Below are 72,089 nucleotides of genomic sequence, written 5' to 3' on the forward strand. Positions count from 1 at the left end.
TCAAATTTGAGATTTTATCTATGACATTGTAAGATTGAATTGAAATCACTAGATCTCATGGGCATGAAATTGAATACTCTTGATTCAAATTTTAAAATATCACAATCCAAATATGGAGAAAAAATGCGTACAAGTCTAACTACATGGGAAAAAACCCTATTTAATTTATGGAAGTAACCGTATAATTATTATCTACCACAACCCACCGACCCATTATTCGTAGCATGAAGCTAGCGAAACACACCCCGCCACCATCTTTATTTCTTGGCATATCCAGCATAGAGCCATCATCAATGCTTATATATCCGTCCTATAAACATACAATAGCCTTCTTTTATGAAAAATACACACCACACATCAAACTAACCGAGAGATATATACCTAATTAATTAAGCAATTATACATGACTAATAACTACTCACACTCCATCTATAGGCCATGCAAACTCCATACTCCTAAACCCTACCGTTCTCCAATTGCAAATACATCATTATCTTGTTCATAAGACAAAGACAATAAACTCTACCAGCTAGAAAGCGAAAACTACTCATAGGTTTAGCGAAAACAGTCATCCGTCACTAAAAAACATTTAACAAAGGTTGAATTACTGAAATACAATTATATAAACGTTTTAGCTATTAACGATCCCTTAGCATGAATACTTCAATCGATAATTAGCTATGTGTTTGATATTAGGGACACTTATCCACAATGGCGAATCTAGAACTAAAACTCACGGGAGATTGGGTAACTAAAACACCAAGATAAAAAATAAATAAATAAATAAATAAATAAAAATACGGGTTAGATTGTTAATAAACTATCCAAGACAAATATAATAAACTTTAAAACCGAAGATTAAGAGGTTAAATATACTTCTGTATATATTTTGAAGGAGATAGTTTTTCATCGTTCCTATGTGTTTTTTCTTGATGACAAGACAAAAAGATATTTTGTTTTGCTTTTCTTTTTAAAAAACCTTAACATTATTGTTGAAATAAAAGACAATGGTCGAAAACTCTTACAAATTTTACATTGAACTATAAGTTAAACAATTAAGGCGACATTAATACAATTTTACCATCCATTTACTAATTTGAAAGCATTACTAGTAAAACTATAAAACCCTAAATCTAACTCTAATTAAACAACTAATAACATACTAATACAACCTTACTACCCATTTAAAGATTTTGAAACAAATACTTATGCTAATAATTTGACAAAAGAGTAAATATGATTTATCCTAGTAATTTGACAAAATGGAAATTGGTAAAAAAGTTTTCTAGCCATGTTGCTAGTGGTAGGGCCTGGGGGGATTGTATGTGACTGTGACATAGATTTTTCGTGTACTACAATAATCAAGGAAGGTAGAGGCAGTGCTAGACTTTTTAACTTTTTCAGATTTCTTTGTTTTAATTTACAAAGTAAAAAAAGAGAGAGAAAGAGAATATGAACTCACATAAATAGGGGGAAGCCACAACCGGAGATGGAGAAGTTCACCAAAGCAGGTCGTTCAAGGTTGTCGGTCGCCGGGCGAGAGTAGCAAATGTCGATAGAGACATCAAACAACGTATATGGTCTCTATGACAGCATATATATGCATAAAACGACATGGAGGGGCAACAAAGAGCAGGAAGGGCAGCAAATGGCAGATATGGACAACAGACCAGACCATTCTACCGGCGACAAGAAAACAACAATCGACAGCGAAGATGGTAGAGCATGACGACAGTGATCAAAGAGCAAAGATTATGTAATTTTTCTTAGGGTTTTATGGCTTTTTTTTTCAAGTTTTTAACTTTTACCCGTCTTCCATATCAATTTTTATTTCTTTACTTATTCATTTCCTCTTATTTTCCGTTTCCTATTTTTTCTAACTGTTTCCATTTTATAAAATTTTATACTAATATGTTACAATTATGTAATTATTGATTTGGTTTGGTTAAAGAATTCATGGGTGTCCTTCTAAAAAAATCAAGGGTGTCCTAAAAAAATCTTATATACTCTCTAAATAAAATTTCAAAGTAAGGGTGTCCTTGGACACCCTTTGAATATACGTAGGATTGCCCTTGCTTATCCATGAATTGAAAATAAATTTACATTATTCTCTAACCGAAACCTTATCTATTGTGGGTGGACTTCCATTTCGCAAATCTATGTTCACTAGTCTTGGAACCTATTACTTATGTTGTCACACTGTTGGGCTGATCAACTTTATGTTGTCACAATAGTATTTAACGACCATTATTTGTGGTCATTAAAACTCAAATACATTTTTTTTTAAATAACGAACATATATATATATATATATATATATATATATATATATATATATATATATATATATATATATATATATATATATATATATATATATTGGGCTGATCAACTTTATGTTGTCATATTTAACGACCATTATTTGTGGTCATTAAAACTCAAATACATTTTTTTTAAACAACGAATATATATATATATATATATATATATATATATATATATATATATATATATATATATATATATATATATATATCTTTACTACTTATAAAAGAAATCTAACTATTTCTATAAATAGATTGAATATAATAATATTATTTTTTAAGACCTCCAAACTATTAAGCTTGAAGTACAACCCATTTATAATATAATAATATTAAAACTTTAACCTTATCCTTTATTCCCTAAAAATCTCGTATCAAATTAATAGAAAAATTAATTTGCAAATTGAACCCGTCAATCTCAACACTTCAGCCATTTGAAGCGGTCAATGTCAACAATTTATAGAGGATCTTTTTTCTCACATTGGTAACAAGCCATCTCATAATATTTATCTTCGTAATCCCTTCAAAGTAAGAAATATACGCACACTCTTTCGAAGAACCCTAACCAGTAACCAAGACAGTATAATCACCACCACCACAGCCGCTCTGCCTCCTTCCGCCTTCAACCAACCACTATCACGACTACCGTCATTCCTCTCACCCACGGCATGAACTTTCTTTTGGAACATAACATTTTTCTTTAAAAAAATATCGTTGAAAGAAACTATTTGTCCCCGCTGCTGTGCGCGGGTAATGGCTAGTATATATATATATATATATATATATATATATATATATATATATATATATATATATATATATATATATATATATATATATATATATATATATATATATATATATATATATATATAACGACACAAGATTAGCAAGGGACTAAATCGAAAAAATATATTAATCATTGATTGTTTTTTGTCATTAATTTTCTAATACGTTGACCACTATTTAGGCATTAATACTTTTATAATATTAGGAAAAAAAAATATTCTACTGTTTAAACGGTAAGTTTTTTTTTTTAACGATTGCACTAATAAAACTCTAGTAAGAAAACTAGAGAAAATGAATATGAATGTTAGGGCATTTCACCCAATTAGAGTTATGACAAATGACTTTTATGTCGATGAAGTGGCACAACGATTACACATAAACTAAAGTCTATGCCCTGAATACTGGTGCATGCCTTGAACTTGAAATCATCAAATTACAATTCAAATAGCTAGATTGAATACTTGGAAAATAAAACTCGTAGAAAAATATACAATAACGTACGCAATTGCCGTGAGAGTCCTTATATACGCATCCACATATATTACATGCATACATTTAAATATATGAAAATTAAACACTAATGGCTAACCTTTTGTGACTAACTACTACTATTATAATCGGAACTCAAAATGTTGATGTTGATTCGCCGTAACTTAACATTGAAAAGTCCTCCTCGTACACAACCTGTCTGGTATTAGTTTCAACCAAAGAGGGAATGTGTGATGTTCTTATCGTTTCTAACTCTATTGCTACTTCTTTCATTGTAGGCCTATTTTTACCATTCATATTCAAGCATCGCATTGCAAGATTTGCTAATACGAAGAGCTCATCCGTGGTACTTTCTTTAATCACATTTGCATCAAAAATAGAAATAACACGCCCTTCTTCCATAGCCAACATGAAATGCACCGCCAAACTTCTATTTTCACCAAATCTAGTTAAGGAAATTGGCTTTTCACCCGTCAAGAGTTCAACTAAAACAACTCCAAAACTATACACATCACTCTTTTCAGTGAATTGACTCGACTGGAAGTACTCAGGATCTAGGTAGCCGAAAGTACCTTTGACTAACGTAGTCAAATGAGTTTGATCTACTGATACGAACCTTGAAGTTCCAAAATCTGATACTTTGGCCCTGTATTTTTCATCCAAAAGTATATTAGTGGTTTTGATATCCCGATGGTATATTGGTATGGAAGTTGCAGAATGTAAGTAGGCAAGTGCTCCGGCAATCTCGGTAGCAATTTGTAATCTCATGTTGAAAGAAATTGGGAACTCATTTCTCTCATTGTGTATCCTGTCGTACAAAGTCCCATTTGAAATGAATTCGGAAACTAACAAAGGAACCTCTGTCTCTAAGCAACATCCTAATAGCTTCACCACATTTCTATGATTGACTTGGGAAAGAATGACCACCTCATTGATGAACTGCTCTAATTGACTTTCATCAACTAGTTTTGATTTCTTCACTGCTACAATCCTTCCGTCCACCAACATCCCTTTATATACGGTACCCTGGCCTCCACGCCCAAGAATTCTATTTTCATTGAAGGAGTCAGTAGCTTTCTCCAACTCGCGTGATGTGAAAAGTATAGTTTTATCAACTAAAGATGGATCAGCTTCTTCTTGTTGTTTTAGAAGTAAACCACCATTCCGCTTAAAAAACCTCTTTCTCTGTCTCCTGGCCTTTGTTTTCTTGATCACTTTGAACAAGGAAAAGCTGCTTCCCACAAGGAAAAGTACACCGAAGCTTATGGTAACACCTGAATGAAGCCGCAAGTGAAACAAAAAAGCATTGGTCTTACATTAATTAAACACATTATATTAATTAACCAATAGAGTATCTTCATTTAGCTTTTGTAAAAACATATTTTGTGTTGAATTAAGAAAAAGGTTCATAAATAGGTTTAGCAGATCAGTTATGGTCAGTCATATGAAAAATGAGTGTTTAGCAATTGAAAATTTATTAGTGACTTGTAGAACGAGGTTGATCAATTGAAAAATGAGGTCCGTGAATGTCGTGAGCAGTTGCGGTCTTAGGAGGAGCGTTTAGCAAAACATGAGATTACTTTACTCATGGTTCTTAAACTTATCAATAAGACTCCCGAAGACGATGTTGGTACCTAGAAGGGATGGAGGTACATTTTTAATTATTTCATCGTTTATGGTCGTTATGTTTTTTTATTGCTTAGAAGTATACATTATGCAACTGTACATGGATGCTACAATGACAATGAGTTATGTGAGCATTATTATGTATTAAGCACCCCTGAAAAGTCGTTGAATGTCAGCCCTAAACAACCACTTAATGACTGCCCTCAATAACCGTTGAATGTCGGCCCTGAGCAGCCGTCTCTAGTCATTCGCTCGTTGGATGTAATAGAGATTACAGGGGATGAATACAAAACACTAGCACAAGCACATGTTAGGCGTTTTAAATGCCAAAAATCTCTATCCATATGGTTTAAGTCACCATTGATACAAATCAACAAGAAAGGTGTTAGATGGCAACAACAAGAACTATTGGACAATATTGTAGATCCTACCGTACACAATGTATATAAAGAACTAGATGCTTTACTATTGTTTGGTCAAAATTATTTCACCGGGTTTGCTACGTTTGAGTTTTGGATACCGTTATATGCGGATAGTCATGGATGATGGTTGTCATGTGATGTAAGTAATATAATTATTTTCTTATTACATACTATGCTTCTAATAATAATAATTACTTTACTGGAAAAAAAATTGACATCACAGCTTTATGTGGATCTCATAGTATCTAAGGCGTAGAGCGGTTGACGCTCAGTGGACGGTTGTGTCGTCAACTTTCAATACTGATACATATGACTGGAGTGACATGGATGACATATTCGTTTACCTAGCTTTGACAGAGTGTGATACAATATAATTTTATTTGGATTATATTACCTAAGTATTTGTATACTAATTAATTATTTATAACCATTTTTTGTAGCTTTAAATCCCAATCAACATACCACAAGCTCACCGGTTTTTGGGTTCTTTGGATTTGAAGACATTTACAATGACTATAGACAATAGTTATTTGAAGGGTGACTACTGTTCGGAAAATAAGGATTGATTTATAGGTCTAAGAGCCCGCATCTACAAACATCTAGTGAGAGTTAACTACTGGGGTACTGAACCAACTAATTCAATCTCATTTGAGAGTTTCAACGTGACACTCTAAAAGGCCCCAGACGTACCACAACAGATTGACATCAAAGGGATCGTGAAGTGTTTTTGTATTGGTTCCTAGAGGCGTTGATCACCGACAAATCGATTTCTATAGAGAGTAAAACCATCGGTGCATGCGCTATAGGTTATAAAAAACAACTAGCGGAAATATTTTAGGGTACAATGACATAGATAATTTAAATATTGTATTTGTAATATGACCAACAGACAAATCCTTATTAGTTGTTTGTTCATTTTAATTGCATTTATATTTTATAAAACTAAAAATTATACATTATATTAAAGCAAAGCTTATACATTTGATGAAAGCAAAACTTGCATGAAATAAATAAATAAATAAAATAAAAAAGTCAAATCTATTATGGAAACATGATCCGGAATCGTACTCTGGAATTTTGGAGGCCTCTCCGAAATAATGTGTTTTGGAGAATGTAGTTACTTTACCAAAAAAGAAAATATATTATGATCACTTTTGTTAAAAGATATCGTTTATAAATATTAGATTACTCAATTTCTCAATAATATAGTTTTTGGGATTGGTCGGATATGCTCTTAAATACTTTTAATCGTATTAAATCTAAACCTAAATTTAATAATTTAGTCGGACATGGTCAGTTAGGTGATTTATTGTGCTAATACATCTTGATCACCATTAAAAAAAAACTGTTTTATTTTAAGAGTAAATTAGACGAGTGGTCCCTATGGTTTGGGTAATTTGCATGTTTGATCCGTAACTTATTTTTTTAATTCGGAAGGTCTCTGCTATTTATTTTTGTTACACACTTGGTCTCTACTGTTTTTTGGTTGCACGTTTAGTCTCTGTGTTACCTAAAAAGACTATTACTTAAATATTGAAAAATAGTGGGGTGGATAAAGTAAGGTGACAGGGGTGGGGTTGGCAGTGTGTTTATTTAAATAAATTAAAAAATCGAAGGAAAAATAGTCTTTTTAGGTAAGACAATGACCAAATGCGTAACAAAAACAAATAATAACGACCTTCGGAGTTGAAGAAATAAATTAAGAATCAAACATGCAAATTAACCTAAACCATAAGGATCATTGGTATAATTTACTCTTATTTCATTTTCTCTATACCCTACCAAGGAGACAGGCATCCGTTCCTTTCTCCCTTTAATTTGTGGTTTTCCTTTTATAATGGTAAGTTGGTAACTCATACATATATCTAGTTATACTCGTAAATTTATACATCTCATTGATTGAGGAGATGGTATTATATATGAGCGTCACCTTTAAAATATTATCGGTGGATGATTATTTAATGTTTTTGCATAAATTATTGAAAAATAAAATTAATGTTGAAGTTCCACATGACTTTTCGTTGTTGATTCTTCTAAAAGGATATTTTTAATCTATTTGCCTAAATTAATATTTCCTGAATATGTATGTGTAATTAAGTTGGATAACTAGTTATATTTACAAATAAATAAATAATTTGTTTTAGTTATTTATAAAATAATAAGAAAACTACATATGAAGTTATGAACCCATGTATGTTGTAAACTTTTAAAAGTTAAGTATATTGAAACTAATGAATTTGAATAGCTGGTTAACGAGAGGCATTACCTAGAATAACACCTACGGATGATCTGCTTTTAGAACCGAGGAGAGTAAATTGATCGGGAGAACAAGTGATGTTCCATTCACTAACGCGGTCATGATCATCATATATTTCATGGTAGTCACAATAACTATTATTAGCTCGGCACCTTGAACATTCTTCTGTCACTAAAAGCATGTCATATAAGAGAAGCAACGATGTTAATAAAAATGCGCTAAATAAGTATGCTGGAAAAGCACGCATGGTAATAGTAAATAAACTAATTAATAGATACCAAAAACAATACTTACCAACACATCCATCATTTAAATAAGGGTTTCCTTCTAGTGGCAAAGTGATTCTGCATTTCCACGACTCGACTGAAGTACCATTACCAAGATCAAGTTTGACTCTAACTTCCCGCCCATTACAACACATTAATTTTACCGAATCATGGTTTGATAAAGTCCACATAAGTGATATCGGAACATAAGAGTTGTCCCCTGCAACAGATTGCCTAGAAAACCTTCCTTCATCATATGAACTCTTATCCACCAAGAAAGCAGACCCACAAGCTCCATCTCCTCCCTGCCTTTCCAAACCCGTGAGATCGATGCTGTAGGACTTAAGATAATTAGGAATTACCGTTTGGCAACAACTGACGCCAAGGCACTTGTCTTTGTCGTCACCAACAGTGCCATTGCCACATGTCGATGAACAACCAGTGACTGCAGACCCATGGTCCAAGATGACAGCGTTACCACACCCCTCTACAACAAATGTGTTATGTACTCTGGAAAACAGATATGGACTGTTACCAAGATCGACGTTCAAGATTTGAGTGCTATTACGGACAAGATTCTGGCAATCAGAGATCATGGAAACATTAACAGTTACAGTTTGGTTTTTCAAGTTAATGTCCAACACCTCCAGGTTGTGTAGTGCAGATAGATATGGCATCGAGGAGTTGCAATCAACAGTGTACCATTCGTTGACAGAACAACTTGGTCCGATGCCAAAAGGGTATGGAATCCTCACGTCCCCGCACATATCTTGGCATCCATACCTAGCGTATTTCTGAGCTAATGTTGATGTTGCAGTGAGCGTAAGGAAGATGAGTAAGAGGTAAGATTGATCAACTAACCTCATTTTTGTTAAGAACAACGACTAACGAATACCATAAAACGTAAGTAGGTTTCTTGTATATATAATGGTGCGTTTGATCATTCAAGGAACCTACTAATTAAGAAATACATGCACCACGGGCTCAAAGTCAAACACACGCATTGAATATCAAAACATGTGGTGCTTATTATTGACCGGCCATAGGAATTATTTTTGCGATGACTCAAATATCTAATAATACATCATTATTTCTCACATGATTCATTCAATGGTTGTGACTTTTCTTTAATCTTCATACTCACTAGTTGGCGAATCAGAAGAAATAACCACTTGGTTAACAATGTGTTTAAATAGGAGTTTTGTAACTAGGAGTTAACAAATACTAACATGACCATTCTGTTGGAATAATCCAGAAGATTAGAAGATTTATCTCTTATCTTATTTATTTTTTGAGTTTCTTTAGTCATTATCATCTTTCCTGCAATTTAGAGATAAACTCATCAGTTAGTTTTGTTTTTCTTTTCTAGTATAAGTAGGAACTGTTTTTGGGGTTTACGTAAGTTTTTTTGAAGTGAGAAAAACCCCAGCAGAAAGTTGGACGAAAATACCCTCTCCTTTGTTTCTTCTTGTTATCTGTTTTCTCTGTTCTCCATTTTTGTACTCTGAATTGAACAGGATCTATTTACATTTGGTATCAGAGCCTACTTACCAAAGACCTACCAGGCTTCGATAATCACAGAAGTAAAGCCCCACCATGGAAGGATCGAAAATTCAGTACCCTATGCTATCCAGAAGCAACTATGCAGCCTGGGCTATAAAGATGAAGGTCTTTATGGAGGCTCAAGAAGTGTGGGATGTTGTGGAGCCAAAGAATCCCCAAAACCCAGTTGGCGTGAAGAAAGACAAGATGGCACTCGCAGCCATCTATCATGGAATTCCGGAAGACCTGTTGATGTCAATTGCGGAGAAGCAAACAGCGAAGGAAGCATGGGAAACATTGAAGGTTATGTACATGGGTGCAGACAGGGTAAAGACTGCGAAAGTCCAAACTCTAAAGACGGAATTCGAAATCCTGAACATGAAGGAAACAGAAACCATAGATGATTTTTCCATGAAGATAAATGACATAGTTGGGAACATCCGGGCCTTGGGAGAAACCATGGACGAGGCATATGTTGTGAAAAAACTGCTTCGTGCCGTACCAGGTAATTTTTGCAAATTGCCTCGACAATTGAGCAGTTTACGGATCTTGAAACAATGACGGTTGAGGAGGTTATTGGGAGATTGAAAGATAGAAAGGGTGTGTAGTCAGACCGAAACCGATGATAGAAAGTTATTACTTACTCACCAAGAATGGCTCGACAGATCAAAGAAACAAGTTGAAGAAGGACAAGAGCTGTTACTAACCCATCAGGAGTGGCTTGAGGCTGTCGGGGAGGTGGTACTTCCCAAGAACGAGGAGGAGGTCGTGGTTCATTCCAGAATCGTGATAAAAGCAAGATCCAATGCTACGGTCACTATCCTGCCGAGTGCAAAAATCCACGGCGAGAAAGAAATCAAGAGGCTAACCGAAGTCAAGAACACAAGTAAATCGTGTGAAGAGGTGTTCTTAAATGAGGAAAAAGTAAATCCAAAGTTGAGATCTGTTAGGGACGACTTCAACAGGTCCAACGTGTGGTACTTGGACAACGGGGCAAGCAACCATATGACGGACGAGAAAGAGAAGTTTCTTGAGCTTGACACTAGTGTCCGAGGACACGTAAAGTTTGGGGATGGTTCCAAGGTGTGTATAGAAGGTAAAGGTTTGATCTTATTTCAATGCAAAAATGGTGAACAACGATTGCTACAAGCGGTGTACTACATCCCGAGCTTATGTAGCAATATCATAAGCTTGGGACAACTCGCAGAGGATGGAGATGAAGTGTTGATGCGTGGCTTTTTTCTGTGGATTCATGACAGGAATGGGAAATTACTTATGAAGGTAAAACGCTCTCAAAATCGCTTGCACAAAATTTGTCACATCCCCAAACCAAGGATGGCGGAAACGTCCGGGGGTGGAGGACTTCATGTATAGCATCATAACCACAATTTTAATAGTAATCTAAGCAAACACAACCAACATATATATAATTGAAAAAGTTACATCACTTGTATGAATTACATGTTTCAAAATCAATTACAATATGTTGTCAAAATATGAAAAGTTTGACGCCTTAACGTCCTACCCTCAAAAGCACTTGATAACCTGATTAGTGTTTTTCTGTGAATACAAGTTGTTTGAAAAGTGTCAACACAAAGGTTGGTGAGTTCATAAGCTTTTATTAATAAACTTAGTAGAAGTATTTCACATGTAAATGTCGCGTTTGTTTCAGAAAAATCCGATATTTTCCTTGAAATCCGAAAAATGTAGCCTTATAACCAAAGACTAGAATGTATGAGAAATCATTGTTTCTTAGTAGAAATGTTGTGAGTTTAAAATGTTATGGAAAGTAAATTTCTTTTATCAACCTAAAACTTACTTCGGTTTTATGAAACCCCGTAAAATTTATGAATTGTTATCTCCCTAAGTGAGTCGCTATAATCATACTGTGACTATGTGAACCTGCCACAACGTTTCTCAGGCGTCGCGAAAATGAAATGACATTTGTCACCCGTAGACCTGCAGGTCCCACTGTAGCTAGCAGCAAGGTGTGGGGTGTCAAACCCAATATAGATCTATATACAAGTATCACGTTCTCCCTCAAGGAGATTCTGATTATAACTACCAGGAATTATATCCCGCACTCGGACGTACGGGGAGAGAGAGAGAGAAAGAAAAATAGAGAAACTCACAATATAGGATAACAAGTTTACGTGAAATGTGTGTGAATATAAATATTTCTTGTATGAATGTACCCTTCGTGTACGAGTGCGTAGAGTGATGTATCATAAACTATACCTATTATAGTTTATCTAAAATGTATGTAATATGTATGAATTCTTTTATGGAAATGTATTAGTGTTGTGAATTTATCAAACTATACTTTTTATAGTTTAATAATACGTGTTCCAAAATGAATGAATAATATTTAATATGAATGTCTTAGTTTCAGTTCATAATGATAAACTAACAAGGAAACACATACAAATACTAAAACTTATGATTATACACTTTGCTCAACATAATACAAAGTGTTATGATATTTACATACTGTTGGCAAAATTTAGCAATTCTGCCCTGTTTTGGAAAAATCATAGAAAAATCATACGAAGTCGAAAACTAGATCCGTAAATTCTGAGAGTTCAAAAAATGGGTCTAGTTTGCTCATAATTTTTATCACAAATTAATATGACCTCTAACTTGGGTGAAAAAGTCCATAATCACAGACTGGTCCGGATTGTTGTTTGAAATGATAGGCAGTTTTGTAAAAATCACCATAAATTGTAGAAAAATCGTATGGAGATGTGCAAGTAGCCATTTTAAAGCTAAAAACTTGAACTATTTGCACCTTGTACAGTTTTGAAAACAAAAATGTTTAAGATGCCCAAAACAGTCCGTGAATGGAGTTGAACTTTTCTGATGAAGGCGGTTAGAAAAATTTAGCTATGTTCCTAGTGTTTTAACTTGCATTCCCCCCCCTGAAAACTTGAGAAAACATGAAAATGTAGGGGTATGAACTCACCTTAAGTGATTTCAGTAGATGATTGTTGAAGAATGGAAGTGTTTAATTCAAGAACACTTGGAGATGCCTTGAAGGTTTTCGAGAATCTAACATTATAGTTAGGGAGTTTGTGTAAGCAATCAAAGACTTGAGTAGAATGAAGTGAAATAATAATAGGGAGGATAAATTTTTACTTACTAAGTGTGGAAGAACACTTGAAATCAGCCTTGGATCTCGAAAATTTGTGTAGAAGAGTTTGAGAGAAAAGTGGTGTTTGTTACTTAGTGGAATGAGAGAAATGAGAGAAAATGAGGAGTGTGGTTGTTTGTTCCAGCTCAAAAACGTGGGAGTGAGTGAAATTTGAGTGTAAGGGAACATTGAAGTGACATAGGTAAGGTGGGGAGGTATGGCTGGTCATAGAGTGGGTGTGGGGTGGTTGCTTGTGTCATAAGTTAAGGCAAAGTCAACACTCCACCTTAAATAAATCCCCCATTAGATCTTTATTATTTAGATAATGATTTTCATAAAAATATTTTTAAATTATGAATATTTAGGGTTTATTATGTTAAAATAAAATTTCTGGAGAAAATCCCGCTTTAAAATCACGAAAAACGGGCTTAAAATGTTAAAAATATCAAAAATGGGCTAAAAGTGACAAATCTGCGAATTTTGGCCGAGGCTCGGCCTTCTTATGCTGAACCGAGAGAGAGAGGGAGGCAGAACCGAGAGGAGAGAAGAGAAAGGAAGGAACCGAGAGCACGAAGAGACAGAGAGGAGAGAAAGGAACAGAGCGCGCGAAGAGACAGAGAGGAGAGAAAGGACAGAGCGCGCGAAGAGACAGAGGGGAGGGAAGGGAACAGAGGGCGACAAAGACCGAGCGAGAGATAAGGAACAGAAAGCGACCGAGCGGCGGAGTAGCGAACAGAAGGCGAGAGGAGCAGAGCGTGAGCGACAGAGGCAGAGGCTCGGTCTCTGGTCCCTTAGCCACCAGAGGCTCGGTCTCTGGTCTCTAAGCCACCAGAGGCTCGGTCTCTGGTCTCTAAGCCACCAGAGGCTCGGTCTCTGGTCTCTTAGCCACCAGAGGCTCGGTCTCTGGTCCTAAGAGGCCTCTCACTCCGGTTTCGGTTCCTAAAGCCTATTTTTCTCGTTTTCGCCCCCGTTTCAAGCCATTTTTGACCCGGTTAAGGGCCGGAATGACCCGAATGATTCCAAAAAGTTACGGGAAACTTTTGAGAGAGATTTGGGAGAGATTTCTCACACTTGGAGAGATTTGGGAGAGATTTGACATTCTTGGAGAGATTTCTCATACAAAGAGATATTTGAGAGAGGTTTCACATACTTGGAGAGATTTGAGAGAGATTTGACATTCTTGGAGAGATTTCTCATACGGAGAGATATTTGAGAGACATTTCACATACTTGGAGAGATTTGAGAGAGATTTGACATTCTTGGAGAGATTCCTCATACAAAGAGATATTTGAGAGAGGTTTCACATACTTGGAGAGATTTGAGAGAGATTTGACATTCTTGGAGAGATTTCTCATACAGAAAGATATTTGAGAGAGATTTCACATACTTGGAGAGATTTGAGAGAGATTTGACATTCTTGGAGAGATTCCTCATACAAAGAGATATTTGAGAGAGATTTCAAGTGTGGCATTTGTGAGTGTTTGGTTCCGTAATGCGAGTCTCTTGAGCCCCGTTAAGTCATGATTAAGGATCCCACGCACTCCTAATGAGTATGCAACATGGTTTTCATCAGTTTAGTTCATTGATTAGTACTAGGGCTTAGGAAATTTTTAACACAAGACTTTTCTCAAGTGATGTTTTCCCATTAATATAGCAAGTTATACAGTATGAAAATAACACAAACCCTAATACACAAGGTTTAATAGGGTTGACCGGCTTGACCTGATGACTTGACTTGACTCAAGATTGACGATTGTCACATCATCCCCCCGTTAGAGGGAATTTCGTCCCGAAATTTAAGTTCGGCTGGGACTTCAAGGGTTTGGGAAAAGATGTGGATACTTTTGCTTCATTTGATCTTCACGTTCCCAGGTAAACTCAGGCCCTCGTTTCGCGTTCCAACGAACCTTCACTATGGGAATGCGACTTTGTTTTGTTCTCTTGATCTCTCAATCCACGATCTCGATGGGTTCCTCCACAAAGTGGAGATTTTCATTAACTTCGATTTCTTCGAGTGGTATTACGAGTGTCTCGTCAGACAGACACTTCTTTAAGTTGGACACGTGGAAGGTAGGGTGCACATTACTAAGTTCTTGTGGTAGTCGGAGTTTGTACGCCACAGGACCAATCCTAGCAAGGATTTCGAACGGACCGATGTACCTTGGGTTTAGTTTCCCCCGTTTACCGAAACGTATTATCCCCTTCCAGGGAGAAACTTTTAGTAGTACCCGGTCTCCGACCTGGAATTCTAAAGGTTTGCGTCGCTTATCCGCGTAACTCTTTTGTCGATCACGAGAAGCTTTTAGTCTTTCCCGAATTTGAATGATCTTTTCTGTGGTTTCCCTTATGATTTCAGGCCCAGTAAGGGTGCTATCAGGGACTTGCCCTCTGGCTAGCTGAGTATCTCCAACTTCGGCCCAACACAGTGGTGATCTACACTTGCGACCGTAGAGAGCTTCGAATGGAGCGACTCCAATACTAGTGTGATAACTGTTATTATAAGAGAATTCGATAAGCGGTAGATGGGTATCCCATGCCTTACCAAAATCTATCACACAGGCTCTCAGCATGTCTTCCAACGTCTGGATGGTTCTCTCGCTTTGTCCGTCCGTTTGTGGATGGTAGGCCGTACTCATGTCTAGCCTGGTTCCCAGAGACTTCTGTAGGGACTGCCAGAAACGCGAGGTGAATCTACTATCTCGATCCGAGATAATGGATGTTGGTACACCATGTAGTCGCACGATCTCTTTAATGTACGTCCTGGTCAACTTTTCCATCTTGTCTGTTTCCTTTATTGGCAGGAAGTGCGCGGACTTGGTCAATCTGTCCACAACCACCCATATGGTATCCATCCCACCTGATGTCTTAGGCAGTTTGGTTACGAAGTCCATGGTTATTCGCTCCCACTTCCACTCGGGTATATCCGGTTGTTGAAGTAGTCCTGATGGCTTCTGATATTCCACCTTGACCTTGGCACAAGTGAGGCACTTGCTCACATATGTAGCAATTTCAGCCTTCATGTTTGGCCACCAGTATAACTTTTTGAGGTCTAGATACATCTTATCTGACCCAGGGTGAATGGAGTATCGAGTCTTGTGGGCCTCGTTCATTACAACATCTCGGTACCCACCGAACTTCGGTGTCCAGATTCGATTCATGAGATAACGAGTTCCATCCCCTTTGACTTCCAAATTCTTATCCATCCCCCTTAGTGCTTCGCTTGCCACGTTTTCTGGTTTCAGGGCTTCTAATTGGGCGTCCTTGATCTGGGTGGCCAGTTGGGAGTGGATGGTCATGGCTAGGGATTTTACTCGGCGACCCGAGTACTCTTTCCTGCTTAAGGCATCGGCTACTACATTAGCCTTGCCCGGGTGGTAGCGAATTTCACATTCGTAGTCATTCAGTAATTCCACCCATCTTCTTTGGCGCATGTTTAATTCTTTCTGATTGAGAATGTGCTGAAGACTTTTGTGATCAGTGAAGATGGTGCACTTGGTGCCGTAGAGGTAGTGCCTCCAAATCTTCAGGGCGAACACCACAGCTCCCAATTCAAGGTCGTGGGTTGTGTAATTAACTTCATGTGTCTTCAGTTGCCTTGATGCATAAGCGATGACTTTTCCCCTTTGCATGAGCACACAGCCGAGGCCTTGATTTGAAGCATCGCAATACACCACAAAATCATCAGTTCCTTCTGGAAGAGACAAGACTGGTGCGCTGCATAGGGCTTGCTTTAGTGTCTGGAAGGCGGCTTCTTGTTTATCTTCCCATTCGAACACCACCCCTTTCTGAGTCAAGGTGGTGAGAGGCTTAGCGATTTTGGAGAAGTTTTGTATGAATCTTCGATAGTAGCCTGCGAGTCCCAAAAACTGTCGGATTTCTGTTGGCGTTGTAGGTGTTGACCAATCTTCGATTGCTTTGATCTTCGAGGGGTCCACATGTATTCCTTCCTTGCTTACTACGTGGCCAAGGAATCCTACTTCTCGGAGCCAAAATTCACACTTTGAGAATTTAGCGTAAAGCTTCTCGGTCCTTAAAACCTCCAGAACTAGTCGTAGGTGATGTCTGTGCTCTTCTTCGCTCCTCGAATAGACCAGGATATCGTCGATGAATACGATGACGAATTTATCCAAGAAGGGTCGACACACTCGATTCATCAAATCCATGAACACCGCAGGCGCGTTTGTTAACCCGAATGGCATCACTACAAACTCATAGTGCCCATAACGAGTTCTGAATGCCGTCTTGGGGATATCCTCTTCCTGAACTCGCAGTTGATGATAGCCCGACCTCAGGTCGATTTTTGAAAAGTAGCTGGCTCCTTGGAGCTGGTCGAAGAGGTCATCGATTCGGGGTAGGGGATAACGGTTCTTGATAGTGAGTTTGTTTAGTTCTCGATAGTCTATGCACATGCGAAAAGACCCATCCTTCTTCTTTACAAATAAGACTGGTGCTCCCCAGGGCGAGAAGCTTGGCCTGATGAACCCTTTGCTCAATAGTTCATTCAACTGGCCGGATAGTTCTTGCATTTCTGCCGGTGCTAAGCGATAGGGAGCCCTGGCGACGGGGGTAGCTCCTGGGATTAAGTCGATCCGAAATTCGACTTGTCGTGCGAGTGGTACACCAGGCAGATCGTCTGGGAAAACATCAGGGAAGTTGCATACTTCTGGAATTTCTTTGATGTCCTTCACCTCCTGTTTCTTGTCTACGATGTGGGCTAAGAAAACATGGTATTGCTTTCGGAGGTACTTTTGGGTTTTAACACAAGAGATGATTTGTAGGTTCGCACTAGGTTTATTGCCATAAACGGTGAGAACGTTACCATTCGGCAGATTGAGGCGGACGGCCCTTTCGTAACATAGAATGTCGGCACGATGAAGGCTTAACCAATCCATACCAATGATTATATCGAAGCTCTTTATGGTGACCGGCATAAGGTCAATTTTGAACAAGTGGTTGTCTAGGGTGAGAGTACATCCTATGTAAATATCATTAGCGCGCTCAACCTTTCCATTTGCCATTTCTACGATGTAAGAATCTTCTAGTGGTTGAGAATTTTGCTTAAGTATATGTTTGAATTGATGACTTATGAAACTTCTTTCTGCCCCACTATCGAAAAGTATGCATGCATAAGAGTTATTGAGGAGGAACGTACCAGTAACCACAGAGGGATCCTTGACTGCTTCTCCCTGCCCTAAAGTTAGGACTCTCCCTACACCCCCAGCATTAGGGGCTCGTGCCTTGGGGTAGTTCCTCCTGAAGTGCCCCATTTCACCACATCCATAGCAGGCTTGGCTTGCCCCAGTGTTGGCGGTCGTAGCGACTTGTGTGGCGGGTTGGGTAGTCGCTCTACAGAATCGTGCAGTGTGCCCCTTTTTGTTACAATTATTGCAGTGTAACTCTCGACAAGCACCGTTATGGTGGTAGTTACACTTGTTGCACTTGAGAAGAGTTCCTGTATACTGTTTCGGTGGCGCTGGAGCGACAACAGTAGTGGCGGCGCGAACAGCAACAATCGGTTGCTTTTTGGCGGGATCCTGAATTGGTTGTTTCCTTTTATTGCCCCAGAACTTCCTCTTGTTGTTCCCTCCTTTTGTTCGGTCGGTGGTGGTTATCACGGTACCACGGCTAGCCCTGTGATCTATGAGTTGTTGTGCCAATTCCTTGGCACTCTCAAAGGTAGTGGGTTTCGAGGCCAATACACTATCTTGAATCTGGGATGACAGCCCCCAGAGGTATCGTTCCACCTTCTTCTCTTCTGGCGTGACCATTGTTGGACAAAGGAGTGCTAGGTCATTGAAACGGGCAGTATAAGTTTCAAGATCAGTGCCTGTCATCCTGAGGTTCCAAAGTTCTTCTTCAAGTTTTTGTATTTCGCCCCTCGGGCAGTATTCCTTTAACATTAGGGCTTTCAAATCCTCCCAGTTGATCGCGTTAGCTACGGCAGGAGTAAGTGACTTAACTCGGCCATTCCACCAAGTAAGTGCTTTTCCAGTGAAAGTGAATGCCGCATACTTGACCTTTCTCGCTTCGGGACAAGCGCAGATTTCAAAAACTGCCTCGGTCCTTTCGAACCATTGCACCAGTGTGATAACGCCCCTGCTTCCATTGAAAGGATCGGGTTTGCCATTCGTGAAGTCTTTGTAAGAGCACTCCCTCGTACGCCCCGTGCTGTCCCCATGAATGGAATTGGTAGCTCCGGATCCAGAACCGCCAGAACCATTGGTTCCCATTTGCGACATTGCTGCCGCCACGGCTGCCGTTACTGCAGCGGCACTGGGTTGCTGGAAGGCCTTGGTCTTTTCCTTGGTGGCATGGTTCTGTCAAAAAAAAATGACTAGTCGGTAAGACTTCAATAGTGATAACGAGTCGAGTGTTACTGGTTTCATCCCTCTTGTATTTTATCATAACTTTATTATTCGTAAACTGTTTGTGTGATCAGGTTATGATGTATAGTGCCAAACATTCAATAAATAAAACACATGCCAAATTTCATTGATAACTTTTAGTACATAACGTTTAGAGGGAAAAGTTTGACCTCATAAGGGTCTACATTACATCGTTACAAAAGGTAGTTTTTGGCATTACAAAAGCCCTTTGAATAGTGTAATCACATAGTCGCAGGGTCGACCTACATACAAGGAGTAGCACCAACGCGTACTCATAAAATTCTACTACCAAGACGGGGGAATAGCAACGAGTTCTAATCACTGCGACCCTTCTTTGACGGAGGCTGCGATGATGTCGATGTGCCCTGTAGTTCCGCCAATTTGCGTTCGGCTGCAACCATTCTCTCTTCGAGTGCCATGTATCTTTCCCGATACTCTCTTGTTTCTGCTTGAGCCGCGAGAAGGTCTCGAATGAGTTGGTCTCGGTGGTGGGAGTCTCGTTCCAGGTTTCTGGTGCGATCCGTAGTAGACTGTACAATGGCACTTAACTCCCGGACCTGATCTGTCGTTGTCCTACCACGATCATCCATTCTTGCCATTCGTTGTATCGTGACGGGGAGAGCCCTGTCAGCCGGTCCACCATGAGTGAGATCATAGTAACCTCGTTGGTAGCCATATGGTGACCGTTGGCGTTGTTGTCGGCTCCATCTTTCGATCGTTGTTACCCAAGGGGGTTCAGGTCCGTTGTAACCAAAACGGTGCGCGGGTACCCTCGCGATGTAGGGAGGGTTGAATACTTCTGGTGGTTCCTCCGCTTCGTTCCCAACCATGACTACCTCATCACCTTCCTCTTCTTCCTCTTCTTCCTCTTCTTCTTGGTCATCTTCCTCTTCTTCCTGTTCTTCTTCTTGTTCGTCTTCCTCCTCGGGCTCCTCCTCGGGATCCTCTTCGGGATCCTCCTCGGGTTCCTCTTCGGGATTCTCCTCGGGCTCGTCTTCGATCCATCCCGCGTTTCCCTGATTGGGAAAGTAGGGGTCCCCGGGTATGTGAAATCCTGCCATGTCGTCTGCACGAGAAACGGGGTTAAGAAGTACGTATCGGAAAATAATAATTTGGCGCTATAGAAACGTACAAATACTCCTATAGTATTTTTAAATGTTTATATTTGGTTCTTAGCGTGTTCTTTATGGAGTGTTATTAGGTTTTCAGATTTGTCGCTCATTACGACTATTCCTTAGTGTGCGTAAGTTACTTCTTGGACGGATATAGTTGATCAGGCTATATCCTTCCCAGAACTGATTACACATGCTAAGGCGTATTAATAATGTTCGACTCCTCCTCTTTCAATTTATGTTCTCCTAAGTTATGACACCATGCTAGTATAGAATGCATGCAAGTATACTTTAAAACAAGAAATTATTTGTTTTCTAAAAGTACAAATCTTTAAATCACTTTAAGAATCAGAGACTTTTAGTCCCAAGTGTGTTTATAGTTTGTACATCTTATGTGGTTGACATACTTAATTCACTATAAACCGTGCTCTGATACCAATCTGTCACACCCCCAAACCAAGGATGGCGGAAACGTCCGGGGGTGGAGGACTTCATGTATAGCATCATAACCACAATTTTAATAGTAATCTAAGCAAACACAACCAACATATATATAATTGAAAAAGTTACATCACTTGTATGAATTACATGTTTCAAAATCAATTACAATATGTTGTCAAAATATGAAAAGTTTGACGCCTTAACGTCCTACCCTCAAAAGCACTTGATAACCTGATTAGTGTTTTCCTGTGAATACAAGTTGTTTGAAAAGTGTCAACACAAAGGTTGGTGAGTTCATAAGCTTTTATTAATAAACTTAGTAGAAGTATTTCACATGTAAATGTCGCGTTTGTTTCAGAAAAATCCGATATTTTCCTTGAAATCCGAAAAATGTAGCCTTATAACCAAAGACTAGAATGTATGAGAAATCATTGTTTCTTAGTAGAAATGTTGTGAGTTTAAAATGTTATGGAAAGTAAATTTATTTTATCAACCTAAAACTTACTTCGGTTTTATGAAACCCCGTAAACTTTATGAATTGTTATCTCCCTAAGTGAGTCGCTATAATCATACTGTGACTATGTGAACCTGCCACAACGTTTCTCAGGCGTCGCGAAAATGAAATGACATTTGTCACCCGTAGACCTGCAGGTCCCACTGTAGCTAGCAGCAAGGTGTGGGGTGTCAAACCCAATATAGATCTATATACAAGTATCACGTTCTCCCTCAAGGAGATTCTGATTATAACTACCAGGAATTATATCCCGCACTCGGACGTACGGGGAGAGAGAGAGAGAAAGAAAAATAGAGAAACTCACAATATAGGATAACAAGTTTACGTGAAATGTGTGTGAATATAAATATTTCTTGTATGAATGTACCCTTCTTGTACGAGTGCGTAGAGTGATGTATCATAAACTATACCTATTATAGTTTATCTAAAATGTATGTAATATGTATGAATTCTTTTATGGAAATGTATTAGTGTTGTGAATTTATCAAACTATACTTTTTATAGTTTAATAATACGTGTTCCAAAATGAATGAATAATATTTAATATGAATGTCTTAGTTTCAGTTCATAATGATAAACTAACAAGGAAACACATACAAATACTAAAACTTATGATTATACACTTTGCTCAACATAATACAAAGTGTTATGATATTTACATGCTGTTGGCAAAATTTAGCAATTCTGCCCTGTTTTGGAAAAATCATAGAAAAATCATACCAAGTCAAAAACTAGATCTGTAAATTCTGAGAGTTCACAAAATGGGTGTAGTTTGCTCATAATTTTTATCACAAATTAATATGACCTCTAACTTGGGTGAAAAAGTCCATAATCACAGACTGGTCCGGATTGTTGTTTGAAATGATAGGCAGTTTTGTAAAAATCACCATAAATTGTAGAAAAATCGTATGGAGATGTGCAAGTAGCCATTTTAAAGCTAAAAACTTGAACTATTTGCACCTTGTACAGTTTTGAAAACAAAAATGTTTAAGATGCCCAAAACAGTCCGTGAATGGAGTTGAACTTTTCTGATGAAGGCGGTTAGAAAAATTTAGCTATGTTCCTAGTGTTTTAACCTGTATTCCCCCCCTGAAAACTTGAGAAAACATGAAAATGTAGGGGTATGAACTCACCTTAAGTGATTTCAGTAGATGATTGTTGAAGAATGGAAGTGTTTAATTCAAGAACACTTGGAGATGCCTTGAAGGTTTTCGAGAATCTAACATTATAGTTAGGGAGTTTGTGTAAGCAATCAAAGACTTGAGTAGAATGAAGTGAAATAATAATAGGGAGGATAAATTTTTACTTACTAAGTGTGGAAGAACACTTGAAATCAGCCTTGGATCTCGAAAATTTGTGTAGAAGAGTTTGAGAGAAAAGTGGTGTTTGTTACTTAGTGGAATGAGAGAAATGAGAGAAAATGAGGAGTGTGGTTGTTTGTTCCAGCTCAAAAACGTGGGAGTGAGTGAAATTTGAGTGTAAGGGAACATTGAAGTGACATAGGTAAGGTGGGGAGGTATGGCTGGTCATAGAGTGGGTGTGGGGTGGTTGCTTGTGTCATAAGTTAAGGCAAAGTCAACACTCCACCTTAAATAAATCCCCCATTAGATCTTTATTATTTAGATAATGATTTTCATAAAAATATTTTTAAATTATGAATATTTAGGGTTTATTATGTTAAAATAAAATTTCTGGAGAAAATCCCGCTTTAAAATCACGAAAAACGGGCTTAAAATGTTAAAAATATCAAAAATGGGCTAAAAGTGACAAATCTGCGAATTTTGGCCGAGGCTCGGCCTTCTTATGCTGAACCGAGAGAGAGAGGGAGGCAGAACCGAGAGGAGAGAAGAGAAAGGAAGGAACCGAGAGCACGAAGAGACAGAGAGGAGAGAAAGGAACAGAGCGCGCGAAGAGACAGAGAGGAGAGAAAGGACAGAGCGCGCGAAGAGACAGAGGGGAGGGAAGGGAACAGAGGGCGACAAAGACCGAGCGAGAGATAAGGAACAGAAAGCGACCGAGCGGCGGAGTAGCGAACAGAAGGCGAGAGGAGCAGAGCGTGAGCGACAGAGGCAGAGGCTCGGTCTCTGGTCCCTTAGCCACCAGAGGCTCGGTCTCTGGTCTCTAAGCCACCAGAGGCTCGGTCTCTGGTCTCTAAGCCACCAGAGGCTCGGTCTCTGGTCTCTTAGCCACCAGAGGCTCGGTCTCTGGTCCTAAGAGGCCTCTCACTCCGGTTTCGGTTCCTAAAGCCTATTTTTCTCGTTTTCGCCCCCGTTTCAAGCCATTTTTGACCCGGTTAAGGGCCGGAATGACCCGAATGATTCCAAAAAGTTACGGGAAACTTTTGAGAGAGATTTGGGAGAGATTTCTCACACTTGGAGAGATTTGGGAGAGATTTGACATTCTTGGAGAGATTTCTCATACAAAGAGATATTTGAGAGAGGTTTCACATACTTGGAGAGATTTGACATTCTTGGAGAGATTTCTCATACGGAGAGATATTTGAGAGAGATTTCACATACTTGGAGAGATTTGAGAGAGATTTGACATTCTTGGAGAGATTCCTCATACAAAGAGATATTTGAGAGAGGTTTCACATACTTGGAGAGATTTGAGAGAGATTTGACATTCTTGGAGAGATTTCTCATACAGAGAGATATTTGAGAGAGATTTCACATACTTGGAGAGATTTGAGAGAGATTTGACATTCTTGGAGAGATTCCTCATACAAAGAGATATTTGAGAGAGATTTCAAGTGTGGCATTTGTGAGTGTTTGGTTCCGTAATGCGAGTCTCTTGAGCCCCGTTAAGTCATGATTAAGGATCCCACGCACTCCTAATGAGTATGCAACATGGTTTTCATCAGTTTAGTTCATTGATTAGTACTAGGGCTTAGGAAATTTTTAACACAAGACTTTTCTCAAGTGATGTTTTCCCATTAATATAGCAAGTTATACAATATGAACATAACACAAACCCTAATACACAAGGTTTAATAGGGTTGACCGGCTTGACCTGATGACTTGACTTGACTCAAGATTGACGATTGTCACAAAATTATCTTGAATGAATCTAGACCTGTATGCTTGTTAGCAAATTTAGATGAGCCATCATGGCTATGGCATGCACGCCTTGGTCACGTGAATTTTCCTGCTATAAAACTAATGACAGACAAAGAAATGGTTCATGGGTTAACTAAAATAGATCACCCCACTTAGCTGTGTGAGGGTTGTTTAGTTGGGAAGCAAATTCGATATCCCTACCCAACACAAACCAACTATAGGGCTGCGAAAAGACTTTGAACTTGTGCATGGTGACCTTTGTGGTCCAATATCACCGCCCACGCCTTCTGGTAATCGGTATTTTCTTCTATTAGTCGATGATCACAGTCGTATTATGTGGATCTTTATGATAAAAACAAAAGATGAAGCATTCAGTGCTTTCAAAAATTTCCACATACTCGTTGAAAATGAAACAGATGAAAAAATCAAGGTCTTTAGAACCGATCGCGGTGGAGAATTTCTCTCGAATCAATTCACGGCTTATTGTGATGAGACGGGTCTAAATCGTCACTTCACGTCACCATACTCCCCACAACAAAACGGTGTCGTGGAGAGAAGAAATCATACAGTGATTGAGATGGCGAGAAGTATTTTGAAGAGCATGCATGTACCTGGAAATTTATGGGGTGAAGCTGTACGACACGATGTCTGTGTACTTTACCGGGTGTCCACGAAAGCACTCAAAGATAGAACACCATATGAGGCATGGTCAGGAAGAAAACCCCACCTTGAACACTTAAGGGTGTTTGGATGTATTGCTCACACAAGGGTAGCAAGCGGTCACTCATGGAAACTCGATAACCGTAGCATGAAGTTGGTGCACTTAGGCTATGAACCAGGGAGTAAAGCCTACCGATTACTTGACCCGGATACTGGAAAAGTGTATGTCAGTAGAGATGTAAAATTTGAAGAAAGTAAATGGTGGTCATGGAATGAAACATAAAAGTATCAGACAAGTATAGGAGCCACTTTTGTCCTTGAAGGGTACAACTCACTAGGCCATAATGGTGATTCAGAAAATCAACATTCCACACCATTGCACCCTGAGAGTGCAACAGAAGACTTGACCCAAAACCTGTCACATGAACATCACCAGCCAATGAACACTCCAGAATCTCTCTACACCCGCCAGGAAAAGAGTCGTTTATGGTATACAGAGATAAGCATAGAGTAAATTCTGGAATGATTTCCCTAATGAAAGCTAGAAAATGTTTATCTAAAGGATGCATTTCATACTTGACATTTGTGATCGATGTTAAGAAGGAGAAAAAGGATATGCAAAGTATACCAGTGGTGTGTGACTATCCGAAAGTTTTTCCTTAGAATCTTCCTGGATTGCCTCCTGATAGACAAGTGGAGTTTAGAATAAACTTGTTACCAAGAACAACACCAATAGCAAAAGCCCCATATCGATTAGCACCGATAGAGATGAAGGAGCTTATCAGGAGTTGTTGGACAACAGTTTCATTAGTTCATCACCATGGGGAGCTCCAGCGTTATTCGTAAAGAAGAAAGATGGGAGCATGAGAATGTGCATTGATTACAGAGAGCTGAACAAGGCAACAATAAAGAACAAGTACCCGTTGCCAAGGATTGATGACTTGTTCGATCAGTTTCAAGGTTCGAGCTATTTCTCGAAGATCGATCTTAGGTCAGGATATCATCAGGTAAAGGTAAGAGAGAAGGATATTGAGAAGACTGCGTTCAGAACAAGATATGGACACTATGAGTTATGGGTTATGTCGTTTGGACTAACCAATGCTCCAGCAGCTTTCATGGATTTGATGAACAGGGTTTGTAAACCATTCCTAGATAAATCTGTGATAGTGTTCATAGATGATATTTTGATTTATTCAAAAAGCAAGCAGGAGCATGACAAGCATCTGCGTGAAGTGCTAGAAGTTCTGAAAAAGGAGAAGTTGTATGCAAAGTCTCCAAATGTGAATTTTGGATTCAAGAAGTCCAATTTTTGTGTCATGTGGTTAACCAAGAAGGGATAATGGTTGACCCAGTGAAGATTGAAGCTATGATGAAGTAGGAACCACCGAAAAGCCCCATGGAGATCCGAAGCTTTCTAGAATTAGCTGGATATTATCGAAGATTTATCCAAGGCTTTTCTTCGATAGCCGCTCCATTGACAGCTTTGACCCACAAATGAGCTACTTATACTTGGAATGAGAAGCATAAGGAAGCTTTTGAGAAGTTAAAGAAGAAATTGTGTGAAACACCAATTCTTTCTTTACCTGAAGGAGTTGATGACTTCGCAGTTTATAGCGATACATCTGAAGTTAGGTTAGGTTGTGTTCTGATCCAAAGAGATAGAGTGATAGCGTATGCATCGAGGCAATTGAAAAAACATGAAAAGAACTACCCCACTCATGATTTGGAGTTGGAAGTGGTAGTATTTGCTCTAAAGATATGAAGGCATTATCTTTATGGCACAAAGTGAAAAATTTTCACTGATCATAAGAGGCTCCAATATCTCTTTAATCAGAAGGAATTAAACATGAGGCAACGACGCTGGCTAGAGTTACTCAAGGACTACAACTGTAAGATACTTTACCATCCTGGTAAAGCAAATGTTGTTGCTGATGCTCTCATTCGGAAGGTAAACCTTGAAAAGAAAAGGCCAAGAGCGTTGAGAATTGAAGTTGTCTCGACAATTGTGGAAAGTATAAAGAAATCTCAAGAGGAAGCTTCAGATAAAAATGATTGAAAAGAAGAACGTTTGGGTAAAACGTTAGTGTTCGGTACAAACAACCAAGGGTTGAAGGTATTCCATGATAGGATTTGGGAACCTAAGACGGGAGGAATAAGAGATCTTCTGATGGAAGAAGCTCACAAGACCATGTACTCGATTCATCCCATTAGCACAGAAATGTATAGGGATCTGAAACCCTACTATTGGTGGCCGACGATGAAGCTCGATGTTGCTAAGTATGTGGCCAAGTGTGTGACATGTGCAAGGGTTAAGGCACAACATCAGAAACCGTATCGGAGTTTAGAACCTTTACATGTACCCATGGGTAATTGGGAAGACATCATTATGGATTTTGTGACTAAACTGTCCAGAATAAAGAACGGTCACGACATGATGTTGCTAAGTATGTGGCCAAGTGTGGTCCCCTAACTTGATTTAATTTCAAGATTTTCGAAATTTTAGTATTATCTTTCTCTTATATCACATCTTATTGTCGAACACCTATTAGGTTATATATATTGTAGTTGAAAATGAAAATTATGTAAGAGGAAGATAAATGTGTAATTTATAAAAATCATGAAGTAAATCAATTTAGAAGTTAAATTATAAGAATATTGGACAATTATAATGTATTATATGATACAAAACGATATAATATTGTGAGTTTGGATACCTAAGCTTATATACCCATAAGGGTATATTCACTTTTCCATATATATATATATATATATATATATATATATATATATATATATATATATATATATATATATATATATATATATATATATATATATAACAACTTTAAAAAAATGAGTGTTATTGCATTGATATGAATGACCTTATAAGAATGATAAATAATTTAATTTTTTTAATCATATGGTTAATTAAACAAAGTTTTTTTTAAAGCGGGCAAGCTCTACATTTTCGCCGCTGCCCCTGACTAGCTATAGGGCGTGTTTGGCAAAAGTAGCTGTTAGCTGGAAGCGGATAGCGGTTAGCTGGTAACGGGTAGCTGGTAGCATGTAGCTGGTAGCGGGAAGCTGTAGCTTTTATTTGTTATATGAATGTTTGGCAAAAGGAGTTGGAAGCTTTTGAAATATATAAAATTACATAAAAGGACAATTGATTAAAAATAAAAAAGTATATAAATATATTTTTAAGGGTAATTATGGAAATTGATTTCAAAAGCTCCGGGGCGTTTTGTTAAAAACTACATGAAGTAGCTTTTAGAATCGGAGCGTTTTGATAAAACTAAAAGCTAAACGCTCGTACTGTCAAACGAAGCTTTTTGTTTAAACTAGAGCGTTTTGTCAAAAGCTAAAAGCTAGAAGCTCCTAAACGCTTTGTCGGACAACCTTAAGAATTTTTTTAATCACAATTTTTTTTTTTTCAGATTTATTAACTTATTAAATTAAAATCAAGATTAACTGATTAACATAGTTTTTGTGTGTATTGAACATACAAATTAGTTTACAACAAAATATCTTCAACCGCAACAAAGAAATAAAGACTATGGAAATGTAAAAAGTTAATATACAGATAACTTTGGATCCTTGATTCGCCATTGATTTTAATTATTATTATTGATAATTAAAAAAAAAAAAAAAAAAAAAAAAAAAAAACACATTTTGTTAAAACACTTAAGTCCTCACATTAGCCAGGTGGCCATTTCATCTGTCTCCCACCAAGAACATGCAAGTGAAGATGGTAAACCGACTGACCTACACACACATTAATTAATTAATTAATTAATTAATTAATTAATTAACACATTCAAAACGTTTGATTAGTAAAAGAGTAATATGCAAGAAAAAATAACATACTTTCATTTATTTTTTCTTCTTAAAGCAATTGAACTTTGAATTATCTAGAAACAAACAAGCTTTTTGGAATTCAATAAAACAGAAATTACAACTTACATGCAGTAGCACCACTGTTGATGACTACACGAAATCCATCAATAATTCCTTCTTTTTCTGCTACTATTTTTGATGCGTGAAGAAGATGCCCTAATATATCTTCGTGTCTTGCTTCAGCCTTGATCATAGCAAAGAGGAAATTCATAAAATACTATCTTACCCTTACTTTTACATTTATTATCGAGTTCATGAACTAAAAGCATGACAAAAAGATTTTTTAGGGATGAGAAAGGTTAAAAAAAAATCAGGGACCATAAGTGTAAAATCAACAAAACACAGGGACTAAAAGTGTAATTTACCTTTCCAAGCTCTGTTAACCCATCTCTGAGCTTTGGGATTACTAAAACATGAACAGGTGCTTGAGGATTAATATCACGAAAAGCAAGAACTTTTTCATCTTCATAGACGATTGAAGAAGGGATCTCTTTTGAAATTATCTTGTCAAATCTAACAATAATCAAAATCTATAAAGTTATATGAAATATTCATCTTGTGAATAGAATCTGAAAATTATCTAAAAATCATAACCGAAAAAGAATATATTAAGTTATAATTTAGGAAGATTGGGGAAATTACATGGTTGGAGCTCCAGTATTGGCTTCAGTTGCAGCTGCTTTAGCAGAAGCTTCTTCATCATGTGTTGCTCTCACACTAGATATGGCTCTAAAAGTACAAAAATAAGGAAACAATAAGATTAGTAAAGAATAAATAGAAAGAAACAATTCGACTAATTGAAGTAACAATATATGATTATACCCTAAGGTTGATTTAAATTAGGTCTAGAATATAAATTTAACTTGTAAGATATTTCCAATTGATCCAAAAGCAATTATATGAGAGCTTGAATTAGTTCGACTCATCTGGCGCTGCGACACTCGATCATATATATATATATAATCTAATTCCCAAAAGATGCGTCTTGTTTCCAAAATTATGTAATGTAACCCAACTCAAAATTTGGGGGATTTGAAATGTTGTCATTTGTTTGATAATTACAAAAACCTATACTGTTATCAACCAAAAGTCGGACTGAAGTAGGAGTTGATTCATACCTGCGAGTACATTGGCGAGTAGAAAGATTGAAATTTGAGTGAAGTAGACGAAAGGGATTCCGTTGCTTCAATGGATTGAAAGGGGCTAAAGCTCCGATGGTTACGGCACTCCTGAGTTCATAATTGTGAAGAGTGTCAGAGAGAGAGAGAGAGAGAGAGAGAGAGAGAGAGAGGTTTTACCTTAGTAGAGAGGAGGTAAAGGCAGCCATGGATGAGAAGGTCAGCCACCGGCACGTCCCACAAAAAAATATAATTTTCAGCTATGATACCATATGTTGCTGCCCAATGTGTCCGATGAGAAATGTTAAAAACAGCAACCATTTTTCTTTTTGTTTATTATTTTAGTTTTATTATTATTTTTTTAAATTGTTTTATTATTTTTTTGTATACTAAGTGGATATATTTGTAAATTATTGACCCGGTCACATATAAGATATTAGGTGTAAAACCTATGTATTATATGGGTTAATTAAAAAAAATAAATATTAAAATATAAACATTAAGTATTTTTTAAAATTAAATTTTAAAATGAGGAAGGAAAAAACAAGTTGATTGTAATTTAAGATTATATTTATTATATTTAATATTTTACTTATATAGTTATATGTATCATGTGACTTTTTAATTTTAAAAATTAAAAAAAACTTGAAATTGACATGTGGATATTATTTATTTCAAAAATACTACAAAATGACAAGTGTCGAAACTTATGAAAGAATGACATGTGGCAAAATGGATCTTCATTTATTAGAGTAGATTTGAGAAATATTAAATTTTTTACAGTTGATTTATTTAAATGGAAGACTTTTAGAAGGATTGTAAAAAATAATTAGTTAATTATAATATCTCCCTATACTAATAAAAGAGTAGTTTGTTTGTCATGTGTCACCATATTAAACATTTTAATTAATGTGTTGCCACTTGTCAATCTATTAGTTTTCCATTTTAAATTTATTAGACCTCCTCATTAATGTGATGATATTTGTCAATGTACTTATTCTCTATTTTAAATCTTAAAATCTATATTATTGTTTTCATTAATTCACAAATAAAAAATATCTAATATATATTAAAAATCAATTTTACATATTTATCTGAATCAACGATTATAATTTCATATAACTAATAAAAATATCTTTTAAATTAATAATTTATTTAAAATAACTGATTAATAATTTTAAGTTTTTACTATAAAAGTTTGATTAATTTTACTAGTTTATAATAATGACGTAGTTTTTTGGGGTTGTCCTGGTTACCTATTTGAGCAATTAAAAGACAAAAATTTAGTAGAAATTAGTTTATTAAATTGTTATATTTTGATAAATTAATTAGAAACTATTTTGAAATTAACTGAGAACTAATTAATTAGAATGGTTGAATGTTTAATTAATTATAAGATTTAATTAATCGAAACATTCTAGAACCCTTAAGAGATAGAGGTAGATGAATTTGATAAGGTTTATCCAGAGTTTCTGAGTTACTTTGGGACTAAACAATTGAAGTTTATAATTAGGAAACTATGGATCAAACCCTATATGCTTCTAATCTTAAGAATATTGCTCTCTCTCCCTCTCTCTCTCTCTCTCTCTCTCTCTCTCTCTCTCTCTCTCTCTCTCCTAAAGGTGGACGAAAATTAAACCCTTTATGGTTTATAATTTTGAATTTTCCATCCCATCTCCTACGGTTTTGTTGGTTTGTTCTTTTGGTGTTCTTAGGTGTGATATCATTAGTTGGACTCTAGTTTAGGTCATGCCATCCAAGCGAAATGGCAAGAACAAGATCTCGCAAAAGAGGTATGTATCTTTTTCTTATTACTCTAGTAGTTGCAATAATAGAATGAAACTTAGATCCTCATAAGTTACAAAAACACATAGGCTTTTGTTATGTCTTCTCTTGCCATGATCATCTTTTTAAAATGCCCTATAACATACAATCTCATGATGTTTTCCAAACTATTTGGAGTTGAAGTTTTAGGATTGTTTTCCATAATTAAACTCCGGAAAATTGTTTTAAAAATATTTTATTAAATGTTATTTAAACCACCCGTGGGAGGGGTGTTACTCTCTCTCTCTCTCTCTCTCTCTCTCTCATCACATCATTTTTTTGTAGGAACTCAAAACCACACAAATATGTACTCTCTGAAAATTAAACACACATACAAACATTTTGAAACTCTTATCACTCGTCCCCTCTCATCCAACTAAAACTATTATCACCTTCATCCTACCGTACTGCAGTCATTATGATCTGCCATTACATTTCCTGCTGAACCCCACCCCTAACGCAACAACCTTTTATGGGAAGACTGAAGAGGTTAAAAAAAAGCTGATGAATGTGCTTATTCAAGCTTTGGTGGGTTTTTTTTTTTTTTTTTTTTTATTCAAGGTTTGTTTATTGACCGATTCTTTAAATCTCATATGAAGCTGAAACCCCAATAGAGCTAGGGATTGAACCAATTAGAGTGAATCGTGAAGTATTAAAGAACACTAAATTGGTTAAATTTGTAAGTTAATCAAACCCCATTAAACACGTGTGAAAAGCACAAAGTTGAAAAAGAATGAAGTCTTGATCTCCTATAAGACTAGAGCAAAGCACAACTCTAAAAAGGAAGAAACTACGGTTACTTAACACTACACAAATCCATCATCTTTGATACAACACATACATAGAGAAAAAATAAAATTAGGGTTCATGAACCTTCTACAAATTCTTACCGTTGTTCAAATTCATCCTCCCGAACCGATCAAAATTAGATTTTTTTATGGATGGTTATTTTAACATAAATGCCTGTCATAGTGGTCGTGGTATAAATTTTATCAAAACTTAATGGTTTTTTAGCACAAATGAAAATTAAGTGGTTAAATCGGAAAAAAGATAAAATATAGTGGTTTTTAACCCTATAAAAATATAAAATATGCAAAAAATAATAATAATAAAATAAGATAGATAAAATAAAATAAAATAAAATGTTATTATAGTTTTTACCAAAACCAAAAATATTTTAATTTTTATACCAACGGTACAAATTAAAAGATCTTAAACCCTATCTACACTCTACAGTTCTTTTTGCAAACCGTATAACCTGCAGTTTACTCAAAACAAAATAGAATATTTTTCATAATAAAAAGGATGAATAACTTGTTCTAAATAGGCGTCATCAACAACAGTGTCGATGATGCAGGTTCCAAGCGGTTTTTAGATCTCTGTGAAAATACTTTAAACACACGATGCTGCTTTCCGCCATTCCCAATTGCAACAGCAGGCTGATTTCCCCTACTGTAAACCAGGTCTCTCTCTACAAGTTCATGGTTTTAAGGCTTGGATTATAGCTTCCGATAGCATCACAAATTCGAGTTAATTTTGCAAACAGGAAAAGGGGAATCAACCAGATGAAAGACAATGGATGAACCCACAACGACAACTGAAGTTTCTCCAAAGATTGACTCCGCCTTTATTTGCTGCATTCGTAGCCTTATCTCCTATCATAACTCCTCCAGGTAAACATATATCCACCATTTGTTCGTTTATCCCCTCTAACTTCTTATCTCACCCCGAATAAAAAGTTTTGATCTTAATCCATACCTAATTCTTTCAAGTTTACAAATTGACATACACCCTCCTTCCGGTCAAAATTGGAATATATCAATCGAATTTCCCAATGTTCATGGCGAAAAAGTTATCGATTCTATTAATTAGGGTTCATGAGATTCCCAGATGCTGTTAGACACTACTTTCTTCCAAATTTGAACTTCTGATTCCAAATTGCTTCGAAGTCAATGCACACACCCAAAATGCACTGTCGATCAAAATCATTAACATTTTCTATATATAGTTCTATCTAAGGATAAGTTTGAGCATAACCCATTTGACATCTAAATATCAAATTTGTTTCAATGTCTTCATAGGATCATATGCTGAAGCAATAGATGTACAACGAGGAGCTTCATTATTTGGCCATGCTTGCATCGGATGTCATGTTGCAGGTGGAAACATAATACAACCAGTGAGTTTAATTCTTCAAACAATCGACCAATATAAGCTCTCATTGCACAACTTAGTGTTGTTTTTTATTACGAAAAAGTCCTACCCAACTTATCACTTCTCAAACTCTCATTTTTCATCTTCTTCCAGGGAGCAACTCTCTTTCTAAAAGACCTACAAAGGTACCCAAATTCACATGAGGAATTTAATTTCCTTATTTAGTAAATGATAATGTTAATGTACAGAAATGGAGTTGACACAGAAGAGGAAATATACAACATAACATATTATGGAAAGGGAAGAATGCCTGTAAGTTTGGTCTTTTAAAAAAATATAGTAAGCATGTTTCACTGAATATATTGTGTGCTGACGTGGCATGATGGGTGCAGGGGTTTGGAGAGATGTGTACACCAAGGGGTCAATGCACATTTGGTGCTCGTCTAAAAGAAGATGAAATAAAACTTTTGGCTAATTTTGTGAAGTCACAAGCTGATCAAGGATGGTTAAACATAGGAAATGGTGGAGATTGATCCATCTTGCCATGTAATGTTGAAATCAGTACCATATGTAGCATCATGTTCATACTATTCTTAATACTAGATTATAACGACGTTAAATGCGGGGAACGTATAAAAAAACATACAAACGTCTACAGATATTGCATAATAATTAAAAAAAAAAATTATGGCTATTGTTATTATTGTAATGTGTAGAAGATAAACTGAAATTGATGATGTTCGACTTCAAGACATGACGGATTATAATTAAGATCATCTTCAATTAAATATTTCAAGAATCTTGAATATATTTGTGATTAGGTAACGGCATATTCGGTATTTGCTTTATCAGTTTATAATTCAATAAAGATTTCTCAACGTATGACAAAGGTGGAAAATTGCTTCCGGTTTTAGCTTCAAGCCTGAAAAGACAAAAAATTATGAAATTATTTATTTTTAATATCAATTAATTTTAGAACGTTTTTTGTGTTAGCGAGTTAGATTATTTGAAAATGTACATGTTACGCCGATTTCTGGTTCACGAATGTGAACGACATCATCAGAAAGACAATTATAAGTCTCTTTAATAACATGATGAGGTCGAGATAGACTATCCGATGTAATCAACATAACAAAGAGACCTACAGAATGAAGCAGTGGCCCAATGATGTGTTTCGTGTATAGAAGATATGTACTCTCTATCATCGTCTAATAAACCAAGTGCGTAGCAAGCATCTTTGTAAGACTCATAAACGCTCCTATTAACTGTCCTGATATCTTCATATACTATAAGATTAAAGACCTGTGGGGACGACAAAAGTCGTCACCATAGGGTGCAAAGTCGTCGCTATAGACCATGGAGACGACATGTTGTCGCCTTAGGCCTTGTCGCCATAGTTTTGTCGCTTTAGATCCTATTGTTGTCGCCATAGACTTCGTCGTCATAGCAACCCCTACACGGACGACTTGTTGTCGCCGTACGTGAACCTATAGCAACGACTTCTTGTCGCCATACATATCCATATATAGACGATAAGTCGTCCCTATAGGTTCTTCACAGATTTTATAGATTTTAGCCATGCCCCTGTGATTTGTTTAATTTCCCCGGATTTTTATATACAATAAAATTTTTGTATACAATAAAACAAAAACAGTAAATTTAAATCTAAAACAATTCACATATCTATAATCCAAAGATTTAAAATATCTTACACCATCAGTTTACGAAATACAAACAACATAATTTGAATTTTTTCGATGTTTCATACAAAACAAACTAGAGTTTATAATCGAAACAATATCTAATGAAATGTTTTGCGGGTTTCCATATTCTTCATCGAACAAAACCAGTAGGTTTCCTGTTGGTTTAAGGAAAGATCAGGGTACTTGTACCTGTCAAACATAAGCCCAATGTCACAAATAAAAAATGCTAGCTATAAAAATTTATAATCAACAGTCACAATCACAATCATAGGAATCAAAAGAAGCACCAACGAAACAAAATACAACCACCTAAGGGTAAAACTATCTCTAACCAACTGAAACACAGGAAAACTCAAGAAATTAGGAATCAACAAAGAACTCAATAATTGAATTAGCATATCACAACAACAATAACATCACACCTCAGTTCTGAAAAAGGCAATGTACTCTAGGGGAAACACCCGAATGCAATGAACTTTGACTTAGAGGAACATCTCAATGTTTAAAAATGAGAGTAGGTACCAATTTCCAAAGATATTTTCATGGCTTGGAGAGTGTACCTGTTGTAATGCCGTATTTTGTGGAGGGTAAACAAGATAGAATATCAAGAAGCAAGCAATCTGTCAATGTAATGATTCAATCCTCGTCCCCCTTCTTTATATTTTCTTGAAACTTTATTTGTTTTGGGGCACTTTTTATGTATATCGTTGTTCTTCCAAAATTTCCATGGTGGCAACAGAGCCCTCGCAGGTTAGCACATGAAAAAACTGTGCATTACAATCGTTAGGTGTCTACATATACTCTGAAGTTTTGCTTTAGCCCCTAAACTTAGAAAATATGCCCCAAAACGAATAAAATTTACATATATTTCCATATTCAAATCATTAGCCAAATGTTAAAACCTGAAATTTATCCCTATATGGCTATAGAAATGTCGTGAAGGAACTAAATTATCCACTCAGAATTATTTTATACAATATAGGTTATGTTTGTCAATGCAAATTTATTTAGGAACACGTTTAATTTTTTACATTCTTAACTATTAATAATCATATTATTTACAACATATCAAATATCAACAATCTTCATAAATTTAGCTTTACACTTTTTTAATCATCCGATTATTTTTACTTAATTGGTATTTTTTTTATAAACATAAGTTAAACATAACTAAACACATCCTGATTTAATATGTATATTTTTTAATTGTATAAAAAAATCTAAACATGTATATATCCGATAATTAATGGGCCATATTACAAACTTTTATAAAAAAATATTGGAATTAGATATTACATATTAGGATAATGTAGGTTTATATGTTAGTTCTCTATAATTTCTTCTGTTGATATGTGAAAAAAAAAAAGACATTTGTTCTACATATAAACATTATGAAATACTTATTTTTATCTATTAGGCATCTTAATTTATAAACTATTGTTATCTGTTAGGCATCTTAATTTATAAACTAATTCGAGTTATATGTTAAATTTGCAGACATACAATGCATTCGTTTCCTTTTAAAAAGTCTAGAAAATTAAATTCTTTCTACTTAGATACTACAATTAATATTAATTTCGGTAATACATCAACACATCTATCTACAGCCACTACAAATGTTAATACTTCGATTTACAAAGATATTTTTTTCATAATTTTTTATTATGTTTTAATAACATACACATGTATTAACATAAAAAATTAGATAAATTGCCAAATTCTTCGTTGGAAATCAATATTCTTCCGGATTAGATGCTTACAAATGTACGTTTATTTATTCAATATTATATAAACATATTATTTACCTAATTATATATTTTATATCCTATCCTATTATCTCTTATGCAGAAAACAACAATAACATGTACTACTTGCAAGCCAGAGAGAAGAGAAGATAAAGAAAATTATATTTGGAAAATAAAAGATCGAAGAAAATGAATATAATATCAAACGTTCGAAGTACATCAATACAATATCACTTAAAAAACATGGATAACTGTAAAATTCTTATTTTATATTACATGTGTTACACTTAATTTACATTTATATTAATACATGACTTCTCATATTTTTTTATTAACCTATAATATTATATGATTTCAGCTTATTAATTTATTTTATATGACATGTCCTCAATTTTCATAAGTTTTTGTTACTTACAAATCAATCAATGAATTTCAATTTTCATAAGTTTTTTTTTACTTACAACTTATTAATTTATTTTATACGATGTGTCTTCTAAAATAATGATATATTATTTTATTATATAATTAAATTTTTACTTCTATTTAATATATATATCCACACATTCGTTGCAATAATGTCAAAGCAAAGCATATATCTTTCCAACAATCAATAAATAATGCCAAATTTTTGTGGGCCTGTTAATGCAATTATTAAGTTAGCCATGATAGGGTACTCAAAGTGTTGACTTAGAGAGGGTACTCAAAGTGTTGACTTTAATTATTTAGTTTTTTTTTTTATTTTGAAATAGCAAACTAATTAATCTTTAAATATTATTAAAAAAAACATTAATTCACCAATAAAGCAATCAGGACTATTGATTGTGTTTTAATCATATATTTTCCATCATTAGATCAAATTGTTGACACCATCTTCCCAAAATAAAATTCAAACACAATTACATTTAATTATAGAATCTGTAATTATTATAGAAGCTTTAAATTCGGTAATTATTTTATCAATTGAAAAATATCATTCTATTTATATACATGATATTAGTTTCTTTAAGTAATATTGTTTATAATTTAACTCCCTTATTTATAGTTTTTTATTCCCAAATTCAAACCCGTTTATATTTTATTTTTTATTTATTAAGCATACCAATAATTAAGTTATTAACCTATAAAATGTAATCAAATCCCATTAAATCAGCAAAATATTTAAGAGTCAAAATTAAAGTCAATATTATTCATAAATTATTTCTCAGTATATCCCATATAAAATGAATCAATTTGAGATAACTGTTTGAATTTTAAAATTGATTAAATAAAAAAGTCAATTAATTTGAAGTTTTGAATTAATATAGATGACATCTTTTTTTTTTTTTCTAGATGAATAGCCGAAAATCTCCAAGATGATATCTTAGGATCCCAATTATTTTTAGAAGATAATGATTTCCTTATTCAAAAACACAATATATATATATATATATATATATATATATATATATATATATATATATATATATATATATATATATATATATATATATATATATATATATACGATTACACTGAAGTGGTTATTTTTACAATTTTGGATTGAGTCATATGATGTACAGTGTTCTTCTTGAGCAATCTTCTTCTCCGATTCTTTTTTTTCCAAGCTCTTACTTTACTCTGTTATCCTTATTCTTCTTCAATTTCTTGCATTTACTATGTTCTTATTATTTGTTATTACTGTGTTCTTGTTAAAAGGTCATAAAAAAATTAATCAATCTACTTTAAGTATATTAGTTTCATTCATTTAGTTACATAAACAAAATTATACTGTGATGCATGGATCCTGGTATGTAATTTAAATCAAATTATTCATTTTTGCAAAGGGAATCGACGAGTTGGAGGCCCCAAACTAGTCGAGTAGGGATGCAATTTGGACACGGGACTTGAACTCTACTCGACGAGTTGAGAGGACTGCCAGAATGAAACCCTTATTTTCAGGGTTTTGCACCTTATTTAAACACCTTAACCTCTAAAGGTAGGCCTCATTTGCGGCCTCCATCACCCCAAACCCTAGCCACGAAACCCTAATCCACTTTGAATGTTTTTAATCCATTGTTGTGTGTTCTTTGTGATTTTGAAGCTTGAAAAGGAAGGAGAAGCTTGGGGATTCAACAGGAAGATAGTAGATCCGGAGTTTGAGCTGCATTTCTGACTCATTTGAGGTATAAACTTGATACCTTGGCTTTATATTACTTAGATCTTCATTTAGGGTAGTATGTCGTCACTTTTGGGCCATATTGAAGTCATTTTCGGGATTTGAGTGTATCATGAAGCTGTGACTTCAGATCTAGGCACTCATGAACTTATGGGGATTAAAGTTGTCAGCTTTATTCAGCCTTGGCCCTTCCCCCATGCCCCAGACCTCTTATATAACTTAGTTTTGGTGTTTCTAGCTTGATGACACCATGCATGAATGTAAAGTTAGCAACTTTACATGGTAACTTAGTCCTAGGGGATCAGATCTATGGTTTGGAAGCATTAAACTCGATTGGAAGCGACTTAATGGATTTAGACCAAGGGGGCTCAACGAGTTGTTCATCCAACTCGGCGAGTTGGGTCGTGGTCCCCCAACCTTTTCTCTCAGTAGGTCTTAACATTTCTCAAAATTCAGCTCCAAGAAGTCATGGATGCACTTTTTGAATAAATCATCTAAACTGAATTTCATTTGTTAGTTGGATGTAGTGACCAAAATTCAAGATTTGTGAAAGTTCATTATTATTTATTAGTGTTAACCTTTAGCAAATTACGATACTAATATTATATTTTTGTTCATAACATGTTTTTTTGTAATAATTTATTTGATCGGAAGATATGTATATGTGATTGGGTGTAGCCTGAAAAATCATATTTTAATTTTTATAAAGAAAAAAAAACTTTGAAATCGACAAATGACAATGTTTGGATTTGATGTTTATGGTTATGAAAATTCACTTTATTTGTAATGTTTATCGACTTTCTTTGCAAAATTTAATGTTGCTGGTACATGTAACAATTTATTGTTGCTTTTGGTTTTACAAGACCAATAGGAAAAGAGCCATATGAGCTTCCATGAAGGTTGGTACACTGAACAAAATCAATTCATAATGCTACTACACAACATGTTTTAATCAAGAAGTCGCATTATGTTGTGATAAAACAAAGATCACATAAATCATTTATGTTAAAAATTAGTATATTAAAAAACCAAATTGCTCTGATATAAATATTAAATAATTTTATCTAATAAGTTTGGTTCAAAAACTCAAAAAATGAATCTAACTAACATTTTTTTTTTAAATTCAACCTAAAACAAAACCACCTATTAATGTGATATGTATTTAATTTATGTTCCCCACGTTTAACGTGGATTATAATCTAATCTACTTCTATATAACCACCTATGTCTCCACCGAGACTTGAACCCTAGACCTCTCATATGAGATGATCACTCCATACCACTAACTATTGAGTGATAGCATGTTTAATATATTATGACAAACTTTTTGAGTATTTTTGAAGATAAAAAAGTTAGGGAACGATAATGTGCAAATTTAATAGGTGTGATTTTGGGACCAAAAAAAAAAATAATAAATAAATAAATAAATAAAATAAACACAAATAATCAATCGGAACATTTTTTCTTACTTTCTCTATCCGCTACTCAAGCAAGCAGCGAGGCAGTGTGGTGTTTGGCAAGCAAGGCTCAATTCTTAACTACTTATAGCCTTAGTGTATCGTCTATCACTAAGGATGGAAATGGGTAGTGTCCCCATCCCCGAGTGTCTAACCTCATCCCCATCTCCATCCTCACCCCTGACGGATGCTGGGAATCAAATCCCTTCCCCTTTTTATTTTGGGCTTTTCCCCAGCCCATCCCCTGTCCATCCCCAACCTATCTCCAGTCTATCAACATAATAAACTAACTTACAAAAAAAATCAAGTTTAATAAGCAATCAAAACCAGATGTCATAATAAGATTCTGTTATATCAATCATAAATTTTAACAAGCATCAAAATGAAAAGTGACGATTTAGTATACAGATTGTCGAAAGAAGTGACCATTGACGAATTCTTGGAATTGGGAACATAATTTGATATACGAGCTCTTTCTCTGACGTCTAGTATAGATCAATTCATTTTAGTGGACTTAATTCAAATATATATATATATATATATATATATATATATATATATATATATATATATATATATATATATATATATATATATATATAAAGTAATCAAAGCGGAGGCGGGACGGGTTGGGGATTGTTATACCCGGCCTCGGTCCCATCCCTAGTTTTAGCATATATAATGAGGATCCCTGGCCTCGTACCCGATACCCGTTTTAGAGGTGAATAACCGTTTCCGATTGGGACGGGTCAACCGGGTTCCCCACCGAGTCGGGTGAAATTTCCATATATGACTGAATCAAAACAAGAACTACAAAGGATAAAAATGCAAAGTGAAATAATTGTCGTGACCCTAAAAAGGAATGCTTCGTATACTCATCGCTTCTCAATAGCTTTCGTTTAATATAGTTCTTTCTTACTATTGAAGAAAAATAATATTATCTTATGCTCAGTGGCATTTTTAATTGCTAACATATTATTTTTTAAAGCATAATTATACTTTTTACATGTATAAATAATTATTTTTACTTCTAAAAACGTATATACTTCTAAAGAAGTACAATGAAATTTGTTTTACTTTTCAATAACATAAAATTAGGTAATTATGTTTCGAAAAAAAGTATTTTAAATCTAAAGACGTAAAAAAATAATTTATTTTCATCTAAAAAACATAAAAATATGTATTTATATTTCTAAAAATATAAAATTAAGTATTTATATTTTTTATAATATACTTAAACTTATATATATATATATATATATATATATATATATATATATATATATATATATATATATATATATATATATATATATATAAAGTTTAAGTTCTAAAAACAGAAAAAAAAAACACATATAAAAATAGTATTTTAAAAAATAAGTAAATACAATGTTTAACTAAATACTTTTTATCAAATAAATATTTATTTCTGTATGAATACATATAATATATGAAAAAAAATCCATATACCTCAAACCTAAAAATTACAAATTTAAAGATTTTCTTACCAATCTTATTTTATGGTAACCTGAATATCTATGATAACATATCATAAATCATAAATAAAATAATAAAACAAAACTAAAATAAGTTCCATTTAACACATCTAAAAATTATTTTAAAATAAATAGTATTTCTATAAGGATTTTTTTTAATTACCCCTTTAACAAACATTCATACTGTAAAGTAGAAAGAAAGTTAAAAAAAACTTGCATCAAAATTCCAAATCAGGAGAAATGAGAAACATAAATGGCAAGTGACCCTATATGCATTATGATTCCTTATCTTGAAGCTATGAATACTAAAGTATGATATGTAATATGATTCTTTATCTTGAAATTGTGAATACTAAATCGTGAATCGTAATGTACGTGGGAAAGCCAAAGGGAGAAAGGCGGTTGGTAATTTTGCCTGATTGTGAGAATGGGCTTCAAAGATTTTATAGTCCTAAAGCGGTAAAGCCTCAGATTTTTATTTATGATACATTATCGAGAAAATACCATAAATAGTCAAAAAATGGGGGGTGTTTTCAAAAAATAGATATAAAAATGGATTTTTTCGGATATAGACATGCATTCCGCGGAATCCACTGTAGCTCCGCGGAATGGCAAAACGGTAAATAAATCAACGTATAAAAAAAAACACTAAAGATCCATTCCGCGGAGCTACCTCTGAGGAATGGATCTCTAGTTTGTTTTTTTTTTTTTGTTTTTGTTTTTGTTTTTTTTTTTTTTTTTTCATATCGATTCTTCGGGGTTTATATTTATTTCCCAAACTAATTATTTTTAAGAAAATATTATCATACAATTATAATCTTTACTTGAAAATAATTAGTTGGAAAATTAATATAAACCCTGAAGAATCGATGTGAAAAAAAAAAAAAAAAAACCTCACGTTCCATTCCACGGAGCTCCGCGGAGCTACCTCCGCGAAATACATGTCTATAGCTGGAAAAATCCATTTTTATGTCTATTTTTGAAAACACCCCCCATACATTATCTCCGTGAGGTGTGAGCAAGATATACACTAAAAAGTTTTTATTAATAAACTTAAGTTATAGTCTAATGGTCCTCTTGTAAGTGAAAGCTCCTCGGTCAACTTGCAAACATAAACAAAAGTTGTTTCCTTTGACCCAAGGTCGACCATCAATTAAATTTCTCCATTAAATAGTCAAATCCGGCAGCACATTCCCACAAAGAAAATCATTTCGTTTTGATTATTCCTCCTTATATTTTAAGCCTTGAATAACTCTTAACAAAATGCAGAAGTTTCAACTTTTGCATTTGTTCATCTTGATTTCGTTAACAACGAAATTAACAGAAGCTCAGAGTTCCATGAAGACAGGATGCAGTCGTAGATGTGGGAACGTTTGGATTCCATTCCCTTTTGGGATTGGAAGAAACTGTTCTCTGAACAAATGGTACACTGTTGATTGTAACTCCTCGACACCATATCTATCTGCACTCAACCACTTGGAGATACTCCGTGTAGACATGTATCAACAAACGGTCACTGTTAATGGCTCCATGAACATTGATCATTGTAAGAATCCAGTCCAAAATAGCAATCTTGTGTTAAGCGGAAGTCCATATCGATTTTCCAGACTTAATAACATATTTGTTGTTGAGGGATGTGGAAATGGTGTCATCATGCACAACGGGAGTATTGTGTCTGGTTGTTCAACGACTTGTCAAGGTGACACTGTTAGTGACAGGAAGAAGTGCTTTGGCATCGGTTGTTGCCAATCTACAATTCCTTATGATCTCGAGTCGTTTACCCTGAATCTAACAGGCTTAGAAAGGCGAAGTGGAAATCAATCATGTGTCTCTGCGATGGTGGTGGATTCGGAAACATACTCTAGTGGCATATTTTATGGCCAAAATGTTCCGATATCACTTAAGTGGATTAGAGAATTCAATCGTAATTCAACAGGATGCATAAATTGTGAACGTAATGGAGGAGTTTGTGATCCATCTCCTGGCTCGATAGCTGGCATGACTTGTCAATTTTATGGCGACAACCCCACACTAGAGGCTACTAATTTTGGTAAGCTATTGGTCTGCTTTGGACTATTCAATTTTGTTCAATAATTACAAAAAATATTTTGAGTTACTTTTGTAAACTAATTTAATTGGAATTTGTATTATTTAAAACATTAAGATTATTTAAGATTATATGAATAAGACAAAATTGCAAAAAAATCTCCTTGTGTTTAACCGAAAATTCACTTTGGTAAAATATTGGTTTTTTATTGCGGTTTTGTTACAAAATTTTTTGAAAAAACTATTAATGACTATTTTCTGTTCTATTTACTCATTTTCTTTTAATTACACCAATTATATAGACGACATAAATACATCTTAAAAATTGAAATAAAACTTATTTTTAATCGTGTAATTGTATCGTGTCAAATTTGTAACTGATACGTTTTCATGGCATAAATACATGAATTGCGAGATCTAACTAGAATCCTCCACTACCACATGGACCACTAAGGTTTGATTCAAATATTTTGTACGAAAACACATTATTTTTCTAATTTAACCATAATATTCTATTCAAATCTTTCTTTAAGTCCTAAGACACTACCTATATGCTAAATTACACATAGAATGTATCAACTATTTATGATATTTCAAACTATTTTTATTATTATATTGTTTATTACTTTAAAACTAATTTTATATTTATTTTAATTATATTACTTAATTATCTATGAAATTTAAAGATAAACAAGCCCATTTGACAAGTATAACTTAATTATTTTTATTATGATTTCTAGTTGCCTTATTCCCTTTTTTAAACCTATAAATTACATTCATGAATTAAATTTCTACCTATTAAAAAAAAGTTTCATTTGGTTTTGATTGATGTATCCAACCTTTCATTTCTTCCTTCTACCATTTAACAAAATGCAATAGTTTGCAACTTTTGTGTATACTTACCATGATTTTATTCATAATAGCACAAGCTCCATTTTACTTGGATTCGGGATGGTTTGATGCATGTGGGGAGGTCTTGATTCCACCCCCTTTCACGATTGGAAGAAAGTGGTCTAGCAGCGATTGGTATACTATTGATTGCAACTCATCAAAACCATATCTATCTGCACTCAACAATGTAGAGGTGTTGGGTATAAGCTACGAACGTCAAACAGTGACTGTTAATCTCCCTATGATTTCAGATTGCCAGAATCAGGTGCAATATAGCAACCTTGTCCTACGTAGAACTCCCTACAAAATTTCTGGATTAGCTAACATGCTTGTCGTTGAGGGGTGTGGCAATGCAGTCATCATGGAGAATGGGAATATTGTGACCGGTTGTTCAACAACTTGTCACAATGACACTGTTAGTGATATAAACAACTGCTTCGGCATAGGTTGTTGCCGAATTACATTAAGTTCTAATGATCTCAGGTCATTTACCTTGAATCTGACAGGCTTGGAAAGACAGAATGGGAATGGAAAATGTGGATCTGCCTACTTCGTTGATAGGGAATCCTTTGTTGAAGGTAGATTTTCAAGCAAATCTGTATTCGATGGATATGCTTTTGTTCCAATATCACTTTCATGGAGCAACAACTTAGAAGTTGATGCAGAACCAGAATGTAGAGCGTGTATGTATAATGGAGGGGAATGTCACTATGATCCGGGTGTAATCTCTAACATGACTTGTCTTCATCCCGACCGAACAAGTGAAAGCAGACGTAGCAACAATTCACAAGGTGTTATTCTAGGTAAGCTATTGTCTCAAGCCATTTTTAGAAAATTTTATTTGAGGACTATTAATTTTTTAAAATTTTTATGTTATATATATATATATATATATATATATATATATATATATATATATATATATATATATATATATATATATATATATATATATATATATATATATATATATATAGGGTTAGGTTCATGTGAGACGGCCTAATTTTATGAGACCGTTGGACGCATTTTTTTATTTTTTTTAGTAAATTCAAGTTCCGAAAATAATATTTAAAAAAAGAATTTTTGGATTTTTCTATTTATTTTGCATTTTAAAATTATTTTTTAGAATATATACAGTGTAACATTCTATTAAAATATTTCACGTATTTTAAAAAAAAAGGATTTTTTTATTATTTTTTATTTTTTTTAGTTAATTCAAGTTCCGAAAATAATATTTAAAAAAAAAGAATTTTTAGATTTTTCCATTTATTTTGCATTTTAAAATTATTTTTTAGAGTATGTACAGTGTAATACTCTATTAAAATATTTCACGTATTTTTCAAAAAAAAAAAAAAACGGGATTTTTTTTTATTTTTTTAAATTTTTTTTAGTTAATTCAAGTTCCCAAATTAATATTTAAAAAAAGAAATTTTAGATTTTTCTATTTATTTTGCATTTTAAAAATATTTTTAGATTTGGTCTCACAAAATTAGAATGGTCTCAAATGAACATGAATATATATATATATATATATATATATATATATATATATATATATATATATATATATATATATATATATATATATATATATATATATATGCACGTAAAGAAAATATTTTATGTTATTATTCTGCTATGAATTTATTATATATTTCTTTTATATCTTTATTAAGCAATAAATTATATCAATATGAATGTCTCTGAGTTAATATCGATAAAACTGTGCAACAAACCTACAAGTGAAATAAAAACCATCAAATTGTTGGTTTTACTTTTCGAAAATGTTTAGTCTTTAAAGATTTGTAATCTCTCAAGAAGCATTTGTTGGAAACTGATAATTATCAACTTCAATATTCGAACAATTTAAGTTTCCTAAGCTAAGTTTATGCATTATATTTACATCCTTTTAGGTGTTAGCATAAGCATGGGGTCACTTTTCCTCATGGTGATCACCTACATATTATCTAAAATAATCAAGAAACGTGAAGCAAAGAGAAGGAAAGAAAGGTATTTTAAACGCAATGGTGGTCTACTTCTTAAACAACAAGCATCTTCTATCAATTTATTTGATAAAACCATACTTTTTACCTGCAATGAATTAGAAAAGGCCACTGACCATTTCAATGAGAATAGAATTCTTGGTCGAGGAGGTCAAGGCACAGTATATAAAGGCATGTTAACTGATGGAAGGATTGTAGCCATCAAGAAATCAAAGGTGGTTAGTGAAAGCCAACTTAAACAGTTTATTAACGAAGTGGTCATTCTTTCACAAGTCAATCATAGAAATGTGGTCAGACTACTTGGTTGTTGCCTAGAAACAGAGGTCCCGCTACTTGTCTCTGAGTTTATCTCAAATGGTACCTTGTATGAATTTATTCAAGATGAAACTAACGAGTTTGCAACTTCTTTAAAGATGAGACTACAAATTGCTAGAGAGGTTGCGGGAGCCCTTTCTTACTTACATTCATCAAGCTCCATTCCAATATACCATAGAGACATTAAGACCACTAATATACTTTTGGATGAAAAGTATAAAGCAAAAATTTCTGACTTTGGAACTTCAAGGTTCGTGTCAATAGATGAAACTCACTTAACTACATTAGTCAAAGGGACATTTGGTTACTTGGATCCGGAGTACTTCCAGTCAAGCCAGTTTACTGAAAAGAGTGATGTTTATAGTTTTGGGGTTGTTTTACTAGAACTCTTGACAAGAGAAAAACCAATTTCCTTAACTAGATTTGGTGATAATAGAAGTTTAGCTACACACTTTGTGGTCGCCATGGAAGAAGGACGTATATTGTCTATTTTGGATGAAATGAATGTTAAAGAGGGTTCAATGAGTGAGTTGTTATCAATAGCAAACCTGGCATTGTGATGCTTGAATTTGAATGGAAAAAATAGGCCAACAATGAAAGAAGTTGTTATCGAGTTAGAAGGCATGAGATTGTCGCATGTTTCCTCTACAGTTCCAAATAATTTTGTACATATGAAGTATGGTGAGCAAGTAAAACAAATATATGTTGGGTCAACATCAACATCATTGACATTCGATGATGACCTTTGTCGATGAATTAGGCTTAGTTCATTTCAATATCAATGTATCCTGATAACTCGGTTGTAGGTCAAAGTCTATTGCATATTATGTATATGTATCTTTATGTTTGTATAATAAGAGTTATTTGGCTTATTTTCTATAGGGTTTTTGTGTAGAGGTTTAGCTTGGTTCATATTAATTTTCTATTTATAGTCTTTAGTTCCCATTCTTTATAATTACATTTTATGACAATAATTAAACCCTATCCATTTTCTTTCTAAATTGTTATTAATTATCATTGTATTAGTGCTCAATTTGATATGTACTACTTGAGTAGATTTAATGATCATGGAGGACTATATAATGGAACTTTTGGTAAACCTATTATAAGATAAATATTCTCAAATTTGTATTTATACAGTCTGGTTTATAAATGAATTTTGTTTTTTTGTAGTTCAACTTTTCTTAATTGACAATATAATCATAAAATCCTAAGGCACTAAAAAACAAAAAAGTGTAACATAGAAAGGCCAGTTTTTATCGATGATCATAATTTCAAATTTTTAAAGAGTTGTCTAATAAACACTAATAGTTAAAACAAGTTTAATAAGATCAAAAAAATATTAAAATAATTTACAAAACAACCATTTTTTTTAATTATTTAGCCAAAATAGTTAAAGATTAAGGTTTTTTAAGAATTAGCCAAAGAAACCATAGTTAAAGATTAAGGTTGTATTACCCATAATCATCTCAAAGTTTGTGCCTATCTAATATCTTTACAGTACAGAGTAAATCTAACATCTCTTCAACTTAACTCAAACTAATCATGCTTTATAAGTCTTATCTTATCACTAGGCAATACTATAATGCTTATGATCAATTTCCAATACCAACATCGTTTAGGAAACACTATCCTAACTAGTGAATACATTTAACATAGAGTATTAGGTATTAATATATATATATATATATATATATATATATATATATCCCTATTCTAATAAATAAATAGTTTTAATCGATCTCCTTGTGCTAAGTGTCACTCTAATATAAGTCCTCTATAATATTATGCCATGTGTCATGTACATATATTTGGTAAGTCATTTCAAAATTCAAATTTACATTTTCTAATTATATGTTAAATTTAAAGTTATAATAACTTTAAAAATTTGATATATCTCTTAATTAATAATATTTAAAACAATAGTAATTATAAATTTTAATTATGAAAGTTTAATTAATTATAAACTAGTATATATAGGTTTAGGTTCTATGGAAAACAAAAAACCCTAAAAATAAAAAAATACCTTAAAAAATACTTAGAGATCACAAAACTTATTTTTTATAATTTTTTTATAGAAAAATCGCAGCTTTTTGTATAAAATCGCTGAAAAAAAAATCATTTTTTGTTTTTATAAAAAAAATTGTTTTTTTTTCAAAAATTTTTTAGCGATTTTATAATAAAAGCTGCGATTTTTCATAAAAAAATTCAAAAAAAAGATTTGTGATCTCTAAGTATTTATTTATGCATTTTTATGATTTTTAGAGTTTTTTTTGTTTTCCAAATAACCCTTCCCAATATATATATATATATATATATATCTTAACACAAATAGAACCATACTTGTTCGCACATTTTATGTCATCAAATATTCATCTAACATGTATTCCAATCAATAAGTATATAATTCACATATAAACTTTAATTAATACTTGTATTAAAATCATGTTTATGAAAATAGCAATAAACTCACCTGAATACAAATATTGTTTTGCTTTAGTATTCGTTCGTATTTATACTATTTCCTGGATTCCTCAACAATCCCAATGAATACATCGAGATATATCAAATAAGAAATAACCAAGTAAGATCATATCGGAGGTATGGTCCGTTTGATATAACAAAGTATATAGTTTGGAAATCAACCTTTAAACATCCCACTAGATCTAGCCTATACATCACTCTTATAAGTAGATCAATTAGTATTATGACATACGATCACTGATAAATCTTGTTTATTGGTTCATAATAACGATATTGAACTTAAACATAGTTACACTTAAAACATAAGAATTGTAGATTAACATACAAACTTTCTAGCGAATACCAAGTCAAATCCATAGGTGCGTCACACCCTCTAGTGACTTCAATCCTCCGCTTTGCTGCAACGTGTCGCCTTTTCCCTAATCCACGTTGCTCTTCTAGAAGTTAGGTGCGCCGCATAAAATTTTAATTCTTTTTTTAAATCACATCTTTCTAATACAAGCTCCGTTTTTACGTTCTTATTATCCACACGTAGCTATCAACAAGTACTACAACTTTCATTTAGACTCTATTAGTTAATTCTCAATTTATTTTTAAAGTTATATTTTTATAGGCTTATACTGTTAAAGTCCATATAAAAATCACAACTTTTTCATACGACATCCGTTCTCGACTATCTTTTTATTGAAGGATTGGTATTTACAAGATCAAATTTTGTTTACATTGTTTTGGCTAACACTCAACTTGTTTATATTTTGATTTCTGTATCGCACACTACTAAACAAAAACTTTGAAAAAGCATAACTTCCTCGTAGGAAGTCAAATTTAGTTGTTCTTTATATGCACGTTCTCACATTTACAATTACTAAGACATTCGTTTAAATGGCTTAGGCTGAAAAGCAACCTATCTTCGATTCTAATTTATGACGAAAATTGTCGTATAGGGGCAAACGCGAAACTTCGAACAATCATAACTTTTTTATACTAAGTCATATTTGAGCGTTATATATACCCACGAAGTCATCATTATGACTACTACAACTCTCACCGATATTATTTACCATCAATAATCTTTTATCAAAAATATTATTTCTATCGCTTAGTCAAAAATGGTCTTTATAGTCTTTTAATGCGCACAACTAACAATTATCTTATTCGAGGATTAAATTATTCAATAGAATGAATATAATTACACAAATCATCTAGCCCTAAGTTACATGCATTACAATTACCTCCCCTTAGGATGATTACGTCGATGAATCATCAGCAAAACAATGTTACATAATGATTCTGCAAGTTACTTTAGCTGGATTAAGGTGTCTAAGGTCATAACTAAATTTGTATATTCTTCTAATTAAAAGCAAAGTCCTTTTTGGGTTACCCTCATAGCTATAAATGGTATAGAATGATATTTTGAGAAAAAGGAAATAATTTACTAGTTTGTTATATGAATAATAGATTAGTTAAAATTGTAATATTTAATTGAGAATTAATTCCGAATTAATATGATTTATATGTTGCATAATTCCATCAAGACTTGCATCTTGTATTCTAAAAGACGGAGCTTGAGACTAGTGGGAGGAGGTTGGGCATGACTTAGGAGGCGAGGCGGTTAAGTTAATGACTTGGGAGGATTTTGTCATGAGGTTGCGGGATGAGTTTGTGCCTGTGATTGAGTTCCAGCAGTTGGCGAGGGAGTTTCAGGGCCTTCTCCATACGACTAAGACAGTGGCAGAGATCACTTCTATGTTCTGTGAAAGGGTGTTATTAGTTCCGCAATATGTGGCAAACGAGGAGCAGAAGAATGTGAGATATCACGAGATGCTGAGGAGCGATATCAGGAAGTTGGTGAGCCGATCCAGTTGCAAGACACTAGATGATATGATAGTGCGAGCTAGAGATAAGGAGATTGACTTGGAGATGAAGAAGAAGAGGAAGCCGAATCAGGTTCAGAGTTTAGAGGGTTTGGGCAAGAGGCCTAAGGTTTTTGATTCGAGATCTAAAGGCTAGGAGGGTCGGGGCCGCTATGGCAAGTGCGACAAGACGCATGATGGAGCTTACAGGGGAGGTGGTTCATGCTGTTCTAAGTATGGCAAGAATGAAAACTTTAATCGGGATTGCACAACCATTACCCAAAGATCGAGTTTGATTTGGCTCCATTACAATTATATGGGCCATAAAAAGGTCAATTTTCCGAGTCTAGTAGTGGCAGGACCAGTTGCAGCTCCCGCTCTGACGGCTTTGGGGATCACAGATGGCTACCAGGGAAAGGCAGATGCACCTCTTGTGAGGATCAGGGATTTTTAGCTAATAGCCAAGGAGGCTCATGCATCACCTAATGTGGTGAAGGGTATGTATCTTCTCCTTATCTCTCTATTTATGTTGATTTTTCTGCATATATCTATTTTTTTAGTTTTAGGATCGTTCCTTGTGAAAGGTATCTCTGCTTTGGTATTGTTTGATTCAAGGGCTACCCGATCCTTCGTATATCTTGTGATTAACAAGAGGTTTTCCAATGCTCTGGTGGAGGTTGAGATTATTGATGATCATCCTGTATGAGTATCGAGGGTTCATCGAGGTTGTATTTTGCAGTTATTTAGTGAGCGATATTCGATTGATTTGGTTCCTATTCCTTTTTATGGGAGCAAAGTTATTGTACGGATGGACAAGCAGAGACTCAATAGGGCAATGATTGATTGCGAGTAACAGTTGGTGCATATTTGGACCCCAAGTGGGGGAGAGTTGGTGATTTAGGGAGAGGTATCAATGCGGGCAGGTTTTATGTTTAACAACTATGGCTAGGCGTTATCTTCAGTAGGGTTGTTCCGGATTTGTTGCATATGTAATGGATACCCAAGAGAAGGGTAAGGCGATTGTGGATGATGTAACGATTGTTTAGGAATATCCGGATGTGTTACTGGATGACTTACCTGGAGTGCCTCCGGAGAGGCAAGTAGAGTTTCAGATTGACTTGGTTCCTGGTGTGGCTCCGATATCCAAAGCACCTTATCGATTAGCATCTTCTGAGATGCAGGAGTTTTCTACATAGCAGCAGGACTTGTTAGACAAGGGATTTATCCGACCGAGTAGTTCGCCATGGGGAGCTTCGATCCCATTTGTGAAGAAGAAGGTGTTGGATTAGTGTCTAAGGTTATAACTATATTTGGTAAGTACTTGACCCGATTGTGCATGGTTCTTTTGGGTTGCCTTCACCATAGCAACTTGATAGGATGATTTAGAGAGAAGAGATATTAGTATTAATGTATTATAAGAATAATATGTTAAAAAGAGTAATTATATTATTTGATTAATATAAGTCATAAATTAATTAGGAATTAATTTGGTGACTTAAAGAGATTAATTGAATAAAGGGGTATAAACTGTCAAATGTGTGAAAGTTGTATTTTGAGCTGATAATCCTTATGGATTTAGGGTTGGATGATTTTAGGGATATGGATCACCTAGAAATCGTCCAAGGCCTTATCTAGGAAGGGATTTGGATTGCTTTGAGGCTAAGTTATCCAATTAGGGTTTTAGGGTGAAACCCTAGGAGCTCACAGTATAAATATACCCATAGGGTTGAGGAAATCGGCACCCTTGTGATTGGAGTAACCCTAGAGCCGATTTCCCTCTTCCTCATCTCTCTCAAATCATCTTCTTGATAGTTGGTGTTTGTAAGCCATTAGAGGAGTGACATTTGTGACTCTAAGGTCCAAGAAGAAGAAGGTTTTCAAGCAAGTAACTCAAGGTATCATTCTAGATCTGTTTTCATATGTTTTAATTGTTTGTTTACATTAGATCTAGCCATGAAAGTCTTGGATATGTTGCATGTTCAATTAGTGAAACCTAGATCCAAGCTATAGGGTTGTATGTGCACATAGGGAAAGTTCTTATGTCCAAAACCCATCAGTGGTATCGGAGCCATGATTGGTTTCAATTGAATGTGATGCTTAACTGTTTTGCTTGCTAAAAAATCGTTTTTCTTGCCCTCTGTCGACCGAACTCGGCGAGACAATGTTTGGACTCGGCGAGTCCAAATCTTGACTCGGCGAGTTCAAGCGTCAGACAGAGGATAATTCGGGATTTTGTTGCTGTTTTGTCTTGGATTGATACCTAAATCGTTTTATTATGTAAAAATCCGAATTTTAACTTAATTTAATGATTATCCTTGACATAAATATAGATAATTTCAAATCTTTTAAATATTGATTATTTATATGATAAATATTGGACTATTTAAGATTATTTGGTAATTATCTAATGACTAAAATTTAATTAGGTCAAATATAGATAATTATGAAATTAATTGTTTAATTTGAATTATTTGTTATTGGATCCCTATTGTTTGAAAAGTTCAATTTCTATCCCGAAGTCTAGAAATTTGAATTTTATGATTAACAGTTCAATTTAGGAGAATTTAAATTTCAACCCCTAGAGTTTTACAAGTTTAAAATTCAACCCTATACTATTATATTATTAAAAGCTTAATAAATATATAAGTAAAATTAAAATGCTAGTCTTACCGTTAGTAGGCCTCATTCACGAAGCCGATCTATAAGGTGGGTATAAGGTTGCTGCCTATAAAATGGCGCTTAATGGGTGTACACTCACACCCACCGCTTGCTTGACCGGTGGAGGGTCGTTAGCCGAACGGGTAGGATAGTGCAACTCTATCTCCTCATTAATAAGTACAATGAAACTATGAAGTAACTAAACTATTTTATAAAATTCCCAATCTTAGTTACTTTAGGAAAAGTGAATTGATGCAATCCCATGAAATTGCACTTTGCACCCTTGCTAAGAAGTTAGTGGAGTGTGTGTGGTTTACCGGCACACTAATTGGTTCTAAGCAAAGGTGGCAAAGGGTGATTCATTGTTTATCATAGTTCAATGGAGCATGTGTGGTTTACCGGCACATCGAATAGATGATTGTAACAATGAAGGCACCATGTAGATTTGCATGGTAATTCACACCCATTTTGTGATCCTCGGTATCCCAATCACAAACTAGAGGGGCATATCGAGATTTAAACATGCCATTGAAAAGTTCAATGAATCTCTAAAATCTAGGAATTCTCAATAAAACCTAAGGTTATGTTTTTGTGGTGAAGAATTAGTGAATCGTCATTCACTTACCTCCAAATTATTTGCATGATTGGATTACGACATCCCTTTTCTAATATGTAAATAATGTTGTTGGGTCGTAGCCCTAATTTTTCATTTTGGGTGTTTAATTAGGGATCCAAGTTCTAATTAAACTTTGTGCTTTCTATTTGTAGATGTCGAACGCAAACAATGCTGCTGCCAACTCATTCACCTTAATGAGTCTTTGCCAAAAGGTGACCTTCGATGGTACCAACTTTAGCGAATGGATAAGATACATTCGCACCATTGCACGCTACGAGGACAAAGAGTATGTCCTCGATGAAAAGCTTGAGAAGGTCAACCCAGAAATCGCTACTCCCGAAGAGATGGCTGTCTTTGAAACACACGAACGTGATGCAACGAAAGTTCATTGCATCATGATAGCGACTATGAATCAAGAATTCCAAAAGTCCTATGAGGATATGTATCCGTATTAAATGCATCAAGACTTGATGGAGAGGTACCACCAAAGCGTGAGGCAAGAGCACTACGAGATCATCACTAATATGATCACCGCTAAGATGGGAAATAGAGAATCATTGACTGTGCACCTGCAAAAGATGCAACGATATGTTGATCGTCTTTGCAAGTTAAATGTTAACTTTGGGGAGGATTTGGCCATCGACATTGTTCTTCATTCCGTGCCTTCATGCTACAACCAATTTAGGATGACCTACCACATGAACAAGCAAGAGGTCACCCTAAGCAAACTCCAAGGACCCCTAAGGACTGCAGAGAGTAACCTAAAGGACAAGTCTGTTGCACCAACTCCCACACCAACCGTTGCTCCTGTTTTGGCTATAGGGCAGGGAAGGGGCAAGAAGAGGAAGGCTTCTTCAAAGAGCCACCGCAAGGGAAAGTCCCAAGATGGTTCCTCTTCTAGTGGGACCAAAGTTGATCCCACTAAGCCCAACCCTAACCCGAAGGAGGCAGAGTGCCATCATTGCCACAAGATAGGGCATTGGAAGAGAAGTTTCCCGGAATATCTGCAAGCCATCAAGGATGGAAAGATCAAGCCATCTTTAGCAGGTATATACACAATTAAATCTAGTAATTAATCTCACACTATTTCTTGGGTTATTGATACAGGATGTGGTTACCACATTTGTTCTGACTTGCAGGGACTAAGAAGAGATAGAGATGTGGAGCAAGGAAGAATAAATCTAATCATGGGAAACAGAAGATCATCGCCCGTCACCAAGATTGGAGTATATTGTTTAGTGCTTAGTAATGGTTTAGGTCTAGATTTAAATAATTGTTGCTACTCGCCAGATATGGCAAGAAACATCATTTCATTTCATGGTTTGTTTAGACAAGGATTTAGATATTCGTTTAATAATATGAATGGTTCTATTTATGCTTATCTAAATGGTGTTTTATACTTTGAAGCAATGCCTTGTAATGGAATTTATGAAATTGTTATGGTTGTAGATAACCTAGGAAATGATGTGTTGTGTATAAATTCTTCCAATAGTATAGATAAAGCATCTTTGTGGCATTGTCATCTTGGACATGTCAGCAAGAAGCGCATAGCCCAACTCCAAAATGATGGAGTGTTGGAGTCATTCGACCTTAGGGAAGATGACACGTGCGGATCTTGTTTACTTGGAAAGATGACCAAGTCACCCTTCACTGGCACATGTGATAGGGGTGAGGGTTTATTGGATCTCATACATACCGATGTATGTGGACCCTTCAGATCCACCACAAAGGATGGAAACCGCTTCTACGTGACTTTCACCGATGATTATAATAGATATGGGTATATTTACTTAATCAAGCACAAGTATGAAACATTTGAAAAGTTCAAAGAGTTCAAGAATGAAGTGGAGAATCAATTGGGCAGGAAAATCAAGATGCTTCGATCCGATCAAGGATGAGAGTACCTAAGTCTTGAATTCCACGACTATCTCAAGGAATGTGGAATAGTTTCACAATTGACGCCACCTAGGACACCACAGTTAAATGGTGTGGCAGAAAGGTGCAATCGAACCCTGTTGGACATGGTTCGTAAGATGATGAGTTGTGCTTCACTACCTATCTCATTTTGGGGGTATGCCTTAGAGACTGCCGCCCATATCCTTAACCGAGTCCCTACAAAGAAGGTTGGCAAAACACCTCACGAGATGTGGATAGGAAAGCTCCCTCGTTGGCACATATCAAGGTTTGGGGTTGTGAAGTTTTCGTAAGACGAGAAACTCATGACAAACTCGAACCTCGTAGTGAGCAATGTATTTTCATCGGCTACCCGCAGAAATCCTTTGGATATCTCTTCTATAGACCGAGTGACAATGTGGTATTCGTTGCGAGGAGAGGGGTTTTCCGAGAGCGAGAACTCATAAACCAAGGAGACAGTGGGAGGCAAATTGATCTTGAAGAGATTCAAGAGTCGAGCGATGAAGGAACCTCTACCGCTGGCGCTCAACCCGAGGAGGAAACTCCGGTTGAACCAATTAACGAGTCATTACCTCTTAGACGTTCCGAAAGAGTTAGAGTTCAACCCCAGTTGTATGGTTTTCATATTAGTACCGAAGGGGACATGTATGTTAGTGATAGTACACTAATAAATCTAGATGAACCTAATTGCTATAAGGAAGCCATGGCAGGCCCGGAGTCTGCAAAATGGAAAGAGGCAATGGACAACGAGATTCAGTCCCTGTATGACAACCAAGTTTGGAATTTGGTTGAAAATGTGCCCGGACGTAAGACGGTTGGGTGCAAATGGATCTTCAAGAAGAAGACCGACATGGATGGAAATTTACACACGTACAAGGCGCGATTGGTTGCGAAGGGCTTTACTCAAACTCCCGGAGTTGACTATGATGGGACCTTCTCACCAGTTGCGAAGATAAAGTCTATTAGAGTGATGCTACACTACAAGAAAAATAGCCTTTAATGACGCGCAAACAATGACACTCACGGATTCATGTTACCCATTTTTGGGCGTCCTTAAAAATAATGTCAGACTTCCATAATTTGAAGGATAGTGGACACGCATTTTTTCATGCCCCTAAATTAGTGTCTCAAGAAAAAAAATTAAAAACACGGAGGGCGCTTTATCTTAAACGTGTGTCTTCTGTAGGTGTCGCTTTATAATTTTAAGGAAACACGCCTTGAGAAGATAACAGGGGAAACGAAACCCTAAAATTTTGAAAACCCGCCTTTCTTTTCTACCTTCTTTTCTTTATCTTCACAATCAGCTCTCCCCTTTTGTTTCTCTATTTCGATGGTTGTTTCCCTCTTGCCCTAATCACGTCGTTGCCGCGAATCAAACACTGCCAGGCAGTGGAAGAAGATGATGAAGTTTGTCGTTGTCGTATGCCGCCCTCCCTCGTTGTCTGTAACTATCTCTGCCCTTTCTTTATTCTTCGCTTCTATGATCTCAGCCTCCTATTCACCCCTCTAAATCCTTACTTGTGAGTCCACGCCACGCTTGTTTTTAACTTGTTATGGAAAATCAAGAAACATTCAAAAAACCTTAGGGTTTCGCTGTGAGGCCTCGTTTCTTCTTATCAGTATCAGATTTCTTTTTGGCTGAGGGGCCAGATTGACGAGACCTGTGAGAATTCTGAGATTGATCATTGCTCCCTGTGTGACTGTGTGAGGATACAGAGATTAATGGTTGCGACAGGGTTTAGCAAACCTCCTTATATCTTCTCTACCAGGTATAATAAATGTTGGGTCAAGTCTCTAGCTCTGCATTCTCTCTACCTCTGCATTCCCTCTCTCTCTCTCTCTCTCTCTCTCTAAAAAACCCTAATCACCCTTCTGGTTTTCTGAACCAGGAAAAAGCGTGGTTTGTGTATTTGTAAACCCGATATAGAGATTTTTGGGTCCGATTTTTAGGGATTACCATAAATCCCCCTAAATCCAACCATTACACTTGTTCATTCATTCCCCATAAATCCCTTCATCTTGATTACGATCTGCAACCCCCTAAATCCCCCAGTTAGAGTATCTACCATGGATGCTCTACGCCAACCTAATCTCGATCTTAGTAATTCTTCACCCATTTCATCAATTTACACCAAAACCCCTCAAACACCAACCTCTTCAACTTTTCCCTATAAGTACCGATTATCTTCTTCCAGTTTCAATGGTTACCATAGCAAGTGTAAAGTACCAACACCACCTCAAGCTTTACCCAAGGAAAATTCGAATGAATCAGTTGAATCCAATAAGAAATTGATTGATTCAATCGCTAGAGGTTTGATCAGGCTCGCTGATGCAGTCTCTGTTTGTTTTGGATTCGCCAGCTCTTGCCTAGTCCTTGACAATAGCATTCCCAGCTTCTCATACTCATGAGGTAGGTGTTCACTTCGATCATCTTTTTTAGTAGTTTGTTTGGGTTGTGCAGATAAGGTGTTCAATCTATTTCTTATATGGGTTTGGTAAAATTTGATTTCGTAACAGGTGAATGCTGTGCAACGAACTCTTGTAGAGACTTAGGGTTTGATCAGAGAGACTTTTGTTGATCCAACTTTTAATCATCAAGGTACGATTCATTTCTGTTGTTTTATGTCATTTAGTGTCAATAAGTTTAACGTAATTTTATGTGTTTTCTGTAGACTGGGACTCGAAATTCCAACAAACAATGGTGGAAATGCATCCACTTAGAACAGTTGATGCCGCATACAGTAAGATTAAAGGAATGCTTTCTACTCTTGAAGATCGCTTCACTCACATTATCAGTCCAAAGGTGCAACTTTTCCCATTACTTTTACAAAAATTTTCCCTGTGGTTTCTAAAAGAGTTTTTAGTTTTGGACTAAAATTCAGAAATAACAGGAACCATTTTTGTAACTTATTATTACTCCTAGATTCCAACAGGGGGAACTTACTCTATTTTCTTTTCGGCAATGATTTGTACAGGAATACCAAAGTTTTAGAATTGGAAGTGATGGAAACGTACAAGGAGTTGGACTATTTGTGAATACTGAACCAGAAACCGGTCATCTAGTTTGTGATGCTGAGACTTGAACCTGAGACCTCAGTTATGGATTCTTATTTATTTTTTATTTTTAAAAATTTAAAATTTTTTGTTTCAGGTTTTATTGTTCTGTGTTGAGGGTAGCCCAGCTGCTAGAGCTGGAATACATGTAGGAGATGAGTTGATTGAAATAAATGGAGAGAGGGTTAAAGGGATTAGTGGTGAAGCTGCTGCACAAAAGCTTAGAGGTTATGTTGGGACAAGTGTTACATTCAAAGTGCACAATGTAAGTTTCTTACATTTAAGTTTGGTAGGAAGGAATGGAATGGTTGATTCCTTTCCAAAGGATTTTATAGAAATTTGTGCATGTTCATATTTCTGATCTACATGGAAAAAAGTTGGCCATTGACTCTAGTTTTAGAGAGGTGAAACTACCCCGGGAATTCATCAGACTTTCTCCTATATTAAGTGTCATCATTCCTCATAGAACACCAAATGGTCATGTATCCAAAACCGGATATGTAAAGCTATTAGCCTTCTCCCAGGTGCTTATTAATTCTCTAAATCTTAGTCTTACTTTATAACTTCATATCTTAAATTCATCTAACAACAAGCTTTTGTAAACAGAGTGCTGCTACAGATATGAAACACGCCATTCATGAATTTGAAAATCAGGGTGTTGAATCTTACATTTTGGATCTCTGAAACAATCCAGTAAGTAGCCTAAAGTTGACTTTAGTAAACTTTTGTTTGACTATTTACTAGTATTTACATATATATGTTTATTTATAGGGTGGTTTGGTGAAGGTTGGACTTGATGTTGCTCAAATATGCCTGGATGGAGATGAGACTCTAGTGAACACAATAGATAGAGATGGGAACATGCTTCCTGTTAACATGATCAATGGCCATGCTGTTACTCATGATCCGCTAGTTGCTCTTGTAAGTTTTTTTTTTTTTTTTTTTTTTTTAGACATGAAAATCTATATATTCACCTTCTGTTACATCTTTTGCTAGTGCTGCCATGGCAGTGAGACAACGGCCACATCAGAAGAAGTATAAGCTGAGAACTGGCTGTGTTAATGTGTCCCATTTTCATAAACCTGGTAACAGGGTGCACACAAAGGCTACAGCTCAAGAAACATTTGTATAAACCTAATATGGTTTTGATTTCTGAAATAAATTGATTTGTGCAGGGGAAACGAGGTTTATAAGAGTGGAGATTTATCAGAAGCTGAAGTATGTTATTCAAAGGGTATTAGTTCAATACAACATACAAAGACACCTGGCGTTTGTATACAACCTCTTATTTTCTGTTATAGCAATCGTGCAACTATACGCATGGCTCTTGGAAGAATGAGGGAAAATGTCTAAACGACTGTAGAATGGCTGCTGCATTAGATCCCAATTTCATGAAGGTCAATAAGCTCCTATTCAGAGAAACTACTTAATATGAAAGGAGAGGCTCTTCTCATGGTATGTGAATGTGATTCATAATCTTTGTTAGTTTAATAATTAAAATTGACTGATTTGCCCCTACTTATTACACAGCTGGGGAAGCATAAATAGGTGGTTCAAATGTGTTAGCAAACCCTAGATACGTCGGGTACTCAAAATTCTACCAATTTTTTAACTACTTTCCCTTTACTTTTGAGTTTTAACCTCTTAATATTATATGATATTTATAAATCACGGAGGGGAACTTCAGTGGTGAAGATACTGTTAGGGTTACCACCATGAACAAGCATGGGAAGCATGATTTGGATATTCCAGTCATTGTCAACCCAAGAAATGATCCTCCATTTATTAATATCCTTGAGTTCATCATGTTGGAGAATGTGACAGAAGATGATATTCACTTTCCAGGTCATATTCACTTTCCAGGTATATTACAATTTACAAGAAATAACAACGTACTTTTATGTATTTGCTTATTGTGAAAACATTTTACTTTTATTTCTTTCTATTACAGTTTACAACACTGCACTTTTCATTTATGCTCTTACAAGATTTGTTGTAAGTCCATTAATCCCAAGCCACTGATAGACCCTTGTTGAATCTATCATAAACTCCAGGCATTTTAACCCCTGATTCAATTACGTGATAATATTAAGATAATTCCCAGCTTTCGAGATGTGGGTATCTCCAAGAAAGAACAAAGTTCAATTCATAATAATTCTTAGCTGCTAAACAAAAACCTCTAGGGAGTGGTCCCCTAAAATAGTCCTGGGACAAAGTTAGTGCTCTTGACATAACAAAACAGCCATAATACCAGAAAAAACCATCCTACTCCTGGCCAAAAAGATAACAGAAATGTCGGGGCTTATCAATACCAACGGCCCAAACTTTCACCTTGTCCTCAAGGTGAAGGAAAGAATGGGTCTTCCTTGCATTCCTATTCAAGTGCGGTTGCCAAAATGAAAGGTAAACCCGAAACAACTCAAACTTCACGTGTAACATCAATAACTTAAGAGAATAGACCAAAATCTCCTCTGACTTCTTCTTAAGTGACTCCTGTTGCTGTTGTTCTCCTTCCATCTCTTCAAGTTCGAGCCCTTGTTTGGTGGCTTGCCCTACAATCACTGGCTCCAATTCCTCTAAGATCATCTTGATAACTTTATCAACCTTCCCATTCTTATTACTCATCACACCTGAAAAGAAGTATTGGTAATGAAAACTGGGACCGTCGCTTGGTGTCCTCACCACCTCAAAAACATTCTTGAATTTATGTGGGACTTCACCAATGACTTGTGCATTCCCACCTTTTTTCACAACTTCCCAACCATTCTCATTAGGATCTATGGTGATGTACCAGCCAAATCCACCAGAAGCAACTGATGCATTAAAGCCCTTGCTATGTAAACTTGCTAATCCAGCTTCAAGTCCTTTAGTAAAACCATCACCTGAATCATCTAAAACCTTAAGGGGGCACAACAGGAACTCTTCCAGCCGATAAACTCACCATAAGTAACTTCACTTCCACTTCCATTTGCCCCAGGAAACTTATTTGGCAACAACTTTAACATAAAATCTTTGCTAACATCTTTTCCCTTTTTAGCAATAACAAGTATTTCTTTATCTATCTCTTCATCAATCCCTTTCTTCTTCAAATTCTCCAGGATCCAAGAGCTCTCCATACTCTTCTTGTTCTCACCAGTAATGACATTACTTCCACTAAGATCATCATAACCAGCTGTAATTGTAACCTGTTCAAGACCTTTTTCATGTATTTTGATTCCAGCAAGCATACACCAATTCCCTTGCACTCTTTCTTGTGGAACCATAATATCACCCAGGGGGTCCTAATGTTTGGACAAGGTGACATTAGAATCTTCAGTAACCTTTTGAAATGTGAAGTATGCTCCATGCACTAGATATTTAGAGAAATACTTGTCACTTTTGTTAAAAGTCACAAAAAAGATGAAATATTTCTCCATAGTTTTGGAGACAGATTTTTTTTTCCAGGACACTATCATCTTTATTGCAATCAACAGTAGCTAATACACCATATTTGATACATAAGACAACATTAATATCTGTAAAAGAGCCAATGTGCCCAGGTGAATCAACAAGAATGCTCAATAACTCGTTTTGGATGACAGAGGATCCAAAATTGAACCCTAGGGTTTTGAAGACGATATTAGGATAAGCCAACGCCTCCAACCTTGAGGAGCTGGGTATCGTGGTTGAGTAAGAGGTGGCCAATTGAGGTTCGATCGGCAGAAGAGAAACAGAGGTGCGAAGAGGAATTAGTGCCAATTGTGTCGTTGGTTGGATTAACCTTATGTGAATATAAGGTAGGTCTAATCCCTGTTTGACCAAAGTCAGAGTTGATTCAGTAAAACTTGGGCTTGAGTTAGAAAAGTTACCCATCAACTCCACAGTGCGCTTAGTATTTTGTGAGCCCAAGGTGTTGATCACAGCCCACTTATCTCTCATAAGTCAGGTATTAAAAATTCCACCTTTTTCCCTTGGCTTGATGCATATTTACAATTTAGCTTATTATTTTGATTTACACTTGCAGGAAATTAGAAGCGAGGAGCTACATAATGATGTTTCATAGGTGCTCCCTGGTTATAAACAGGTATGAATATGATTTACACTTCCAGTTCACATTGTATCCATTTCTGGAGAGGATATTTGGCCCTATAGTAATAGCTCGGATTGCAGGAGTAAGCAATTTTTCTTTAATTTAGTTTTTCTTTTACCATTTGTTTAATTTAATTATTCATTTTTGATGTAATTATTGATTTTGCATGAGAGATTTTTTTTTTTTTAATATATGAATCTTGAAAAATGGGATGTTTGGTTGTTAAATGAGGTCTTGAATATCTTTTGTGTAGGTTGTGTCTATACCACTACTCACGAGTTATCCATTCATAGCCATGTTGACTGGATTTGCTCTCTCGTTGACTTTAAATAGTGCATCCATTATAAAGAATGTTTTATATGTAAGTTTTTCAGGGACTAGATCTGTCTACTTCATTAATTGCATGCTACTATTAGTTTATTACTTAATATAAGATAATATTTGCACATATTAATGCAACATGCAAGAAATCTTATAATTATTTTTATCTTGATAATTTGGTTTCTTATCACCAACAGGTATCCATCATAATGGGGACATTCATGCTGCAAAATAAAGTTGTGCTAATCTTCACCTCCTCAGTTCTATAGCTTTCTTTAGGGTTAGATTCATAAAGTAACTATGCACTTTCATTGATTTATTTATTTATTACAAGTTTATAACATCCTAATTTCATTTTTTCTTATTAGAACATTGTACTTTCAAAAATCTACCTAATTATCTTATTGTATAGCTTGAGTGCATCTGTGGCTTAATCTTAATAATAATTCAGTTTTATATTATCTTGTTGTCATGTTTGTTTAGTAAGCTTAAGAAGAGTAAACAAGGTATCCTTATCTCAGTTGCAGTCAAACCACAAGCTTCCAGGGCCAATTAAGTTGCTGGGACATTTTCTGAAGTCAAACACCTTCTTCTTGTGTATAAATTCAATAGCAAATTCAGTACTTTCTTGTGTATAAGTTCTATTAGAAGACAAACATATTTTTGATCCCTTTGATATCCATTTGTCTACTATTGGAATGATTATTTGTGACATTAACTTTTGTGCAATATATTATATTTTTTGTATATGGTATTTGATTTTTTATTATGATACATGAAATGGAAATTTAATTTGAAAATTAGTAAATCTACAAATATATTTTTTTAAACAGTTAAAATTATGATACGCAAAAATGTGTGTCATCTTCATTTATGACATGGCCTTTCTTGATAGGGGCTTTCTTAATACGCATTGCGTGTCATTAACACGCGCGTCGTAACGTTACGATACGCAAATGCGTGTCGTCTTCTGTTATGACAGGGCCTTTGTTGATACGCATTGCATGTCGTAAACGTGCGTCGTAATTGCGCGTCGTAAATGAGCGTCGTAAATGTGCGTCGTCTCTCTTTATGACATGGCCTTCCTTGACGCGCATTTGCGCGTCGTGTGAGCCCTTTACGACACGCAATGAGCGTCGTAAAAGGATGTTTTTCTAGTAGTGCTAGCTATTGCCACATTTCATGATTATGAGATATGGAAAATGGATGTCAAGACCGTTTTCCTTAATGGGAAGTTGGTTGAGGATGTTTACATGGCTCAGCCAAAGGGTTTTGTTGATCCGAAGCATCCTAATAGAGTGTGCAAGCTTGAGAAGTCCATTTGTGGACTTAAGCAAGCGTCTCGCAGATGGAATCTTTGCTTTGATGACAAAGTCAAAGAGTTTGGATTTGTACGAAGCAAAAATGAATCATGTGTATATGTCAAAGCCAGTGGGAGCATAGTTAGCTTTCTCGTTTTGTATGTCGATGACATACTACTCATAGGAAACGACGTCCCAACTCTGTAGGAGGTAAAGTCCTGGCTCGGGAAGTGCTTCACTATGAAGGACCTCGGAGAGGCTTCCTATATTTTGGGAATAAGGATAGTGAGAGAAAGAAGTAAGAGACTAATAGGACTTAGTCAGAATACTTACTTAGATAAGGTACTAAAACGTTTTAGTATGGAAAACTCAAAGAAGGGAGAAATACCAATACTGAGTAATACCAAGTTGAGTAAGACTCAAAGTCTGAGTACCGAAGCCGAGATAGCTGAGATGAGCCGAGTACCTTACGCTTCCACAGTTGGCTCGATCATGTATGTTATGACCTGTACTTGACCTGATGTGGCCTTCACTTTGAGCATGGTCAGTAGATATCAAGGGAATCCCGGTAGAGCGCATTGGATTGCGGTCAAGAACATCCTTAAGTACCTTAGGAGGACCAAGGAATGGTTTCTAGTCCTCGGAGGGAGTGATGAATTGAAGGTGCGAGGGTATAGTGACGACAGTTTCCAGACCGACAGGGACAACTACCGTTCGCAGTCGGGATGGGTCTTTACCCTTAATGGAGGAGCAGTAACGTGGAAAAGTTCCAAACAAGAAACTGTAGCTGATTCAACGTGAGAATCAGCGTACATTGCAGCGAGCGAAGCGTCAAAGGAAGCAATATGGTTGAAGAACTTCATTGGCGATCTTGGAGTTGTGCCTGCCATAAAGAAGCCCATGGAAATTTTCTGTGATAATGAAGGAGTGGTTGCCTTAACCAAGGAACCGAGGGATCATGGTAGATCTCGGCATATCGACAGAAAATATCATTTTATTAGGCATCGAGTAGAAGAAGGACACCTCATGGTTAAGAGGATATCATCAAAAGATAACCCAGCAGATCCGCTTACGAAGGGACTGACCAGGGTTAAGCACTTGCAGCATGCTAGGAGTATTGGGCTGAAGGATGATATTAGTTTGGATTAGATAGTATTAGAAACGTGTAATAGATAAATGTAATTGACATATGATGAATAAATAAAGGAGTATTATTTATAATTATTGTTAATATCTTATGTTAATTATTTAGCTATTGTTTCACTTTGCATGTTTTGACTTCCAGAATAATTGAGTTTATTAAGAATAATCGAGTTATTCAAACTGTCCACAATCGTTCATATGCTGGAAGTAGGTATGAATGAAGATTGTCATGAATTGGTGTGTAGATTGTCTAAATGGCATTAGACATAGCAAAGGTTTGCTGCAACATTTATGAGTGCTTATGAACAAGTTTTGAGAATTGGAATAAACCCACGCTTGCTGGAATCACTTTGGAGTAATCGCAAGACGATAATATCATATGGTCTTAAAACCTAGATATATGGTTTATTATTTACTAATTGGTTGTACATTGATAATGCGAAACCGCATCAGTAAATTGATGTCATAAAACACATTGTTGTGTATAGTTGGTTAGTCGATAAATAAATTCATATAAGTCGAAGTTTATCTGTTACTTTTATTCTGAGAGGGTAAGAGCGATATCACGGCCGCTCGATGATTTGATTTGACTTATGTGTAGGCCCGGTCAGGACTAAATTGATGTGTTCAATTAAGTTCTATGTCAAATAAATCTGAGATTGAGAAAATAGTTGCTGGATAATGAGTATGACAATGTCTTATGAAATCATCTGCACGATATCAAAACAGAGGGTTGTACGATCCCTTATCTAAAGGACTGGTTACTGATACGATCAGAGTTGACAGCGTCTTTGAGAGCTACGATTGCTAATCGGATTGTGTTTGCGTTTATAGTTACTAGACTTATCCAAGTGGGAGACTGTTGGATTAGTGTCTAAGGCTATAACTATATTTGGTAAGTACATGACTTGGTTGTGCATGGTCCTTTTGGGTTGCCTTCACCATAGCAACTTGATAGGATGATTTACAGAGAAGAGATATTATTATTAATGTTTTATAAGAATAATATGTTAAAAAGAATAATTATATTATTTGGTTAATATAATTCATAAATTAATTAGGAATTAATTTGGTGACTTAAAGAGATTAACTGAATAAAGGGGTATAAACTATCAAATATGTGAAAGTTGTATTTTGAGCTGATAATCCTTATGGATTTAGGGTTAGACAATTTTAGGGATGTGGATAACCTAGAAATCGTCCAAGACCTTATCTAGGAAGGGATTTGGATTGCTTTGACACTAAGTTATCCAATTAGGGTTTTAGGGTGAAACCCTAGGAGATCACAGTATAAATAGACCCATAGGGTTGAGGAAATCGGCACCCTTGTGATTGGAGTAACCCTAGAGCTGATTTCCCTCTTCCTCATCTCTCTCAAATCATCTTCTTGATAGTTGGTGTTTGTAAGCCATTAGAGGAGTGACATTTGTGACTCTAAGGTCCAAGAAGAAGAAGGTTTTCAAGCAAGTAACTCAAGGTATCATTCTAGATCTGTTTTCATATGTTTTAATTGTTTGTTTACATTAGATCTAGCCATGAAAGTCTTAGATATGTTGCATGTTCAATTAGTGAACCCTAGATCCAAGCTATAGGGTTGTATGTGCACACAGGGAAAGTTCTGATGTCCAAAACCAATTAGAAGGATGGGTCGCATCAGATGTGTATTGACTATCAGGAGGTGAATAAGCTAACCGTGAAGAACCATTATCTGCTCCCGAGGATTGACGATATATTTGACCAGCTTCAGGGTGCATCTTGGGTTTCCAAGAATGAAATGCATTCGGGTTATCATCAGATGAGGGTCAGAGAGGAAGATACACAAACAACGGTCTTCCAGACTCGTTATAGTCATTATGAGTTCGTGGTAATGCCCTTCAGGCTCACCATTGTTCCAACCGCATTCTTGGATCTCATGAATTGCGTATGCAGACCTATATTGGACCGATCTGTGATTGTGTTTACTGATGACATCCTTGTCTATTCCAAGACGCAAGAGCTACATGAGGAGCATCTGAGGGAGGTATTGGAGTCTCTGAGGAGGGAGAGGCTGTATACGAAGTTCTCCAAGTGTGAGTTCTGGTTGTGCGAGGTACAGTTTCTGGGGCATCGTGCCAACCAGAATGGTATTTTGGTCGATTCACCCAAGTTCGAGGCGGTGATGAGGTGGGAGGTTTTGAGGTCTCCATTTGAGATTCATAGTTTCCTTAGATTGGTAGGTTACTATCGGAGATTCAATCAGGATTTCTCCAAGATAGTGGTTCCTCTGACTCGTTTGATGAAGAAGAGCATCACATTTCGTTGGGGTCTGAGAAACACGAAACATTTGAGACTTTGAGGCAGCGATTATGCAAGGCTCCGATTATGACCCTGTTGGAGGGTATTGGGGATTTTGTGGTATATTATGATGTGCCAATCACAATTTTGGGAGCAGTGCTAATACAGAAGGGTTGTATTATTGCTTACGCTTCAAGGCAGCTGAAGCCTCATGACGCGAATTATCCTATGCATGATTTGGAGTTCGGGGTTGTAGTGTTTGTCCTCAATATTTAGCGACGTTACCTCAATGGGGTCCATTGTACTATCTACACGGATCACAAGAGCTTGAGGTATTTGATGGATCAGCTGAATATGAACATGAGGCAGCATAGATGGTTGGATGTGGTGAAGGATTATGATTGTGAGATCCTTTATCATCTGGGGAAGGCCAACGTGGTGGCCGATGCTCTCAGCCACAAACCGGTCACGATTCCGATCAAGGATATGTGTTTGAGGATGAAAATAGTTACTCTACTTTTACAGCAGATCCGATAGGCTCAAGTTGAGTCTATGAAGGAAGAGCACTGGAAGAATGAGTGCATACTGGTTCATGTGGCTTCCTTCGATTATGATTGTTGGGGGTTATTGACCCATCATCAGAGGGTTTGGGTTCCGCATTTAGGTGTGCACGCTAGGTTTTGATGGAGGAGGCACACAACTCGAGGTTCTCTATTCATCCAGGAGCAACAAATATGTATAGGTATCTCTGAATCGACAATTGGTGGGCCATGCATGAAGCGAGATGTGGGTTGGTATGTGGACATGTGCTTAACTTGCATGAAAGTGAAGGACAAGCATGAGCGACCTAACGGAAAGTTGCATCCATTAGACATTCCCGTTTGGAAATGGGAAGAGATTACTATGAATTTCATCACAAAGTTGTCATATACAGCGTGCGAAGGGGATTCGATATGGGTCATCACGGATCGATTAACCAAGAGCGTGCAATTTATTCCGATTCAGGAGAGTATCTCTACAGAGAGGTTGACTGACATTTACATCAGGGAGGTTGTGGCACGGAACTAGGTGTCGACTTCAATGGTTTTAGACTGGGATGTCGAGTTTACTTCTAGGTTTTGGAAGAGGTTTCATGAAGATCTGATTACTCGTCTGTATTTTAGCACAACTTTCCACCCCGCAGACTGATAGACAGAGTGAGCGGACTATCCATACCTTGTAGGATATGCTTCAGGCATGTGTATTGGATTTTGGTGGGAGTTTGGATATGTATCTCCCTTTGGTGGAGTTTTTGTATAACAATAGTTCTCACACCATCATTGATCAGCCTCCTTTAGAGACGCTTTATGGGAGGAAGTGGAGGACCCCGATATGTTGGGGTGAGGTCGGTCGGCGAGTCATGGGGAGTACTGAGGTGGTATGCAAGACTACGAAGTTGATTCAGCAAGTTTGGGGTAGACTTCAGACAGATCAGAGTCAGCAAAAGAGCTATACTAACAACCGCCGATCAGATCTAGAGTTCCCGGTTGGGGATATGGTTCTCCTAAAGATGTCACCTTGGAAAGGTGTCGTTCGATTCAGGAAGAGGGGCAAGTTGGGCCACAAGTATATCGGTTATTTTAGGGTTTTGGTCCGGGTGGGTATGGTTGCTTATCGCTTGGATCTACTCAAGGAGCTTAGTCAGATCCATAGCACGTTACATGTCTCTCAACTGTGGAAATGTATGGTTGATGATTATGTGGTGGTTCCATTGGATGATATTTAGTTGTATGATCGCCTGAGTTATATTGAGAGACTAATTTCCATCCTTGACAGGAAGATGAAGGCTCTGCAGAACAAGTCGTTGAATCTAGTAAATGTGCAGTGGCAGCACCGCAAGGGTTCAGAATAGACATAGGAGCTTGAGGTGGAGATGAGGGAGCATTATCTGGAGTTGTTCACAATGATGGACTTCGAGGACGAAGTATGATTCAAGTGGGGGAGAATTATAACATTTGAATTTCAAGTATTTTTCCTTTTTTCCCTTAACCTTAAAACTGTTGCATTTTGGTCCGTAGCTGAGTACGTTGGGCGTACTGGCTCGATAACTTGGTCATGGAGGTAACCTACATATGTTGGGCGTACATGGAGTACACAAGGCGTATGACCATCAGGGACAAACCCTAATTTTTAGGGTTTGTGCCCTATTTAAACACCTTAAGTTGCTCTTAGACTTTCTTATGACCAACCTCCACCTATCCAAGCCCCGAGAACGAAACCCTAATTGCCATTTGAGTGGTTTTATCTTGGAAGTGACCTTTAAAGGTGTTTTTGGTGATCTTGAAGGATGAGGAACTCTTTGAAGTTACATTGGTGTGGTTGGAGCTTGTGGATCAAGAATCATCACCAACTTGGAAAGCTTTGGAGGTATAAAGCTCTTAACTTGATGGTTTAGTATGTTAGATCTAGTTAGGGCTTGTTTTGTTTTTGCTTTTTATGGTCCTTTAAGCCATGCTTGAGAGTATGAGCTACTCCAGAAGATAAGGATGGTAGATCTTAGCATTTTTGAGGTCCCGTGTACATACAAATGAAATCTTGATGT

General features: G+C 35.7%; 3 protein-coding genes and 2 pseudogenes across 5 annotated transcripts; 3 read left to right on the forward strand and 2 right to left on the reverse strand.

Annotated features, from left to right (window-relative positions):
- Positions 1-3,509: 3,509 nt before the first annotated feature.
- Positions 3,510-9,048, reverse strand: LOC145031498 (wall-associated receptor kinase-like 1). The gene is made up of 3 exons (XM_078980064.1): positions 8,202-9,048; positions 7,917-8,078; positions 3,510-4,876 (listed from the first exon to the last, which is right to left on the reverse strand). Exons 1-3 carry the CDS (start codon positions 9,037-9,039, stop codon positions 3,738-3,740), a joined length of 2,139 nt encoding a protein of 712 aa, XP_078836190.1. The 5' UTR covers positions 9,040-9,048; the 3' UTR covers positions 3,510-3,737.
- Positions 9,049-28,546: 19,498 nt separating this feature from the next.
- On the reverse strand, positions 28,547-30,326 carry LOC145031496 (14 kDa zinc-binding protein-like). 2 transcript variants are annotated; one of them, XM_078980062.1, is made up of 6 exons: positions 30,213-30,326; positions 30,033-30,143; positions 29,557-29,643; positions 29,280-29,427; positions 28,981-29,098; positions 28,547-28,777 (listed from the first exon to the last, which is right to left on the reverse strand). In XM_078980062.1, exons 1-6 carry the CDS (start codon positions 30,239-30,241, stop codon positions 28,710-28,712), a joined length of 561 nt encoding a protein of 186 aa, XP_078836188.1. In that variant the 5' UTR covers positions 30,242-30,326; the 3' UTR covers positions 28,547-28,709. The 2 variants fall into 2 exon arrangements, with proteins under 2 accessions (XP_078836188.1, XP_078836187.1); XM_078980061.1 differs by having other exon boundaries at positions 28,547-28,782.
- A 2,808-nt stretch (positions 30,327-33,134) lies between these two features.
- On the forward strand, positions 33,135-34,632 carry CYTC6A (Cytochrome c). The gene is made up of 6 exons (XM_078980063.1): positions 33,135-33,319; positions 33,403-33,529; positions 33,938-34,035; positions 34,164-34,195; positions 34,259-34,322; positions 34,403-34,632. Exons 1-6 carry the CDS (start codon positions 33,260-33,262, stop codon positions 34,541-34,543), a joined length of 522 nt encoding a protein of 173 aa, XP_078836189.1. The 5' UTR covers positions 33,135-33,259; the 3' UTR covers positions 34,544-34,632.
- A 9,135-nt stretch (positions 34,633-43,767) lies between these two features.
- LOC145031494 (wall-associated receptor kinase-like 1) lies at positions 43,768-48,700 on the forward strand (annotated as a pseudogene). The gene is made up of 3 exons (XR_013676950.1): positions 43,768-44,616; positions 45,536-46,306; positions 47,417-48,700. The product of XR_013676950.1 is annotated as a wall-associated receptor kinase-like 1 (transcript).
- Positions 48,701-59,413: 10,713 nt separating this feature from the next.
- LOC145030055 (carboxyl-terminal-processing peptidase 3, chloroplastic-like) lies at positions 59,414-62,422 on the forward strand (annotated as a pseudogene).
- The last annotated feature ends 9,667 nt before the right edge of the window (positions 62,423-72,089 follow it).

Source organism: Lactuca saligna, chromosome 2 (assembly GCF_052625555.1).
Source record: "Lactuca saligna cultivar CGN05327 chromosome 2, ASM5262555v1, whole genome shotgun sequence".
NCBI lineage: Eukaryota > Viridiplantae > Streptophyta > Magnoliopsida > Asterales > Asteraceae > Lactuca > Lactuca saligna.

What these genes read in the sequence shown, in the direction of transcription:
- LOC145031496 (XM_078980062.1), bottom strand. Translation starts at nt 30,241, where the DNA reads ATGGCTGCCTTTACCTCCTCTCTACTAAG. An exon ending in TTTACCTCCTCTCTACTAAG is followed by an intron (nt 30,144 to 30,212) that starts GTAAAACCTCTC and finishes TTATGAACTCAG; the next exon opens with GAGTGCCGTAACCATCGGAG. An exon ending in CAACAGTGGTGCTACTGCAT is followed by an intron (nt 28,778 to 28,980) that starts GTAAGTTGTAAT and finishes TGTGTAGGTCAG; the next exon opens with TCGGTTTACCATCTTCACTT.
- LOC145031498 (XM_078980064.1), bottom strand. Translation starts at nt 9,039, where the DNA reads ATGAGGTTAGTTGATCAATCTTACCTCTTACTCATCTTCCTTACGCTC. An exon ending in TTTAAATGATGGATGTGTTG is followed by an intron (nt 8,079 to 8,201) that starts GTAAGTATTGTT and finishes ACATGCTTTTAG; the next exon opens with TGACAGAAGAATGTTCAAGG. An exon ending in ATCCGTAGGTGTTATTCTAG is followed by an intron (nt 4,877 to 7,916) that starts GTAATGCCTCTC and finishes GGCTTCATTCAG; the next exon opens with GTGTTACCATAAGCTTCGGT.
- CYTC6A (XM_078980063.1), top strand. Translation starts at nt 33,260, where the DNA reads ATGCTGCTTTCCGCCATTCCCAATTGCAACAGCAGGCTGATTTCCCCT. An exon ending in TTTCCCCTACTGTAAACCAG is followed by an intron (nt 33,320 to 33,402) that starts GTCTCTCTCTAC and finishes TTTTGCAAACAG; the next exon opens with GAAAAGGGGAATCAACCAGA. An exon ending in TCCTATCATAACTCCTCCAG is followed by an intron (nt 33,530 to 33,937) that starts GTAAACATATAT and finishes ATGTCTTCATAG; the next exon opens with GATCATATGCTGAAGCAATA.